This window comes from Oncorhynchus keta, chromosome 1 (assembly GCF_023373465.1).
Source record: "Oncorhynchus keta strain PuntledgeMale-10-30-2019 chromosome 1, Oket_V2, whole genome shotgun sequence".
Classification (NCBI taxonomy): domain Eukaryota; kingdom Metazoa; phylum Chordata; class Actinopteri; order Salmoniformes; family Salmonidae; genus Oncorhynchus; species Oncorhynchus keta.
Window position 1 is genome coordinate 80,498,737 of NC_068421.1, and position 71,688 is coordinate 80,570,424.

Sequence of the window (71,688 nt, forward strand, 5' to 3'; positions counted from 1 at the left end):
ACACCTGCATTGCTTGCTGTTTGGGGTTTTAGGCTGGGTTTCTGTACAGCACTTTGAGATATCAGCTGATGTACGAAGGGCTATATAAATACATTTGATTTGATTTGATTTGACACGCACTTCAGGGAGAGTGCGAGGAGCAGGCACAGGACGTACCTGACTGGAAAGGTGCACTTGAGGGAGAGTGCGAGGATCAGGCACAGGACGTACCGGACTGGGGACACGCACTTCAGGGAGAGTGCGAGGAGGGGGCACAGGACGTACTGGGCTGTAGAGGCGCACCAGAGGCCTGGTGCATTGAACCGGCACAAATTGTACCGGAACAATGGCACACTTCGCACAGCGAGTGCGGGGAGCTGGCACAGGACGTACTGGGCTGTGTATGCACACTGGAGACCTGGTGCGTAGAACCGGCACAAATTGTACCGGAACAATGACACACTTCGCACAGCGAGTGCGGGGAGCTGGCACAGGACGTACTGGGCTGTGTATGCACACTGGAGACCTGGTGCGTAGAACCGGCACAAATTGTACCGGAACAATGACACACTTCGCACGGTGAGTGCGATGATGAACCGGTGTCACGCTCCTCAGCACGCCCACACTGCAGCACTCTCCGGAATCTTTCATTGAGTTCCTCCTCCTTCCACTCTGGCTCATTTCTCGGCGCCGCCGACCACCCCGTGTCCCCCCCCCCAATTTTTCATTTGCGGGCTGTCTTTTGGGCTTTCTACCTGGACGTGAACCCCGGCGTTGTTGCTGTCCTCCCTTCTCTTCTTGCGTCTCCCACCAAGGAGGGCGATCCTGTCCTGCCAGGATTTCCTCCCAAGTCTAGAATCCCTTCCCATCCAAAATCTCCTCCCAAGTCCATGATACTTTCTCCACCTGGGCACGCTGCTTGGTCCTGTTGTGGTGGGATCTTCTGTCACGATTGGCGTTGTAATCATACTCAGACCAAAGCGCAGCGTGGAATCGGTTCGGTGAAATACGTAATAGATACGTTTCTTGCCTATTTCACTTGCTTTGGCAATGTAAACACATGTTTTCTATGCCAATAAAGCATGGGAAACAATAAAGCATGAGAGAGAGAGTGAAAGAAAGAAACAGTGACACAGAGAGAGAGAGAGAGAGAAAGAAACAGGCAGAGAGAGAGAAATAAACAGTCAGAGGGAGAGAAATAAAGAAAGAGACAGAGGAGAGAGTGAGAGAGAGAGAGAGAGAGAAAGAAAGAGAGAGAGAGATAGGGAGGGAGGGAGGGAGGCAGAGAGGATATTATTGTCTTGATCATAGTCTTCATACTCTTCTAATACTGTAAGTATGAGTCTCAAATCAAACATTTTATAGAACAAAAATAGCTTTAATGGATATTCAATTACTACAGTCATTTCAACGTTGTTTACTGTGCTCCTTTGCTCCCAGTGTTAATGTATAATAATACATAATTTAATAAAAATAAATCATAATATATAATATTAATAAATCATATTAATATAAATATTTAATATTCAGAAATAATAAGAATAGTAATAATAATAATCATGTAATTACATGAAGGCCTTCTACCATCAATAAATAAACACTGCATCTGGCAGATAAAAGGTTCATCCTTACACAGTGGTATCATTTTCACTATTTGGAAAATATTGAATTCATTATGGTGGTAGATGAAACATTGAGTTTTACTGAAGCTGCCCATAACATGAAGCAATCCTGTTATATTTAACCAAACCACAACATTAAATCAGGATTCTCAATGCCTCACCAGACAAAAGCACACATCTGGCATTTGTAAACAGCAACATTATTGACAACCATTATGTACAAAGTCAATCGACAGCTGATTCAGACATTTCAGTTCTCTGAATATAAACCCTACAGGTTTGTGTGTGCATGATACACAACCGGCTATCATTATCTGCCTGATAAAACAAAAACAATACAAAAACATTTTATTTGGCACTTTGAAAAATGCATAAAAACCTCACAGTAGCACACATTGTTTAAATCAGTCAAAGATTGAGACAAACACATTTTGTTGACAAACATTTCACATACCAAACAGAACAACCAACACCTCCTTTGCAAAAAAGCGACTGCAGCTAGAGGCTCATCATTGTCTGTAAAACAGCTTGGGCACATGATACCACTAATTTCTTATTTTTGTCCAGCAATGGAATACTTCTGCATACTGGAGCAAAGTAGGCCTAAATTAGGACGTGCAATGTAACTCTTTTGCATTTGTATTTATTATAGATCCCCATTAGTTCCTGCCAAGGCAGCAGCTACTCTTCCTGGGGTCGTGCAAAATGAAGGCAGTTTACATAATTAAAAAAACATTACTATACATTCACAGATTTCACAACACACTGTGGGTCCTCAGGCCCCTACTCCACCACCACCACCACCACATATCTACAGTACTAAATCCATGTGTGTGTGTGTTTGTGTGTATGCATGTGTCTGTGCCTATGTGAGTGTTGTGTCACAGTCCCCACTGTTCCACAATGTGTTCCATAATAAATGAAAAAATCTGTTTTAATCTGTCTCTTTTACTGCTGGCATTAGTTACTTGATGTGGAATAGAGTTCCATGTCGTTATGGTTCTATGTAGTACTGTGCAACTCCCATAGTCTGTTCTGGACTTGGGGACTGTGAAGAGACCTCTTGTGGCATGTATTGTGGGGTATGCATGGGTGTCCGAGCTGTGTGCCAGTAGTTTATATAGACAGCTTGGTATATGCAACATGTCAATACCTCTCATAGTGATGAAGTCAATTTCTCCTCCACCTTGACCCAGGAGAGATTGACATGCAGATTATTAATATTAGCTCTCTGTGTACATCCAAGGGGCAACCATGCCACTCTGTTCTGAGCAAATTGCTATTTTTTGTGGTACCTGACCACACGACTGAACAGTAGTCAAGGTGTGTCAAAACCAGGGCCTGTAGGACCTGCCTTGTTGATAGTGTTGGTAAGAAGGTAGAAACTAGAACCTGTAGGACTTGCCTTGTTGATAGTGTTGGTAAGAAGGTAGAAACTAGAACCTGTAGGACTTGCCTTGTTGATAGTGTTGGTAAGAAGGTAGAAACTAGAACCTGTAGGACCTGTCTTGTTGATAGTGTTGGTAAGAAGGTAGAAACTAGAACCTGTAGGACCTGTCTTGTTGATAGTGTTGGTAAGAAGGTAGAGCAGTGCTTTATTATGGACATACTTCTCCCCATTTTAGCTACTGTTAAATTAATATGTTTTGACCGTGACAGTTTACAATCCATGGTTACTCTAAGCAGTTTAGTCATCTCAACATGCTCAATTTCCATATGATTTATTACAAGATTTAGTTGAGGTTTACGGTTTAGTGAATGTTTTGTACCAAATACAATGCTTTTAGTTTTAGAAATATTTAGCTAACTTATTCCTTGCCACCCACTCTGAAACTAACTACAGTTCTTTGTTAAGAGTTGCAGTTAGGACTATCTTATTCTGCATACTTAGTTCTCAACTTGCCTACCTGGTTAAATAAAGGTGAAATCATTATTTTTTTTTAAATAACACGTGTTTTTCCAGCTGCAGACTGAGTGTTCTGTTAGATAAGCAACTCTTTATCCACATTATAGCAGGGGGTGTAAAGCCATAACACATATGTTTTTCCAGCAGCAGACTATGATCGATAATGTCAAAAGCTGCATTAAAGTCTAACAAGACAGTTCCCACAATAATTTTATCATCAATTTCTCTCAGCCAATCATCAGTCATTGGTGAAAGTGCTGTGCTTGTTGAGTTTCCTTCCTTACAAGCGTGCTGAAAGTCTGTTGTCAATTTGTTTACTGTGAAATAGCATTGTATCTGGTCAAACACCATTTTTTCCAGAAGTTTACTCAGGGTTGGTTAGATATTGGTCGGATATTTGAGCCAGTAAAGGGTGCTTTACTATTCTTGGGTAGCGGAATGTCTTTTGCTTCCCTCTAGGCATGAGGGCACACGCTCTCTAGTAGGCTTAAATTGAACATATGGCAAATAGGAGTGGCAATATCGTCTGCTATTATCCTCAGTCATTTTTCATCCAGATTGTCAGACCCAGGTGGCTTGTCATTGTTGATAGTCAACAATATTTTTTTCACCTCTTCCACACTGACTTTACGGAATTCAAAAGTACAATTCTTGTCTTTCATAATTTGGACCGATATACTTGGATATGTAGTGTCGTCAGCATTTGTTGCTGGCATGTCATCCCTAAGTTTGCTTATCTTGCCAATGAAAAAGTCATTAAAGTAGTTTGCAATATCAGTGGGCTTTGTGATGCATGAGTCATCTGATTAAAATGAATGATGGAGCCGCGTTGGATTTTTTCCCCAAAATTTAATTTAAGGTGCCTCAAAGCTTTTAACTATCATTCTTTATATCATTTATCTTTGTTTCATAGTATGGTATAATATTTTTGGGCGGGGGGAGTGATTGTTCAATGTGCTTTTCCCTGTGTTTTGTGGATAAAAAATGTTTTACAGGCATGATGTTATGACATTACCACATGCAGAGTTAGTCATAGCATGTTTCAATTTCAATATGTTTGTGTCAACCCACACAGAGACATATAGGGCCATGAAATGATGATGACTCACACTGCATCATTTAGACAGAACAGTTCATACTCATGATATGCACCAGAAAGCTGTTAAATGAACCAATCTCATGGCCTATAATGAAGTGTCATGGAGGTACAGTACTGACTTGGATTATACAAATACAGATTCGATTTTTTAGCTTCGAAGGCAAATCAAGTTTTATATGTCATCATGCAAGGAGATTTGTTTTGATCTAAATCTAATCTAACCTTCCTTTACCCTCCCTTCCTTCCTTCACCCCCTTCCTTTACCCTCCCTTCCTACCTTTAATCCCCTCCCTTCCTTCCTTTACCCCCCTTCCTTTACCCTCCCTCCTTCCTTCCTTTACCCTCCCTCCATTCATTTAAACCCCTCCCTCACTTCCTTCCTTTACCCCCCTTCCTTTACCCTCCTTCCCTTCCTTTACCCACCCTCCCTTCCTTCCTTTACCCTCCCTTCCTTCCTTTACCCCCTACCTTTACCCTCCCTCTCTTCCTTTACCCTCCCTTCCTTCCTTTACCCCCCTACCTTTACCCTCCTTCTCTTCCTTTACCCTCCCTCCCTTCCTTTAACCCCCTCCCTCCCTTCCTTTACCCTCCTTCCCTTCCTTTAACCCCCTCCCTTCCTTCCTTTACCCCCCCTTCCTTTACCCTCCCTCCCTTCCTTCCTTCCTTTCCCCTCCCTCCCTTCCTTTAACCCCCTCCCTCCCTTCCTTTACCCCCCTTCCTTCCTTCCTTCCTTCCTTTTCCCCCCTTCCCTTTACCCTCCCTCCCTTCCTTTTTTACCCTCCCTCCCTTCCTTTAAACCCCTCCCTCCCTTCCTTTACCCCCCTTCCTTTACCCTCCCTCCCTTCCCTTTACCCTCCCTCCCTTCCTTCCTTTACCCTCCCTCCCTTCCTTTACCCCCCTTCATTTACCCTCCCTCCCTTCCTTCCTTTACCCTCCCTCCCTTCCTTTAACCCCCTCCCTCCCTTCCTTCCTTTACCCTCCTTCCCTTCCTTTACCCTCCCTTCCTTCCTTTACCCTCCTTCCCTTCCTTTACCCTCCTTCCCTTCCCTTATCCCCCTCCCTTCCCTTATCCTCCCTCCCTTCCTTTACCCTACCCTCCCTTCCCTTATCCTCCCTCCCTTCCTATACCCTACCCTCCCTTCCTTTATCCCCCCTTCCTTCACCCTCCCTCCCTTCCTTTACCCTACCCTCCCTTCCTTTAAACCCCTCCCTTCCTTTAAACCCCTCCCTCCCTTCCTTTACCCCCCTTCCTTTACCCCTCCCTCCCTTCCTTCCTTTACCCTCCCTCCCTTCCTTTACCCTCCCTCCCTTCCCTTTACCCTCCCTCCCTTCCCTTTACCCTCCCTCCCTTCCTTCCTTTACCCTCCCTCCCTTCCTTTACCCCCCTTCCTTTACCCTCCCTCCCTTCCTTCCTTTACCCTCCCTCCCTTCCTTCCTTTACCCTCCCTCCCTTCCTTTACCCTCCCTCCCTTCCTTCCTTTAACCCCCTCCCTCCCTTCCTTCCTTTACCCTCCTTCCCTTCCTTTACCCTCCCTCCCTTCCTTTAGCCTCCTTCCCTTCCCTTATCCCCCCTCCCTTCCCTTATCCTCCCTCCCTTCCTTTACCCCCTCCCTTCCTTTATCCCCCCTTCCTTCACCCTCCCTCCCTTCCTTTACCCTACCCTCCCTTCCTTTAAACCCCTCCCTTCCTTCCTTTACCCTCCCTTCCTTTAACCCCCTCCCTCCCTTCCTTTACCCTCCTTCCCTTCCTTTACCCTCCCTCCCTTCCTTTACCCTCCTTCCCTTCCTTTACCCTCCTTCCCTTCCCGTATCCCCCCTCCCTTCCTTTACCCCCTCCCTTCACTTATCCTCCCTCCCTTCCTTTACCCTACCCTCCCTTCCTTTACCCTACCCTCCCTTCCTTTACCCTCCTTCCCTTCCCGTATCCCCCCTCCCTTCCTTTACCCCCTCCCTTCCCTTATCCTCCCTCCCTTCCTTTACCCCCCCCTCCCTTCATTTACCCTACCCTCCCTTCCTTTACCCCCTCCCTTCCTTTATCCCCCCTTCCTTCACCCTCCCTCCCTTCCTTTACCCTACCCTCCCTTCCTATACCCTACCCTCCCTTCCTTTATCCCCCCTTCCTTCACGCTCCCTCCCTTCCTTTACCCTACCCTCCCTTCCTTTACCCTACCCTCCCTTCCTTTACCCTCCTTCCCTTCCTTTACCCTCCTTCCCTTTCCCTCCTTCCCTTTCCTTATCCCCCCTCCCTTCCTTTATCCCCCCTCCCTTCCCTTATCCTCGCTCCCTTCCTTTACCCCCTCCCTTCCTTTATCCCCCCTTCCTTCACCCTCCCTCCCTTTATCCCCCTTCCTTCACCCTACCCTCCCTTCCTTTACCCTACCCTCCCTTCCTTTACCCCCTCCCTTCTTTTACCCTCCCTTCCTTTTTCCCTCCCTCCCTTCCTTTACCCTACCCTCCCTTCTATTGCCCTCCCCCCTTATTTTATCCACCCCCACTTCCTTAACCCTCCCCTCCCCACCTTTACCCTCCCCTCCCCACCCCTACCCAACTTTACCCTCCACTCCCCACTTTTACACTCCCCTACTCACCTTCACCCTCCCCTACTCACCTTTACCCTCCCCTGCCCACCTTTACCCTCCCCTAATCACCTTTACCCTCCCCCTAATCACCTTTACCCTCCCCTCCCCACTTTTAGCCTCCCCTTCCTTTACCCTCCCCTCTCTTCCTTTACCCTTCCCCTATAGCTTCACCAGAGCTGCAACAGTTGGACAGCCACAAATTATTACCGACAAGAGAGTGGGGGGGTGAGAGAGTTAAAGGCCCAGTGCAGTCCCTTTTCTTGTATTTTATATATATTTCCTTACACAGATTAGAATAATACTGTGAAATTTGGAAATTATGATAATGCCCTTTAATTGTAAGAGCTGTTTGAAAAGACCGCCTGAAATGTTTTGGCCTTCCTGGTGACATCACCAGGCGGAAAATTAGTTAACAGCACAATAAGAAAGAGAGTTCCAAACCTCTCTGCCAATGAGTTTTCAGTGTTCCCTTCACTCAGGCAACTCCTAGACAGTCCTAGCAAAATTCTTGCTTGAGAAATTGCTCTTTGCTAAGAAGCTATTTTTGCATATTTTTGGCCATTTGAATTGAAAACAGTCACAGTAAGATACTTAATTATTACCCATAAAGAATTTGATATTGAGATATAAAAGGCTGCATTGGACCTTTAAAGAGGAGACAAAAATAGAGAGAAAAAGAGAGAGAAAGAGAGTCCTGGTAGTAGATGCATTGTCAGTCTGGTTTAATGCTCCTATCTTCTCCTCCTCTTACACAGCCATCCCTCTCTCCTCCCAGTCTATACTGGTTTGAGAGTCCTAGGCCAGTCTATGAGGACCCCTCCACATTGATGGTGGTGACGGTGGCCATGAAGCACCTCTGGAAGAGGCGGTCTGGATCTGGAGGCTGGTTGTCACAGTCCAGTTTACCACTCAAGAAGTGCTTCTTAAACCCTTGGGGACCCGTAGGGGGGCTACTGGGGTGACTCCGACTCGGCCCCTCTCGTGGACTGGGTTCAGCACCTGAAAATACAATGTTTTCACATTAGTATTAGTATTTTGTATTTTGTGTCTGATGAAGAATCATGTAATACATTACTATGAGATGGAGAGCTTTTCTCTCTATGGGTCCCCGCTCTAAAATGTTACAAATATCTGCTGACTGAAATTGAGTCTTAGTTATTTTCCTTATACTCCAGAACCAGTAGCGTCTTATTCATAAAAATTATGGTTTCTGAGTAGCCATGCTGGAAAGCATACAATTGGATAGCTAACTGAAATCCTTTCATATCTCAAGTGGAAAGGACAAGGAGGAATCCTAAATAGGGGCTGTCTAAAAATATATTTTTCGCTATTCTTATTAGGGACATCTTGTACACCATCTTGTAAAATGAATCAGTCTACTTTCACAGTCACATGAACTGATTACACAGAGTGACAAAGGCATGTCCAACATCTAATTAAATTCTAATTCTATGTGCTTTCTTTTCACTATAAAAACCTTAAACTCCATGATCTCGGTAGCCAGTTAGCCAATGGATTTGGTTCACTTTACCAATCAGACAAAGGCAATCACAATGGGAGTTATTGGTTGACGTTGCTAGACTGGTCAAACTGTGTATATTGAGAGTGAGTGTTCGTGAGTGAGATAGACTTTCATATGGAAACGACTACCCTGAGTCCTTACTTTGAGAATGCTACAGAATTTAATCTCAAATAACCCTTTTTGATTTTCAGAACGACACTTTCTTTTTGGTTAATGACGCTTTAATTTTGAGAGTCGAGTTGTGTAGTTAACGAAAGGCACTCTGAATGCTGCATGAATCAACATTACAATTACGAGCAGACAGCCGCCCCTTTCAGCATCAGCTCAGTTTCATCCCCCACCTTGAAACTGATCGCAGAGGATTAACATCAGTAGTACACTCCACTGTGGATTGGCTGTGTTTTCTTCTGGTTTCCCATCAAATTTCAAGGGCTACGCAGCATTCCTTGTTTTTATCAGCATGGCGGCAGTGGGTATATTTTGTTATTGCTCTGGCCTGGCACGCACACAAAGAGACACTCACAAATATACACACACACACAGTTTGAAAAAGTATTCACCCAGTTCAGTTGATGCATGTCACGTGCACAGGATACAGCAGGTGTAAACAGTACAGTGAAACGCTTACTAGCAAGCTCTTTCCCAACAATGCATTATATCTAAGGTAAGAATAAGTTAAAATACAAACACGTGAGAAATAAAAACCAATTAGAATGTACGCTTCACAGAGGGTCATGTTTCGAATGTGCTGCACAAATTGAAGGCTCCAAGGATACAAAATGTGAAAAATGTGCACTTGAATACTTTTTCAAGGCATGTTCAAATATTTTTGAATAAGAGAAGGATTAGAAGGATCCTCCCCAGTTCTTGCCAGCGTACCATGGGCTTTAGACTCGTTAAGTAACTCAGGCAGAGTGTTGTGAGACCATGTACCTCCAGGGTGAAGGAAGGTACAGGCGTGGGTTGGAGGCAACCACGCACACACGCATGTGCAAGCGCACAGAAACGCACACGCAAACACAGACAATTATCTCAGCAGGTGTGAGAAGAAATTAACTGTGAACTTTTCTATTAACAGACGCTTTCTGGCTGCCTGCAGGCTTCCTCTATGGCTATCCAGTCAGGGAAATCGAGAGCGGGAGGGGTTTACCTCTTCATCAACAACAAATGTTGTGCTTAATCAAGCGCAGTGGAAGTCTAGAACCATTGTTCACCTGATGGTCAAATGCCGACGCTTCTACCTCTCCAGGGAGTTTTCAGCTGTTATTGTGACTGTTTTACACATTCCACCTGGCACTTAAAAAAGTGTACGAGGCTATTAACAAGCAGGTAAACTTGCACCCAGAAGCTGATTTCCTTGTTTATCTTGATGTTAATTCCATGCCATTACTTTTGATACTTTTGATATGTATATTTAAAACCAAATACTTTTAGACTTTTACTCAAGTAGTATTTTACTGGGTGACTTTCACTTTTACTTGAGCCATTTAACATTACATTTAAGTCATTTAGCAGACGCTCTTATCCAGAGCGACTTACAAATTGGTGCATTCACCTTATGACATCCAGTGGAACAGCCACTTTACAATAGTGCATCTAAATCTTTTAAGGGGGGTGAGAAGGATTACTTTATCCTATCCTAGGTATTCCTTAAAGAGGTGGGGTTTCAGGTGTCTCCGGAAGGTGGTGATTGACTCCGCTGTCCTGGCGTCGTGAGGGAGTTTGTTCCACCATTGGGGGGCCAGAGCAGCGAACAGTTTTGACTGGGCTGAGCGGGAACTGTACTTCCTCAGTGGTAGGGAGGCGAGCAGGCCAGAGGTGGATGAACGCAGTGCCCTTGTTTGGGTGTAGGGCCTGATCAGAGCCTGGAGGTACTGAGGTGCCGTTCCCCTCACAGCTCCGTAGGCAAGCACCATGGTCTTGTAGCGGATGCGAGCTTCAACTGGAAGCCAGTGGAGAGAGCGGAGGAGCGGGGTGACGTGAGAGAACTTGGGAAGGTTGAACACCATTTTCTATTTAGGTATCTTTACTTTTAGTCAAGAATGACAATTGGCTTCTTTTTCCACCACTGGTTACGAGTCATAACAGCATTCAAAATCCACATGATGGCTTAGTCATGATAATTAGTCTTCTCCAACTTCTGATTGTCACGTTTGCCTTAGTTCCTTTGTTTTGTCTTTGTTTTAGTATGGTCAGGGCGTGAGTTGGGGTGGGCAGTCTATGTTTGTTTTCCTATGTTGTATTTTGTGTTTGGCCTGGTATGGTTCTCAATCAGAGGCAGGTGTCGTTAGTTGTCTCTGATTGAGAATCATACTTAGGTAGCCTTTTTCCACCTGGAAATCGTGGGTGTTTATTTTCTGTTTTCAGGGTATTTCACTGGACAGGACTGTTTTGTTTGTTCGTTCTTCCTAGTTATTATTTTGTTTAGTGTTCAGTGTTGATTATATTAAAAATCATGAACACCTACCCCGCTGCACCTTGGTCCTCACCTTCTTCCACCGACGACAGCCGTTACAGAAACACCCACCACCAAAGGACCAAGCAGCGTGGTAACGGGCAGCAGCAGCAGCGATCGCAGGACTCCTGGACATGGGAGGAGATTCTGGACGGCAAGGGACCCTGGGCACAGGCTGGAGAATATCGCCGCCCTAAGGCTGAGCTGGAGGCAGCGAAAGCCGAGAGGCGGTGGTATGAGGAGGCAGCACGGCGGCGCGGTTGGAAGCCCAAGAGGCAGCCCCAAAAATGTATTGAGGGGGTCACACGGGGAGTGTGGGGAAGTCAGGTAGGAGACCTGCGCCAACTTCCCGTCCTTACCGGAGAGAGACAGGGACCGGGCAGGCACCGTGTTATGCGGTGGAGCGCACGGTGTCACCAGTACGCGTGCTTACCCGGTGCGCTACATCCCAGCTCCCCTTATCGGCTGGGCTAGAGTGGGCATCGAGCCAGGTGCCATGAAGCCGGCTCTGCGCATCTGGTCTCCAGTGCGTCTCCTCGGGCCGGGGCACCAGCCTTACATGGCACCAGCCTTACGCATGGTGTCCCCGGTTCGCCAGCACAGCCCAGTGCGGGCTATTCCACCTCGCCGCACTGGCCTGGCTACGGGGAGCATTCAGGCTCAGTGCTCAAGAGCTCCAGTGCGCCTTCACGGTCCGGTCTATCCGGTGCCACCTCTACGCACCAGCCCTCCGGTGGCAGCCCCCCCGCACCAGGCTGTCTCTCAGTCTTCTTCCTACAGGTGCTCCCGCCTGTCCAGCGCTGCCAGAGCCTTCCTCCTCTCCAGCGCTGCCAGAGTCTCCCGTCTGTCCCGAACTGCCAGAGTCTCCCGTCTGTCCCGAGCTGCCAGAGTCTCCAGTCTGTCCCGAGCTGCCAGAGTCTCCAGTCTGTCCCGAGCTGCCAGAGTCTCCCGTCTGTCCCGAGCTGCCAGTGTCTCCAGTCTGTCCCGAGCTGCCAGAGTTTTCCGTCTGTCCCGAGTTGCCAGAGTCTCCTGTCTGTCCCGAGCTGCCAGAGTCTCCCGTCTGTCCCGAGCTGCCAGAGTCTCCCGTCTGTCCTGAGCTGCCAGAGCCTCCAGTCTGTCCTGAGCTGCTAGCCAGTCCTGAGCTGCCAGAGCTGCCCGCCAGTCCTGAGCTGCCAGAGCCGCCCGCCAGTCAGGAGCTGCCAGAGCCGCCCTCCAGTCAGGAGCTGCCAGAGCCGCCCGCCAGTCAGGAGCTGCCAGAGCCGCCCGCCAGTCAGGAGCTGCCAGAGCCGCCCGCCAGTCAGGAGCTGCAAGAGCCGCCCGCCAGTCCTGAGCTGCAAGAGCTGCCCGCCAGTCCTGAGCTGCCAGAGCCGGCCACCAGTCCTGAGCTGCCAGAGCTGCCCGCCAGTCAGGAGCTGCCAGAGCCGCCCGCCAGTCAGGAGCTGCCACAGCCGCCCGCCAGTCAGGAGCTGCCGGAGCCGCCAGGAGCTGCCAGAGCCGCCAGTCAGCCAGAGCCATCAGTCAGCCAGGGGCTGCCAGAGCCGCCAGTCAGCCAGGAGCTGCCAGAGCCACCAGTCAGCCAGGAACTGCCAGAATCGCCCTTCACTCCGGAGTCTCCCGTCCGTCCGGTGCTGCCTTAATCTCCCGTCCATTCGGGACCCGTGGCTAGGGTACCCAGTCCGAGGTCGGCGGCGAGGGTCTCCGCTCTAAAGAGGCCACGGAGGCGAATAAAGAGGCAGAGAAAAACGATGGTGAAGTGGGGTCCACATCCCGCGCCAGAGCCGCTACTGCGGACAGACGCACACCCAGACCCTCCCCTATAGGTTCAGGTTTTGCGGCCAGAGTCTGCAAATTTGGGGGGGAGGGTTACTGTCACGTTCTGACCTTAGTACTTTTGTTTTGTCTTTGCTTTAGTATGGTCACGGCGTGATTGGGGTGGGCAGTCTGTTTTTCTATGTTGGTTTTTGAGTTTGGCCTGGTATGGTTCTCAATCAGAGGCAGGTGTCGTTAGTTGTCTCTGATTGAGAATCATACTTAGGTAGCCTTTTTCCATCTGGGTTTCGTGGGTGTTTATTTTCTGTTTTGTGTGCATTTCACTGGACAGGACTGTTTCGTCTGTTCGTTCTTCCTAGTTATTATTTTGTTTAGTGTTCAGTGTTGATTATATAAAAAATCATGAACACCTACCCCGCTGCACCTTGGTCCTCACCTTCTTCCACCGACGACAGCCATTACACTGATGCTGCTGATGGTCATTAGTAACCTACCAAACTTGGTACTCAGCACTCTATTGTCCCTCTAATCACTCTGACATTTATATTTGTATTTATTATGGATCCCCATTAGCTGCTGCCAAGGCAGTAGCTACTCTTCCTGAGGTCCAGCAAAGTTAAGGCAGTTATACAATTTTTAAAACATTCACAACACACGAAGTGTGTGCCCTCAGGCCCGTACTCCACTACCACATATCAAATCAAATCACCTTTTATTAGTCACATGCGCCAAATACAGGGAAATGCTTACTTACAAGCCCCTAACCAACAATGCAGTGTAAAAAATATGAATACGATGAAGAAATAAAAGGAAAAAGTCAAATAAAGAGCAGCAGTAAAATAACAATAGCGAGACTATATACAGGGGATACCAGTACAGAGTCAATGTGCGGGGGCACCGGTTAGTTGAGGTAATATGTACATGTAGGTAGAGTTATTAAAGTGACTAAACACAAATAATAACAGAGAGTAGCAGCGGCGTAAAATAGGGGGGGTGCATGCAAATAGTCTGGGTAGTCATTTGATGAGATGTTCAGGAGTCTTATGGCTTGGGGTTAGAAGCTGTTTAGAAGCTTCTTGGACCTAGACTTGGTGCTCCGGTACCGCTTACCATGCGGTAGCAGAGAGAACAGTCTATGACTAGGGGGCCTTCCTCTTACACCGCCTGGTATAAAGGTCCTGAATGGCAGAAAGCTTGGCCCCAGTGATGTACTAGGCCGTACGCACTACCCTCTGTGGTACCTTGCGGCCAGAGGCCGAGCAGTTGCCATACCAGGCTGTGATGCAACCAGTCAGGATGCTCTCAATGGTGCAGCTGTAGAACTTTTGAGGATCTGAGGATTCATGCCAAATCTTTTCAGTCTCCTGAGGGGGAATAGGTTTTGTAGTGCCCTCTTCACGACTGTCTTGGTGTGCTTGGACTAGAGGTCGACCGATTATGGTTTTTCAATACCGATAACGGTTATTGGAGGACCAAAAAAAGCTGATACCGATTAATTGGGCGATTTTTATATATATATTTGTAATAATGACAATTACAACTATACTGAATTATAACTTTTATTTTAACTTAATATAATACATAAATAAAATCTATTAAGTCTCAAATAAATAATGAAACATGTTCAATTTGGTTTAAGTAATGCAAAAACACAGTGCTAGAGAAGAAAGTAGAGAAAGTAGAGTAGAGAAGAAAGTAAAAGTAAATGTGCCATGTAAAAAAGCTAATGTTTAAGTTCCTTGCTCAGAACATGAGAACATATGAAAGCTGGTGGTTCAATATTCCCAGTTCTTCAATATTCCCAGTTAAGAAGTTTTAGGTTGTAGTTACTATAGGAATTATGACGCGTCAACTATTTCTCTCTATACCATTTGTATTTCATATACCTTTGACTATTGGATGTTCTTATAGGCACTTTAGTATTGCCAGCCTAATCTCGGGAGTTGATAGGCTTGAAGTCATAAACAGAGCTGTGCTTCAAGCATTGCTAAGAGCTGCTGGCAAAATGCAGTAAAGTGCTGTTTGAATGAATGCTTACGAGCAGGCTGCTGCCTACCACCGCTCAGTCAGACTGCTCTATCAAATATCAAATCCTAGACTTAATTATAATATAATAAACACAGAAATACGAGCCTTTGGTCATTAATATGGTCAAATCCGGAAACTATCATTTCGAAAACAAAACATTTATTCTTTCAGTAAAATACAGAACCGTTCCGTATTTTATCGAAAGGGTGGCAACCCTAAGTGTAAATATTGCTGTTACATTGCACAACCTTCAATGTTATGTCATAATTATGTACAATTTTGGCAAATTAATTACGATCTTCACACGGTTCGCCAAACTGAGCCAAACTGTTGCATATACACGGACTCTGCTTACACTGAACGCAAGCGAAGTGACACCATTTCCCTCGTTAATATTGCCTGCTAACATGAATTTCTTTTAACTAAATATGCAGGTTTAAAAAAATATACATCTGTGTATTGATTTTAAGAAAGGCATTGATGTTTATGGGTTGGTTCATTTGTGAAACCATTGTGCTATTTTCACGAATGATCTTTTGTTAAATCATCACCCGTTTGGCGAAGTTGAAGTAGGCTGTGATTCGATGATAAATTAACAGGCACTGCATTGATTGTATGCAATGCAGGACAAGCTAGTTAACCTAGTATTATCATCAACCATGTGTAGTTAACTAGTGATTATGTGAAGATTGATTGTTTTTTTCTAAGATAAAATTACTATTACTAGTCTGTTCAACCCCTATTTCGTATCGTCTGAGATTCCCAAAGATTGGAAAGCGGCCGCGGCCATTCCCCTCTTCAAAGGGGGAGACACTCTAGACCCAAACTGTTACACACCTATATCCATCCTACCCTGCCTTTCTAAAGTCTTTGAAAGCCAAGTGAACAAACAGATCACCGACCATTTCGAATCCCACCGTACCTTCTCCACTATGCAATCTGGTTCCCGAGCTGGTCATGGGTGCACCTCTGCCACGCTCAAGGTCCTAAATGATATCATAATCATCATTGATAAAAGACAATACTGTGCAGCCGTGTTCATCGACCTGGCCAAGGCTTTCAACACTGTCAATCACCGCATTCTTATCGGCAGACTCAACAGACCTTGGTTTCTCTAATGACTGCCTCGCCTGGTTCACTAACTACTTCTCAGATAGAGTTCAGTGTGTCAAATCAAAGGGCCTCTTTTCCGGACCTCTGGCAGTCTCTATGGGGGTGCCACAGAGTTCAATTCTCGTGCCGACTCTTTTCTCTGTATATATCAATGATGTCGCTCTTGCTGCGGGTGATTCACGCCATTTCCGGTCACAACTTGCAGACTTGTTTACGTGTTGCTGTGCGTTTTGTTGCCAACCTTACTTTGCTACCTGACAACTTTACGGTATTTACTTTTTAATTACCGTTTATATTTTTGTTTTTTCCCTCAACTTTTTCACTCTGGACGCTTTATCTGGACATGGTTCGTCAGGACCTCCAACAGCCGAAGCTAAGTAGTAACATTCACATGATGCCTTCTAATTGCAGTCGCTGTACTCATAATATACAGGGAAACGATCGCCTTACGGCGAGGATAGCTGTGCTACAAGCCCAGCTTCAGACGCAATCGTTAGGCAAGGGTAATTTCAGTGTAGGAAAGGATGAAACAGTGTCTGTGCCACCAGTAAGTACAAATAGTAACGTTAGTATAAATCCCCTCGCACGGTCCCCGGAACTGGACAACTTTCTCACGGTTTCTGGAAGGAAATGCTGTAGGAATGCTAAACCGGTGTCGCTCATTCAGCCGACAGAAACTTTCAACCGGTTTTCCCCATTAAGCAGCGAGTCGGAGTCAGAGGCCGAGCCTTCTCTTGTCTCTACTCCTCCCGTTACGGGGTCTGAGACGCCGTAGCTTCCAACTATTAGCTCTGAAAAATTGAAAACTCTAGTCATTGGCGACTCCATTACCCGCAGTATTAGATTTAAAACGAATCATCCAGCGATCATACACTGTTTACCAGGGGGCAGGGCTACCGACAATAAGGCTAATCTGAAGATGGTGCTGGCTAAAGCTAAAACTGGCGAGTATAGAGATATTGTTATCCACGTCGGCGCAACATAGCGATCACCAAGCGCAACATAGCTTCAGCGTGTAAATCAGCTAGAAAGATGTGTCGGCATTAAGCAATTGTCTCTGGCCCCCTCCCAGTTAGGGGGAGTGATGAGCTCTTCAGCAGAGTCTCACAACTCAATCACTGGTTGAAAACTGTTTTCTGCCCCTCCCAAAAGATAGAATTTGTAGATAATTGGCCCTCTTTCTGGGACTCACCCACAAACAGGACCAAGCCTGACCTGCTGAGGAGTGACGGACTCCATCCTAGCTGGAGGGGTGCTCTCATCTTATCTACCAACATAGACAGGGCTCTAACTCCTCTAGCTCCACAATGAAATAGGGTGCAGGCCAGGCAGCAGGCTGTTAGCCAGCCTGGCAGCATAGTGGAGTCTGCCACTAGCACAGTGAGTGTTGTCAGCTCAGCTATCCCCATTGAGACCGTGTCTGTGCCTCGACCTAGGTTGGGCAAAACTAAACGTGGCGGTGTTCGCCTTAGCAATCTCACTAGGATAAAGACCTCCTCCATTCCTGTCATTATTGAAAGAGATCATCTCAATGTCTCAATGATGGCGATGTGTGAGTGGTAGTATTTCCGGTCATTCCGTCATTTCCGGTCACAACTTGCAGGCTTGTTTTCGAATTGCTGTGCGTTTTGTTGCCAACCTATTTTGCTACCTGACAACTTTACGGGTTTCACTTTTTAATTACCTTTCATATATTTATTTATTTTTTCCTCAACTTTTTCACTCCGGACGCTTTATCTGGACACGATTCGTCAGGACCTCCAACAGCCGAAGCTAAGTAGTAACATTAACATGATGCCTTCTAATTGCAGCCGCTGTGCTCGCCTTACGACGAGGATAGCTGTACTGCAAGCCCAGCTTCAGACGCAATCGTTAGGCAAGGGTAATTTCAGTGTAGGAAAGGATGAAACAGCGTCTGTGCCACCAGTAAGTACAGATAGTAGTATAAATCCCCTGGCACAGTCCCCGCAGCCGGACGACTTTCTCACGGTTTCTGGAAGGAAATGCTGTAGGAACGCTCAACCGGTGTCGCTCATTCAGCAGACAGAAACTTTCAACCGGTTCTCCCCATTAAGCAGCGGGTCGGTGTCAGAGGCCGAGTCTTCTCTGGTCTCTACTCCTCCCGTTACGGGGTCTGAGACGCCGAAGCTTCCCACCATTAGCTCTGACAAATTGAAAACTCTAGTCATTGGCGACTCCATTACCCGCAGTATTAGACTTAAAGCGAATCATCCAGCGATCATACACTGTTTACCCGGGGGCAGGGCTACCGACGTTAAGGCTAATCTGAAGATGGTGCTGGCTAAAGCTAAAACTGGCGAGTGTAGAGAGTATAGAGATATTGTTATCCACGTCGGCACCAACGATGTTAGGATGAAACAGTCAGAGATCACCAAGCGCAACATAGCTTCTGCGTGCATATCAGCTAGAAAGATGTGTCGGCATCGAGTAATTGTCTCTGGCCCCCTCCCAGTTAGGGGAGTGATGAGCTCTACAGCAGAGTCTCACAACTCAATCGCTGGTTGAAAACTGTTTTCTGCCCCTCCCAAAAGATAGAATTTGTAGATAATTGGCCCTCTTTCTGGGACTCACCCACAAACAGGACCAAGCCTGACCTGCTGAGGAGTGACGGACTCCATCCTAGCTGGAGGGGTGCTCTCATCTTATCTGCCAACATAGACAGGGCTCTAACTCCTCTAGCTCCACAATGAAATAGGGTGCAGGCCAGGCAGCAGGCTATTAGCCAGCCTGCCAGCATAGTGGAGTCTGCCACTAGCATAGTCAGTGTAGTCAGCTCAGCTATCACCATTGAGACCGTGTCTGTGCCTCGACCTAGGTTGGGCAAAACTAAACATGGCGGTGTTCGCCTTAGCAATCTCACTAGGATAAAGACCACCTCCATTCCTGTCATTACTGAAAGAGATCATGATACCTCACATCTCAAAATAGGGCTACTTAATGTTAGATCCCTTACTTCAAAGGCAATTATAGTCAATGAACTAATCACTGATCATAATCTTGATGTGATTGGCCTGACTGAAACATGGCTTAAGCCTGATGAATTTACTGTGTTAAATGAGGCCTCACCTCCTGGCTACACTAGTGACCATATCCCCGTGCATCCCGCAAAGGCGGAGGTGTTGCTAACATTTACGATAGCAAATTTCAATTTACAAAAAAAAAAATGACGTTTTCGTCTTTTGAGCTTCTAGTCATGAAATCTATGCAGCCTACTCAATCACTTTTTATAGCTACTGTTTACAGGCCTCCTGGGCCATATACAGCGTTTCTCACTGAGTTCCCTGCATTCCTATCAGACCTTGTAGTCATTGCAGATAATATTCTAATCTTTGGTGACTTTAATATTCACATGGAAAAGTCCACAGACCCACTCCAAAAGGCTTTTGGAGCCATCATCGACTCAGTGGGTTTTGTCCAACATGTCTCTGGACCCACTCACTGTCACAGTCATACGCTGGACCTAGTTTTGTCCCATGGAATAAATGTTGTGGATCTTAATGTTTTCCTCATAATCCTGGACTATCGGACCACCATTTTATTACGTTTGCAATTGCAACAAATAATCTGCTCAGACCCCAACCAAGGAACATCAAAAGTCGTGCTATAAATTCACAGACAACACAAAGATTCCTTGATGCCCTTCCAGACTCCCTCTGCCTACCCAAGGACGCCAGAGGACAAAAATCCGTTAACCACCTAACTGAGGATCTCAATTTAACCTTGCGCAATACCCTAGATGCAGTTGCACCCCTAAAAACTAAAAACATGTCTCATAAGAAACTAGCTCCCTGGTACACAGAAAATACCCGAGCTCTGAAGCAAGCTTCAGAAAATTGGAACGGAAATGGCGCCACACCAAACTGGAAGTCTTCCGACTAGCTTGGAAGGACGGTACCGTGCAGTACCGAAGAGCCCTTACTGCTGCTCGATCGTCCTATTTTTCTAACTTAATTGAGGAAAATAAGAACAATCCGAAATTCCTTTTTGATACTGTGGCAAAGCTAACTCAAAAAGCAGCATTCCCCAAGAGAGGATGACTTTCACTTTAGCAGTGATAAATTCATGAACTTCTTTGAGGAAAAGATTATGATTATTAGAAAGCAAATTACGGACTCCTCTTTAAACCTGCATATTCCTCCAAACCTCAGTTGTCCTGAGTCTGCACAACTCTGCCAGGACCTAGGATCAAGAGAGACGCTCAAGTGTTTTAGTACTATATCTCTTGACACAATGATGAAAATAATCATTCCAACTAAACTACTGAAAGAGCTGCTTCCTGTGCTTGGCCCTCCTATGTTGAACATAATAAACAGCTCTCTATCCACTGGATGTGTACCAAACTCACTAAAAGTGGCAGTAATAAAGCCTCTCTTGAAAAAGCCAAACCTTGACCCAGAAAATATAAAAACTATCGGCCTATATCGAATCTTCCATTCCTCTCAAAGATTTTAGAGAAGGCTGTTGCGCAGCAACTCACTGCCTTCCTGAAGACAAACAATGTATACGAAATGCTTCAGTCTGGTTTTAGACCCCATCATAGCACTGAGACGGCACTTGTGAAGGTGGTAAATGACATTTTAATGGCATCGGACCGAGCTCTGCATCTGTCCTCGTGCTCCTAGACCTTAGTGCTGCTTTTGATACCATCGATCACCACATTCTTTTGGAGAGATTGGAAACCCAAATTGGTCTACACGGACATGTTCTGGCCTGGTTTAGGTCTTATCTGTCGGAAAGATATCAGTTTGTCTCTGTGAATGGTTTGTCCTCTGACAAATCAACTGTACATTTCGGTGTTCCTCAAGGTCCTGTTTTAGGACCACTATTGTTTTCACTATATATTTTACCTCTTGGGGATGTTATTCGAAAACATAATGTAAACTTTCACTGCTATGCGGATGACACACAGCTGTACATTTCAATGAAACATGGTGAAGCCCCAAAATTGCCCTCGCTAGAAGCATGTGTTTCAGACATAAGGAAGTGGATGGCTGCAAACTTTCTACTATTAAACTCGGACAAAACAGAGATGCTTGTTCTAGGTCCCAAGAAACAAAGAGATCTTCTGTTGAATCTGACAATTAATCTTAATGGTTGTACAGTCGTCTCAAATAAAACTGTGAAGGACCTCGGCGTTACTCTGGACCCTGATCTCTCTTTTGAAGAACATATCAAGACCATTTCGAGGACAGCTTTTTTCCATCTACGTAACATTGCAAAAATCAGAAACTTTCTGTCCAAAAATTATGCAGAAAAATTAATCCATGCTTTTGTCACTTCTAGGTTAGACTACTGCAATGCTCTATTTTCCGGCTACCCGGATAAAGCACTAAATAAACTTCAGTTAGTGCTAAATACGGCTGCTAGAATCCTGACTAGAACCCAAAAATTTGATCATATTACTCCAGTGCTAGCCTCTCTACACTGGCTTCCTGTCAAAGCAAGGGCTGATTTCAAGGTTTTACTGCTAACCTACAAAGCATTACATGGGCTTGCTCCTACCTACCTCTCTGATTTGGTCCTGCCGTACATACCTACACGTACGCTACGGTCACAAGACGCAGGCCTCCTAATTGTCCCTAGAATTTCTAAGCAAACAGCTGGAGGCAGGGCTTTCTCCTATAGAGCTCCATTTTTATGGAACGGTCTGCCTACCCATGTCAGAGACGCAAACTCGGTCTCAACCTTTAAGTCTTTACTGAAGACTCATCTCTTCAGTGGGTCATATGATTGAGTGTAGTCTGGCCCAGGAGTGGGAAGGTGAACGGAAAGGCTCTGGAGCAACGAACCGCCCTTGCTGTCTCTGCCTGGCCGGTTCCCCTCTTTCCACTGGGATTCTCTGCCTCTAACCCTGTTACGGGGCTGAGTCACTGGCTTGCTGGGGCTCTCTCGTGCCGTCCCTGGGGGGTGCGTCACCTGGGTGGGTTGATTCACTGTTGTGGTCGGCCTGTCTGGGTTGCCCCCCCCCCCCTTGGGTTGTACCGTGGCGGAGATCTTTGTGGGCTATACTCGGCCTTGTCTCAGGATGGTAAGTTGGTGGTTGAAGATATCCCTCTAGTGGTGTGGGGGCTGTGCTTTGGCAAAGTGGGTGGGGTTATATCCTTCCTGTTTGGCCCTGTCCGGGGGTGTCCTCGGATGGGGCCACAGTGTCTCCTGACCCCTCCTGTCTCAGCCTCCAGTATTTATGCTGCAGTAGTTTGTGTCGGGGGGCTAGGGTCAGTTTGTTATATCTGGAGTACTTCTCCTGTCCTATTCGGTGTCCTGTGTGAATCTAAGTGTGCGTTCTCTAATTCTCTCCTTCTCTCTTTCTTTCTCTCTCTCGGAGGACCTGAGCCCTAGGACCATGCCCCAGGACTACCTGACATGATGACTCCTTGCTGTCCCCAGTCCACCTGGCCATGCTGCTGCTCCAGTTTCAACTGGCCTGGGCCCTAGGACCATGTCCCAGGACTACCTGACATGAGGACTCCTTGCTGTCCCCAGTCCACCTGGCCATGCTCCTGCTCCAGTTTCAACTGTTCTGCCTTACTATTATTCAACCATGCTGGTCATTTATGAACATTTGAACATCTTGGCCACGTTCTGTTATAATGTCCACCCGGCACAGCCAGAAGAGGACTGGCCACCCCACATATGCTCTCTCTAATTCTCTCTTTCTTTCTCTCTCTCGGAGGACCTGAGCCCTAGGACCGTGCCCCAGGACTACCTGACATGATGGCTCCTTGCTGTCCCCAGTCCACCTGACTGTGCTGCTGCTCCAGTTTCAACTGTTCTGCCTTATTATTATTCGACCATGCTGGTCATTTATGAACATTTGAACATCTTGGTCATGTTCTGTTATAATCTCTACCCGGCACAGCCAGAAGAGGACTGGCCACCCCACATAGCCCGGTTCCTCTCTAGGTTTCTTCCTAGGTTTTGGCCTTTCTAGGGAGTTTTTCCTAGCCACCGTGCTTTTACACCTGCATTGTTTGCTGTTTGGGGTTTTAGGCTGGGTTTCTGTACAGCACTTTGAGATATCAGCTGATGTACGAAGGGCTATATAAATAAATTTGATTTGATTTGATCATGATACCTCACATCTCAACATAGGGTTACTTCATGTTAGATCCCTTACTTCAAAGGCAATTATAGTCAATGAACTAATCACTGATCATAATCTTGATGTGATTGGCCTGACTGAAACATGGCTTAAGCCTGATGAATTTACTGTGTTAAATGAGGCCTCAACTCCTGGCTACACTAGTGAACATATACCCCGTGGATCCCGCAAAGGCGGAGGTGTTGCTAACATTTACGATAGCAAATTTCAATTTACAAAAAAAAAATGACGTTTTCGCCTTTTAAGCTTTGAGTCATGAAATCTATGCAGCCAACTCAAGCACTTTGTATAGCTACTGTTTACAGGCCCCCTGGGCCATATACAGCGTTCCTCATTGAGTTCCCTGCAGTAGTTTATGTGTCGGGGGCTAGGGTCAGTTTGTTATATCTGGAGTACTTCTCCTGTCCTATTCGGTGTCCTGTGTGAATTTAAGTGTGCTCTCTGTAATTCTCTCTTTCTCTCTTTCTATCAGAGGACCTGAGCCATAGGACCATGCCTCAGAACTACCTGACATGATGACTCCTTGCTGTCCCCAGTCCACCTGGCCGTGCTGCTGCTCCAGTTTCAACTGTTCTGCCTTATTATTATTTGACCATGCTGGTTATTTATGAACATTTGAACATCTTGGCCATGTTCTGTTATAATCTCCACCCGACACAGCCAGAAGAGGACTGGCCACCCCACATAGCCTGGTTCCTCTCTAGGTTTCTTCCTAGGTTTTGGGCTTTCTAGGGAGTTTTTCCTAGCCACCGTGCTTCTACACCTGCATTGCTTGCTGTTTGGGGTTTTAGGCTGGGTTTCTGTACAGCACTTTGAGATATCAGCTGATGTACGAAGGGCTATATAAATACATTTGATTTGATTCTCTGATCCATCTCTACTCAGATGGCACCATTCTGTATACTTCTGGCCCTTCTTTGGACACGGTGTTAACAAACCTCCAAACGAGCTTCAATGCCATACAACTCTCCTTCCGTGGCCTCCGACTGCTCTTAAATACTAGTCAAATTAAATGCATGCTCTTCAACCTATCGCTGCCCACACCCTCCCGCCCGACTAGCATCACTACTCTGGACGGTTCTGACTTAGAATATGTGGACAACTACAAATACCTAGGTGTCTGGTTAGACTGTAAACTCTCCTTCCAGACTCACATTAAGCATCTCCAATCCAAAGTTAAATCTAGAATTGGCTTCCTATTTCACAACAAAGCCTCCTTCACTCATGCTGCCAAACTTACCCTTGTAAAACTGACTATCCTGCCGATCCTTGACTTCAGCGATGCCATTTACAAATTAGCCTCCAACACTCTACTCAGCAAATTGGATGCAGTCTATCACAGTGCCATCCGTTTTGTCACTAAAGCCCCATATACTACCCAACACTGCTACCTGTATGCTCTCATTGGCTGGTCCTCTCTACATATTCGTAGCCAAACCCACTGGCTCCAGGTAATCTATAAGTCTTTGCTAGGTATAGCTCCGCCTTATCTCAGCTCACTGGTCACCATAGCAATACCCACCCATAGCATGCGCTCCAGCAGGTATACTTCACTGGTCATCCCCAAAGCTATCACCTCTTTTGGCCGCTTTTCCTTCCAGTTCTCTGCTGCCAATGACTGGAACGAATTGCAAAAATCCCTGAAGTTGTAGAATAATACCTCCCTCAATAACTTTAAGCGTCAGCTGTCTGAGCAGCTTACAGATCGCTGCAGCTGTACACAGCCCATCTGTAAATAGCCCATCCAACCAACTACCTACCTCATTCCCATATTTGTTTTTGTTTTTCTGCTCTTTTGCACATCAATATTTCTACTGCACATATATCACTCCAGTGTAAATTGTAATTACTTCGCCACCATTGGCCTATTTATTGCCTTACCTCCTTACTTCATTTGCACACACTGTATACAGATTTTTTTTTTTCTATTGTGTTATTGACTGTATGTTTGTTTATCCTATGTGTAACTCTTTGTCATTGTTTTTGTCGCACTGCTTTGCTTTGCTTTATCTTGGCCAGGTCACTGTTGTAAATGAGAACTTGTTCTCAACTGGCCTACCTGGTTAAATAAAGGTGAATTTAAAAAATAAAATAATAACAAGTTTAATGCTAGCTAGCAACTTACCTTGGCTTCTTGCAGCCGGACCTGCAAGACGCTGCACTCGCACAACAGGTGGTCAGCCTGCCATGCAGTTTCCTCGTGGATTGCAATGTAATCGGCCATAATCGGCGTCCAAAAAGGCAGATTACCGATTGTTATGAATACTTGAAATCGGCCCTAATTAACCATGCCGATTAATCGGTCGACCTCTAGCTTGAACAATGTTAGTTTGTTGGCAATGTGGACACCAAGGAACTTGAAGCTCCCAACCTGCTCCACTACAGCCCCGTCGACGAGAATGGGGGCGTGCTCGGTCTTCCTTTTCCTGTAATCTACAACACAAAGTACCTGTCTATTGTGTGATTTATTGTGATGGTGTAGGCTATATATTAAATGGATTTATTAGACTTTTTTAAATGTAGGGGTTCCAAAGGTCTGAATCAGTGGCTTGTAGGCTATGCATGGAAGCTAGGATATGCTAAATGTGTTTAAGCTAATTAACCTGTTGCGACGAGCAATCCCGTATCCGGGATGCTATTTATAGCCTCAAGCTCAAGCTTAGCCTTTTGTTAACAACACTGTCATCTCAGATTTTCAAAATATGCTTTTGAACCATAGCTAAACAAGCATTTGTGTAAGTGTATTGAAAGCCTAGCATAGCATTAAGCCTAGCATTCAGCATGCAACATTTTCACAAAAACAAGAAAAGTATTCAAATAAAATAATTTACCTTTGAAGAACTTCAGATGTTTTCAATGAGGAGACTCTCAGTTAGATAGCAAATGTTCAGTTTTTCCAAAAAGATTATTTGTGTAGGACAAATCGCTCCGTTTTGTTCATCACGTTTGGCTACGAAAAAAACCTGTATCCAGGAGTGTAATTATCGCCGCAAGCTCATTAGCATAACGCAACGTTAACTATTCATGAAAATCGCAAATGAAATGAAATAAATATATTTGCTCTCAAGCTTAGCCTTTTGTTAACAACACTGTCATCTCAGATTTTCAAAATATGCTTTTGAACCATAGCTAAACAAGCATTTGTGTAAGAGTATTGCTAGCCTAGCATAGCATTTAACCTTAGCATTCAGCATGCAACATTTTCACAAAAACAAGAAAAGCATTCAAATAAAACCATTTATCTTTGAAGAACTTCAGATGTTTTCAATGAGGAGACTCTCAGATTGCAAATGTTCGGTTTTTCCAAAAATATTATTTGTGTAGGACAAATCGCTCCATTTTGTTCATCACGTTTGGGTAAGAAAAAAAACGAAAATTAAGTCATTACAACGTGAACTTTTTTTCCAAATTAACTCCATAATATCGACAGAAACATGGCAAACGTTGTTTAGAATCAATCCTCAAGGTGTTTTTCACATATCTATCGATGATAAATCATTCGTGGCAGTTTGGTTTCTCCTCTGAAGAAAATGGAACGCGCATGGTCCTGGAGATTACGCAATAATTTCGACGGAGGACACCGGGCGGACACCTGGTAAATGTAGTCTCTTATGGTCAATCTTCCAATGATATGCCTACAAATACGTCACAATGCTGCAGACACCTTGGGGAAACGACAGAAAGTGCAGGCTCATTCCTGGCGCATTCACAGCCATATAAGGAGACATTGGAACACAGGGCATTCAAAATCTGGACCATTTCCTGTATGAAATTTAATCTTGGTTTCGCCTGTAGCATTAGTTCTGGGGCACTCACAGATAATATCTTTGCAGTTTTGGAAACGTCAGTTTTTTCTTTCCAAAGCTGTCAATTACATGCATAGTCGAGCATATTTTCGTGACAAAATATCTTGTTTAAAACGGGAACGTTTTTTATCCAAAAATTAAAAGAGCGCCCCCTATCTCGAAGAAGTTAACGGTAAATTACAGTGAGTCTGGCAGTAATTGGCAATCACCGGGTGACAAAATTTCATGACCGCCACATTCCTACTCCTGCGTCCCCCATTCGGCAAATCAGATCATGACTATGTACTCCTGTTTCCTGTTTTACAAGAAGAAGGTCAAACACAAAGTACCAGTGACTTGCTTTGTTGAGAATTGGTCATAAGAATCAGAGATTATGCTACAGGACTGCTTTGCTAGCGGTGACTGAACTATGTTCCGAAACTCCCCCGATAACATCAACGAGCTAACCACCTCTGTCACCGGCTTCATTAGGAAATGCATCGCAACGTTGTCCCCACAGTGAAAGTTCACTGCTTCCCCAATCCAAAGCCCTGAAATAACACAGAGATTGTCGCTAAACTAAAGGACATGGTTACCGCACACAGGGGTATCGCTGACAAGTACAAAAAAATCCTGAATGATTTGACTTTCTACATAAGTTATTTTTTGTTGTAGACTCACCGCTGCAAACCAAGAGTATTGCTCGTAGGAGTTTAAATTACTTGGCTGTAAAATCACGACTGAAACACATTTTTAACCTTTATTTATCTAAGTCAGTTAATAACAAATTCTTGTTACAAATTCTTGCTACGACCTCCACAGAGTCATCAAACGAGCAAAAGGACAATATAGGAAAGGTGGAATCATATTACATAGATGCCGACACCTGCCGCATGTGACAGGGACTACAGTCCATTACGGATTACAGGGGAAGACCCAACCATGATCTGCCCTACAATGCCTCTCTACCAGACAAAACTTGTTAAAGACTCCAGCCACCCAAGCCATAGACTGTTCTCTCTGCTTCCGCAAGGCAAGTGGTACCGGTGCATCAAGTCTGATACCAACAGTCTCCTGAACAGTTTCAATCCCCAAGCCATAAATTTGCTAAATAGCTAACAAAATGGCTACACGGACTATCTGAGTTTACCCTTGTATTTTTTCTCTATGCACACTCACAGGACTCTACACACTCACACACACTGACACTTCAACACACACACACTCACTTAATTTGCTCACACACACATTTTATACTGACTCTCTCACTCGCACTCTCTCTCTCTCTCTCACAATGAACTTTTATTCTAAGAAGGCTACTTATATTAAGTACAATCTTGGTATCTAGGATGATAATGGATTTTAAGGCATGGAGGTTATTCTGCCAGATAAGTGGAAAGTCATTGAGCCACTGTGGGAGCCCTTTGCATTCATAATCAGCCCCTGTTTCCAATGTTATTTGTTCCTACTGTACTAATGAATGGGCATCTTACTGCATCCTATACACCAGATGCCCCAAGACTTTCTGGCATGTCAAATTAAAATGATTTCCATAGAGATGAGCTTAACTTCTGTTCATATCTTATGTTTCCATCATATACTGTAGCATTAAAGCACCTTGAGGGTGGGATAAACGCAATTCAAATAAAATGCATTTTTATAGCCATCAAATGAACATATGATACTATATTGAATTCTATAGGCTCTTTTGGCATGGGTCCTATTCATTGGGGCACAACGTAGCAAAGCGTTTTTTAACAGAAAACGAAAACAGGTAGTCCCTGCCTGTTTCAGTTTTCTTCCGTTTGGTGCTTAGTGAATACGACCCTTGCCTTGTAATAATGGGTCAAACAATTGGTGACATACCTGGTGCTATGAGGGGCAGTCCGTTGTCAAGGCCTCTGGGTTTGGTCGCGATGAACAGATAGCACAGGACACAGATAGTGATGATGAACGCTAGCAGGACCACAGCTGCTATGGATAGGCCAACCAGCGCTCCCAGACTGTCAGACAGAGTGGGTGAGAAGAGGGGAGGAATAGAGAGAGGTGAGTGAGAGAGCGATAGAGAGAGAGCAAGAGCGAGAGCGAGAGAGAATTTCATGGAACGAATGAAAGAGAAAAGGGAATATAAAGTACAGCAGACAAATGAAAGAGAGAACAGGAGAGGAAGAAAACAAGAGATATTTAAGTTCTTCTATGCACTTTCAAAGATATAAACATTTCTTTTGACGTTTGAAAATGTTATCATATGTTTTAGAAGTTGTGCAGCAGTAACTGAGAGACTGTTGAGTGTGATCAAAGGCAAAATATAATTTCCACTTTGACAACGTTCCACTTCAGAAAATGCACATATCATCAAATTCAAATGAAATTCTTCCCCTGTATGCAGTGATGACACATGCATTCCACTGAAATGAGAAGAAAAGTCCTTTGATGAAAAAAAAAAAACTTTTATGATATCTACAATCACTGCCTCTAAGTATTTTCATTTGAAATTATATCAGACTATTTGCATTTACTTTTAATTTCTGCTTTGACTGACTGGTGTTTCCAATCCGAAACTAGAACATTCTTATTTTGTTTTACCCAAAATGCAGAGCACCTAAGAAAACAACTTCAATCAAACTAATTGACTGTTAAATCAATCAAATCAATTAAGTCTCACCTAAAATTTAAAGCACAAGAGAGTGGAGGGAATAGTTATCCTGTATCAGTGCCTAGTCAGGCGGAATATTATCAATCAATTACAAGTGCATTTAATATGCATTCTGAAAGAGCCTATAGTGGTTTATGAAGACAGATCACTGTTACCACAAGATGCCAGTGCCACAACTTAACAATAATGACGAATGAGTCTGAAAGCGACACAGAGCAGCTTTTTGAAAAGGCATTAGGATCAGCAACCGATTATTTTGAGATCTATATTATGTTTGGCACGTACACACACACACACACACACACACACACACACACACACACACACACACACACACACACACACACACACACACACACACACACACACACACACACACACACACACACACACACACACACACACACACACACACACACACACACACACACACACACAACCTAAGCCTGATGTATAATTTTCAACTTCCTGTTATTAACCAAGGCATCAAAGGAACACTTCCGAACCTGCATCACTCTCTGCCATGGGATTAAAATCATAAACTTTTCTGTTCAGTTCTGTAAGGACTTCTTTCACTTCTTTCACAGCAGCAACCCTTATTCATGTGATCTCTCTATGATCAGTCATTCACTGTGGGATCCTCAGAAAGCCCTTTCAAGATGGCTTTCTTTCTCCACAGGGCAACAAGAAGCCCTTTCAAGATGACTTTCTCCATAGGTCGACGGAAAGCCGTCGACACTACAGGTTAGCCAGGCGTTTTTCCATGTGAATGAAAGAGATCGTAAGACAGCTACTGCTCAAACACAATATCGCTACAGGATACTACTGTATTTGTAGGAGAAAACAGAACCCCTCTCATAATGTTGGGTGGTTTGAAGGACTGACTCCATGGAAATGTTTAAAAGCCTGTATAACTGAATAATGCATTAAAGGGGCAATCCGCAGTTGCTACATTCATTTTTAGACTGTTAAATGAATGATATATGTATAGCCATTGATTTTTGTTTTACTCCAATGTTTGCAAACAAAGTCAATGATACACACTTTTCTAGCTTCAAAACATGCTTAAAACTATAATTTTCATCTCATGGATGGTCAGTCCTTGCATCCATGGCTCTGTCTAGTTTCTCAAGCTGCATCCCTCAACTGTTTATTATTTGAACTGCAGATTGGTGCTTTAAGGTTGCTTTTATACATGATGACTACCTGTCTGACAGACTCAACAGCTGGCTACATGATCTTCACATCGTGAAGATGACGTTATAGTACAGTAGTACAATGTGCCTTCTGACAGCTTCTGAATGACTCATATAATAGCTTTTGTATCACTGGATAAACGTCCAATTAAGTGTTCATGGGAAGTGTTTATGGCATGCTACTGTCTGCATTTTTCAGACCTATCTGTGACATCAAGTTGAAATTCAATTTAAAAAAGACCCAAATACAAAATTCCCTTCAAGTTTAGCACTTTGGTAAGCTATTCTCTGACATTTCAATGCATTTTTGTAGAAACTCAGATCTGGATCCTCACAATATCAAGAGCATCTAATTTTCCACAGCTTCTACTTGCTTATTGAAGTCTTCACCTCTCCTACACTGCAATGCTGCAAAGGTCACTCATTCTTAAATCCACTGGCTGCATCATCATTAGATTTGTTTTATATGAGTATGTTAATGTGGGGACTTGACAGCATTTATTTTCACTTATAGGTTTACATAATGCAACAAGCACCTTCCTGTGATGTATTGATCATGATGGAGCCATTGATGCATGGCTTCTAGCATTGTAGTTGCTTTTTACCAATACACAAAACATATTTTCACCAATACACCACTACACCTATCACATTTGGGAGTTGCCAGAGAGAAATTCACTGTATAAAAGAAAGAGTGCAGTGCAAAGTGTTATAGGCATTCCTTATAAGTTAGCAAAGTTACATTATTATTCTTACCTCAACCACCACATGTATCCATACTCGTATGGGAAAAAACTGTTTGGGTCATCACAACAGTATTTCATGTCATTGAAGCCACAGCAGAAAAGAGCTCCTGCATCGTTGTCCGGTTTAGGGCACGTGAACTCGTTTACGAGCACTTTCTCTGCGTTGTAGTAGCTCGTGCATTCCGCGCTCATGCTGACCCCAAACGCGCAGACACGCCAACTATACAATCTGTTAGATCAGTTGAAGTTTCAATCCGTCCATATTATTGTCAATCCAAACAGCAGAGTGATCTGTGTCTTGCTGCTTGACTTGCAAGGTATTTAAATCCCCATTACTGAGCCCACCTCTCTCTCTCGCTCTCTCCTCGCCCCACTGTAACGCAATCTCCAAAGAAAACACTTTACCTCTCTCTGTGTGTGCGCGCGCTCGTGTGCATCTGTTCAGAATTGCCTTCATTTGGCCTTCCCTAACAGAGTATAGATGTCCTTGGTGCTAATTTGTATCCACGTCCGGTGCACCAGGATGCATGAGTTTATTGTCAGTTTTGCCCACTGGTTGGCATGTTAATGGTTACATTCTATTGGAAATTGAGTTGAATAGTTGAATTGCTGTTCGCAATGTAAAGCATATATTATCATGGATGTCTTTGGTGTGTGATTAGTGGGATGTTGAATGGTGCTCCTGTGTTTCTCTGACAGTAAGACAGGCCTACAGTATCAAGCACAAAACCCCCTCTTAGGGAGGCTGCGAATTTTCGCAGCTTTTTGTTAAAAATCGCGCAACATTTCAAAGTCCTGCTACTCATGCCAGGAATATAGTATATGCATATGATAAGTATGTGTGTATAGAAAACACTCTGAAGTCTCTAAAACTGGTTAAATCGTGTCTGTGGCTATAACATAACGTGTTTAGGAGTAAAAATCCCTAGAAAAACTGTTCACCAAAAACACAAAAAAAATATCAATCCGCCAGTCTAAGGCGACAGAAAATAAATGAGGATGCCCTGTAAACGCCTCCAGCTTCCACACGATGTCGCCAGTACTGGCATTTCCAGTCTGCTTTATCCTTGGTTAGATGACGTTTTGGCCCTTCCTGTTTTAGGCTCACCACAGGATGTTGTGAAATTGAAAACAATGGACGATGATTTCAAGACTTGCTGCTATCGAATACAGATCACCCCGTGATCAATTTGATACATTATTAACGTTTATTAATACCTAAAGTTGGTTTAGAAAAGTAGTTTGAAGTGATTTGTAAAAGTTTATAGGCAACTTTTGCAATTTTAAAAAGTGCCGTTGCATCTTGTAAAATGGAATATTCCTGGATCAGACCGGTCTAAGGAAAACGACATTTTGGCTATACAATGACGGATTTAATCGGGAAAAATACCCAATTGTAATGTTTATGGGATATATAGGAGTGCCAAGAAAGAAGCTCGTCAAAGGTAATGAATGTTTTATATTTTATTTCTGCGTTTTGGGTAGCGCCGGCTACCGCAAAATCTGTTGTTTTGTTGACGGTCTGGTATTCTGGGGGGTGCATGCTATCAGATAATAGCTTCTCATGCTTTCGCCGAAAAGCATTTTACAAATCTGACTTGGTGGCTAGATTCACAACGAGTGTAGCTTTAATTCAGTACCTTTCATGTGTGTTTTAATGAAAGTTTGAGTTTTATTGAAAACTATAGGTGGCTCTCTGAAATTTCCGCTGATTTGGTCCCGCCAGCGGAACCTAATCCCTAACAAGTTTTAAGCCATAGCCCCACCCATCTCTTTAGGCATTCATATGTGAGGCTATGTGCTAAACAGAGTGAGTACAGTAGTGTACTAAATCAAAGATTTCAAGACTAAAGGCGGGTTTATGCTACTTCTATCGACATTTCTGTGTACAGTTGTCACAGTGACATCATGACCATTCTATTGTCGTTCGACATCAAACTTGTCATTGTAGTTATGAAAAAGTATAAAAACAAAAATGACATGCTGCATGACATCAGCAGCCTGGTGGTCCAAAATAGCATAACTGGTGTATCTGTTTAAAATTGGATTTAGTATATATCAATCTAGCAAACCAGGCAACTGAAAGCAACTTTCTAAAGAATGTATTGGCTAGCTAGTTGGCTAGCTAACGTTACGTTAGCAGGCTAACCAGATCAAATAATGACCATATCATAGCTGACGTCTTTAACTTAACTCACAACAAGATCATTATTTACAAGTTAATGGCAAACTAATTACAGAAAATAGCTTACGGTTGTGAGTGTGATGAAATAAAAGCTTGACATTCTACCGGTGAATTTTAGAACATGGACACTGTCTCGTTGGCCTAACGTTATATTCTAATTTGACTTTGGTGCAGGTCATGTTCTTCACATTACTGTCTCTGGTAAACACACACTATATCAAATGAAATAAAAGTTCATTTGTCACATGCACAGGATACAGAAGGTGTAAACTGTACAGTGAAATGGTTACATGCATAGTGGAGTCTTTTGTTTAGACATGTAGCTAGCGAGCTAAACAATTAACCATAATCCCATCTCATAACATTACTACCCTGCATGAATCTACAAGTAGCTAAAGCTAACCAACTAGGTTCAATGTTAGCTAGCTAACATTAGGCTATAACTAGCAATGCAAATTACTCTGAGATATGGATAATATTACTACACAGATCATACACGTAGCATTAGCAAGCAAACCAGCCAGCCAGGTAACATTAGCTAGCTAGGTAACAGTACGCATTCAAGTTAGAAACATACATGGAAATACGCTTCTCCCTCTCTGTCACAGATGCAATGGTTGCCCTTCGTTTGAAGATATAATCCAGAGACAGGTGTTTTATACAACAGCTTTCTGTGCGTTCTCTTTTCAACTCCCTCCGCATATTTGCAATCAAACGCATGGACTTTCTCCATCTCCTTGGCTATCACACTCTGCTTCCACTGGCAGTCCACTGATTTCAAAACTTGGTTCTCCAGAAAGTGGAGAGCATTAGCAACACCTTTGCAGTTCTTCATGGTATCTTTAAAAAAACATGTTAGAAAGGCTTACCTAGAAAGGCTTACCTTTCAATAAATGTCAAACTAAGAACAGATATAGCACTTGGTTCACTCCAGACCTGACTGCCATCGACCGGCACTAAAACATGAATTTTATGAGAATTTCAATAAGCATTTCTCTATGACTGGCCATGCTTTCCTCCTGGCTACCCCATCCCCGGGCCATCAGCTCCACACCCCCCGCAGCTACTTGTCCAAGCCTCCCCAGCTTCTCATTCACACAAATTCAGATAGCAGATGTTCTGAAAGAGCTGCAAAACCTGGACCTGTACAAATCAGCTGGGCTAGACAATCTGGACCCTCTCTTTCTAAAATGATCCACAGCCATTGTTGCACCCCCTATTACTAGTCTCTTCAACCTGTCTTTCGTATCGTCCGAGATCCCTAAAGATTGGAAAGCTGCCGCGGTCATGCCCCTCTTCAAAGGGGGTGACACTCTAGACCTAAACTGTTATAGACCTATATCCATCCTGCCCTGCCTTTCTAAAGTCTTCGAAAGCCAAGTTAGTAAACAGATCACCGACCATTTCGAATCCCACCGTACCTTCTCCGCTGTGCAATCCGGTTTTCGAAGCTGGTCACGGGCGATATCATAACCGCCATCGATAAAAGACAGTACTGTGCAGCCGTCTTCATTGACCTGGCCAAGGCTTTCGACTCTGTCAATCACCGCATTCTTATTGGCAGACTCAACAGCCTTGGTTTCTCAAATTACTGCCTCGCCTGGTTCACAAACTACTTCTCAGACAAAGTTCCGTGTGTCAAATCAGAAGGGCCTGTTGTCCGGACCTCTGGCAGTCTCTATGAGGGTGACACGGGGTTAAATTCTCGGGCCGACTCTTTTCTCTGTATATATCAACGATGTCGCTCTTGCTCCAGGTGATTCCCTGATCCACCTCTACGCAGACGGCACCATTCTGTATACATCTGGCCCTTCTTTGGACACTGTGTTAGCTAACCTCCAAACCAGCTTCAATGCCATACAACACTACTTCCGTGGCCTCCAAAATTCTCTGAAAAACCAAATGCATGCTCTTCAATCGATTCGCTGCCTGCACCCGCCCGACTAGCGTCACTGCTCTGGACGGTTCTGACTTAGAATATGTGGACAACTACAAATACCTAGGTGTCTGGCTAGACTGTAAACCCTCCTTCCAGTCTCACATTAAACATCTCCAATCCAAAATCACATCTAGAATCAGCTTCCTATTTCGCAACAAAGCCTCCTTCACTCACGTCGCCAAACATACCATCGTAAAACTGACTATCCTACCGAACCTCGACTTTGGCAATGTCATTTACAAAATAGCTTCCAATACTCTACTCAGCAAACTGGATGCAGTCTATCACAGTGCCATCCGTTTTGTCACCTTATACCACCCACCACTGCGACCCGTATGCTCTAGTCGGCTGGCCCTCGCTACATATTTGTCGCCAGACCCACTGGCTCCAGCTCATCTATAAGTCTATGCTAGGTATAGCTCCACCTTATCTCAGCTCACTGGTCACGATAACAACACCCACCCTGCGCTCCAGCAGGTATATCTCACTGGTCATCCCCAAAGCCAACACCTCCTTTGGCCGCCTTTCCTTCCAGTTCTCTGCTGCCAATGACTGGAACGAATTGCAAAAATTGCTGAAGCTGGAGACTTATATTTCCCTCGCTAACTTCAAACATCAGCTATCTGAGCAGCTAACCGATCGCTGCAGCTGTACATAACCCATCTGTAAATAGCCCACCCAATCTACCTACCTCATCCCCATATTGGTTTTATTTACTTTTCTGCTTTTTTGCACACCAGTATTTCTACTTGCACATCACCATTTGCTCATCTATCATTCCAGTGTTAATTTTATACATTTTAATTACTTCGCTACTATGACCTATTTACCTCCTCACGCCATTTGCACACATTGTATATAGACTTGCTTTTTTTTCTATTGTGTTATTGACTGTGCTTTTTTATTCCATGTGTAACACTGTGTTGTTATTTGTGTTGCATTGCTTTGCTTAATCTTGGCCAGGTCACAGTTGTAAATGAGAACTTGTTCTCAACTAGCCTACCTGGTTAAATAAATGTGAAATAAAAAAATAAAAAGTAGAAAATATATACTGAACAGCTCATGTTATAGACAGAAACGCACTACATTGAACATTACATTTAAGTCATTTAGCAGACGCTCTTATCCAGAGCGACTTACAAATTGGTGCATTCACCTTATGACATCCAGTGGAACAGTCACTTTACAATAGTGCATCTAAATCTTAAAAGGGGGGGGGGGTGAGAAGGATTACTTATCCTATCCTAGGTATTCCTTAAAGAGGTGGGGTTTCAGGTGTCTCCGGAAGGTGGTGATTGACTCCGCTGTCCTGGTGTCGTGAGGGAGTTTGTTCCACCATTGGGGGGCCAGAGCAGCGAACAGTTTTGACTGGGCTGAGCGGGAACTGTACTTCCTCAGTGGTAGGGAGGCGAGCAGGCCAGAGGTGGATGAACGCAGTGCCCTTGTTTGGGTGTAGGGCCTGATCAGAGCCTGGAGGTACTGAGGTGCCGTTCCCCTCACAGCTCCGTAGGCAAGCACCATGGTCTTGTAGCGGATGCGAGCTTCAACTGGAAGCCAGTGGAGAGAGCGGAGGAGCGGGGTGACGTGAGAGAACTTGGGAAGGTTGAACACCAGACGGGCTGCGGCGTTCTGGATGAGTTGTAGGGGTTTAATGGCACAGGCAGGGAGCCCAGCCAACAGCGAGTTGCAGTAGTCCAGACGGGAGATGACAAGTGACTGCACTAAATGGCAGACCAATCCAAACTCATCTCTCGACATGTCTAGCCCATCCATTACATCAGACAATCATGGCTAGAGGGAAGGTTCCTGTCTTTTTACAATAGTATGGTTCCAGTAGGCTACATCTGTCAAGAGTGATCTGTCAAATACATAATTTGCTCTCCTAAACTAGTTTGTCCAAAAGTTCCAACAGTCGTTGAAAGGATAGAGTGTTTTGAATGTTGTTCACATTTCTAACACCTAACATTGAGTTTCACAACAGTTACTCTCTCAAATAAAACAATGCAACAGCTATAGCTTGGAAAAGATCTCTACAATAATAATTTTTGTACCAGTAACTTGTTGGCGTAGTCTTGCTTGGAGTGGATTTACAGTAGTTTAAATGGAAACATAAAATCTGATTTTTTTATTTGTCAACAACTTTTGACCAATCCCGTAGTTTGTCTCAAACTAAGATAAGACATGTACCATTGGCCTACATGGTGTAATTTGGCCCTACTGTTCATGAGAAGAAGATTTTGTAAGTATTTTTAGCCTATTTTAGCATATGTATGTGCTAATATGCATCTACTGGTATAGTGTAGCCATCTTTGAATGCATAAACATTATTTTCTCAAACTCTTTATAAACTATTGTGATGAATCCAAAGACCACATTTGGAGTGAATCTGACTTTTAGACCATGAGAAAAATATTTTTAATGATTATTTTAAGCTTTAGCGTTACATAGCCAAAAAGGTGAATTATGAATAATTTCCTTATTTGTTTTAAAATATCAATGCTAAACATGGTTCATCATGGTTGGCTTTGATGATCCTAAAACGTTTGAAGTTGATAGGCCATTGTTGAGTCAATTTATGAAGGATTTAAATTGACAGGTAAAAGTTTAGATGTGTTCCATGGACCTGCATATGGAATTTGGTGTTATTTGAAATCTATCCTCACGGTCTTTATGGGTCCTTGAGGCAAATTTGTTCATCATGGGCACAGACGTCAGTTCAATGTCAATTTGAAAATATATTTTTATTTAACCTTTATTTTTTATTGAACCTTTATTTACATGTGGTTTTCGTTGTCAACTAACTTGAATTCAACATGAAAAAAAGAAAAAGGATTTAGGTTAAAAGTTGGGCGAAAAAAAGACAAAATGATGACTTTTCCACATTGGTTCAGCGCCCCCACATAGATTGTTTTAGTTGAAATGACGTGGAAACAATGCTGATTCAACCAAGGCTCTTCAGAGAGTGATACGTGCAGCTGAACACAGCATTGGGTGCACACTGCCTGCCCTGCAGGACACCTACAACACTAGGTGTTGCAGGTAGGCCAAAAAAGATCATCAGGGACCCCGCCATCCAAGCAATGCCCTGTTCTCTCTGTTTCAATCACTCAGGCGCGGGCAGTTCAGGAGCATCATGGCGAATACTGAAAGACTGGCCGATAGTTTCTACCCTCAGACAACCAGGTGGCTGAAGAAAAAAATATTAAAAGAATACAGAGAACCACAATAGGTTTCAGCTTCGCTGTGAACCCCTAATTAGGGACCACATTTACTGTATCATATTGACGTGAGGTGGGGTGGTTTTCTGTGGGCCCTTACTGGTACCCCCTTTGCAGGGGCTGGCCACTAACGACTGTGTAGACATCAGAGAGCCCACCCTCTAGCTTTCATCTATCTAACTCTTGCTCTACAGATCTCTCTCTCCCGATCTCCCAATCTCTCTCTCTCGACCTTTCTCACATGCTAGTTCTCCGTCTCTCTCTCTCTCTCTCTCTCTCTCTCTCTCTACATATAGGCTATACTGTATGTCTCTCCTCTCTCTCCTTCTAACATTTTCTCTTTTTCTCTTCCCATTTAGCTTTCTTATTATATCTCTCTTTTTATCTCTCATGTTCCTATCGCTCTCATTCATTTGTATTAATCTAACTAGGATAGTCCACTCAGTAACATCTGCCACAGCTTTCCACGGAGTCAAAATGTTTTGCATTTTGTATTTAATTTCATTGCTAAATTGTGATGGACAACATGGTCACACAAACAGAAAGCATGTGTCCTTGCAAGGCAAATGAATTCTTCCAATAATGTGCATTATGTGTGTTTTTAAATCTGTCTGACCTTTTGTTCTGTTTGATAAATGAGCAATCCCTACAAATACATTTTAATTGGCCTAACAGTAATTGGCATGAACCTCTGCAGCAGCAACGGGCCCAGTGTCAACCTCCCTAATCATAGACTGTGTGATCATAGGGAGTAAATGAACAAATAACAAAAATTGTACCTCCACACTGGTATATATGCTTCTGAAGTGTGATACAATAGGACAACATTTCAAACCCAAATTGGGTCTTTGTCAGGAATAGTACGCCTGTGAATATATAGTCCATTAAGACAGAATGTTAGAGACCACGGAATGCCAGAGTCATGTGTTTTTCTCTACAACTGGGTGCCAACTATTTAAATACTTTGAACTGCTCAAAAGGTTTCAGCGCACTCATACCTTTCCCAAGGCAAGATGATAGATTATGTTAAAAATATGTAACCACAAATAAAACCAATAAACACTGGAAATTGTATATGTCATTTTTGTAACAGTGCATTATATCATGTTGAGTGTTTTCAATGGTTGTGTAAGTCAGTGGAGGCTGCTGAGGGGAGGACGGCTCATAATAATAGTTGGAACTGAGCAAATGGAACGGCATCAACCACAAGGAAACAATATGTTTGATGTATTTGATACTATTACACTTATTCTGCTCCGGCCATTACCACGAGCCCATCCTCCCCAATTAAGGTGCCACCAACCTCCTGTGATGTAAGTAAGCTACACCAAAGCCATGTCTTGGTTGTACTATTCACTGTTATTCACTGCTATTCACTGCTATTCACACAAACATGTCTCTCATTTAGTAAGAGGGGGAAACAAACAAATGTATAAGTCAACTTTGGCTAAGTTTCCTTTCACGGTTACCCTACCAGCCAAAGGCAGTTAGAGAGTGAGAGTTTGAGTTATCAGAATAGCTTGCCACTTCCTGGTGCTGTAGCCAACTGAAGAAGACTGAGAGGCACTAGATGTATCTGACATCCACTTGACTCGTGAGACCCGGCCCTGCAGGTGATGATGTAATTGGCTCTGAGGCAGAGCTGAAAAATTATCACATTTACTCAGAGTGGAACAGGAGCAGCCATTTGTGCATCCCAAATAGCACACTATTCCCTATTTAGTGCACTACCTTTACCAGAGCCCTTACTTTGCAAATGATTACATGAATAGGTGATTACCAAGTCATTTTTGTTGTTGTTGTTATCCACATTTTTTCTTCACATTATACAATACACCTAAAACAGGATCACATTACAAATAATAACTGACATGACATCACTAACACACTTTTGTACAAACAAACATACAATAAAACTATTTACATATTGTCAAGAGTCAATTATTTAAATACACTAAATTAAATTTACAGGAAGGGAGTATAATTTACAATAAAAAATATTCTATATTATTCACAGAAAAGAAAATGTCGTCCCCCCTCTCCCTTATCGTGTAGGACCATTGATTGTTCTATATGAACAATATCTTGAAAATATAACAACCATGTTTGAGGTGAGAGGATTGCAGGTGTAATCAGCACTAAGGGAAAAAAATGTTGCTGCTGTTAACCTTGCATAAAATATTATTTTCTGAACTAGTTGCATTAAAAATGAAGAGTCATCATTCACCAAAAATAAAGGTGGATCTTTGTTCACAGGGAAATACATCATTTTTGTAAGGAAATGTGAAACATGTGACCAGAACATTCCCAAAACATGTGCATTAGTGTTCTAACAGCATCTATCACTTACGGTGCATTGTGAAAGTATTCAGAACCCTTGACTTTTTCCACATTTTGTTACATTAGAGTATTATTTTTATTTAACCTTTATTCCATTAAGAACAAATTCTTATTTACAATGACGGCCTACCCCGACCCTAACCTGGATAACGCTGGGCCAATTGTGTGCCACCCTAATGGGACTCCCAATCATGGCCAGTTGTGATACAGCCTGGAATTGAACATGGTCTGTAGTGACACCTCTAGCACTGAGATGCAGTGCCTTAGACCACTGCGCCACTCAGGAGCCCTATTCTAGAATCATATAATATGAATAATGAATATGGAGGAAGACAATTAATTTCTCACCACAATTGATTGTAACTGATGTTGATTAATCCTGTTATACATCAGGGATAACTGTTAATCCAAGGACAGTACACAGTACAATACCTCTAACTACAAGATCTCCTCCAACTAATCCTTCTCCACACTAGAGTATTGAGCTTCAGAGTATTTTCACTGCAGTTATAGCACACGTCCCTATATTAAGTATTTTATCCCTTTGGCAAATTTTCGCAATACTGCAAATGCTTTTTGTTCAAACTGTCTTCCCTTTCCACATATATTTTATACCAGAGGAGAGAGAACTGTTTCCTCAGGGTGGCTATGCTGACAGATTATGCTTAATAAGCACAGAGTGTTTTTAAGGAGATTTGAAGGATATTTTAATTGATTGTCATCTCTTCCTTCAAAAAGTGTGTCTGTGTCTCCTGGAGATTGTAGCATTGTTGGCAGTGATCTGGAAGCTGTCTCCATTTCTACCTTGTGTTGGGTAGCCACTGGCACTTTAATACAATTATACCTCTTCCTGTGACTGCGTAAATAAATGACATTTCTCTTCTGATTGCCAATACTTCTTCATCTGCCATTTCTTATAAATATTCTGCACAAAACTAATTTCCCAGGGAAATGCAGGCTTGAGAGGATACCTTTGGATTGCCTTGAGTTTGATTAAACTTAAAGGGCTTGAGAGAGAGGGTACCACTCTGTGGGAGCACACCCCTTTGGATTGCCTTGAGTTTGATTAAACTTAAAGGGCTTGAGAGAGAGGGTACCACTATGTGGGAGCACACCCCTTTGGATTGCCTTGAGTTTGATTAAACTTAAAGGGCTTGAGAGAGAGGGTACCACTATGTGGGAGCACACCCCTTTGGATTGCCTTGAGTTTGATTAAACTTAAAGGGCTTGAGAGAGAGGGTACCACTATGTGGGAGCACACCCCTTTGGATTGCCTTGAGTTTGATTAAACTTAAAGGGCTTGAGAGAGAGGGTACCACTATGTGGGAGCACACCCCTTTGGATTGCCTTGAGTTTGATTAAACTTAAAGGGCTTGAGAGAGAGGGTACCACTATGTGGGAGCACACCCCTTTGGATTGCCTTGAGTTTGATTAAACTTAAAGGGCTTGAGAGAGAGGGTACCACTATGTGGGAGCACACCCCTTTGGTCTATCTTGACTTTGATTAATGAACTGAAATAGACCTACGAGATGGCAACACATGATCTGAGGATGAACGCTCTCTGAGAATGTCATGTCTGATTATTTTCGGTCCTTAGTTCGAGGACCTACTCTTATCTCCATGGTAATAGTGTGTCAGCTCACTCTCAGAAATCAAAGCAACTCCATGACCCTAGGTAATGGACATGAGTCTCTCCCTCTGACTTCTGTTTGAACTTCCTCTAGAGGCCTACCCATGGCCCAATCCTTATTTTAACAAAAAAAATCATCTATTTTTAAAAGTTCAGTGTCTTTGCTATTTAAAATCTATAGCAGGACTTCAGTAGAGTTACTGATCCATGACAATGCAAATTGCAAACTAGAGTATTTTGAAGTATTGGAGAATATTCCAATGTAGAACCCTATGGTAGGTGCACAGTTTAATTCCACACCCATTGACTTTGTTCCTTCACAATTGGTTGGCCAGCATCATAGAGAATCTTCAGATCCAGCGCTTTCTATAATCAATCTCCAAAGTTCACCCTTGCATGCATGCGGGTGACAAAAACCAAAAGCAAAAGCGCCTTGAGTTTAATTCTGGGACAGCTGGTGAGCATCAATCCGGATCAGATCAGAGATAACCCTTTCTCTCAGAGAATGAAAGCGCAGCACCAATATCTCTGAGTGAAGGTGGCAGATTATCTTTCTATTGTTATTCTCTCCTGTTATTCTCTCATTCACCTCCTCTCCATCCCTCCTATCCTCCCTTCCTCTCATTCCTTCCTCTCCCCTCACCTCCCATGACCTCGCCTCAATATTTACCTCTATGTCATTATTTCCTATCCTCCCCCACCTTTTAAGCTAGATCCACCAAACCTCCCCTCTCCACTCAACTCCCCTCCCCTTTCTTCCTCTCTTCTCCTCTCCTCTACTCCCTTCCTCCCCCTCTCCTTTCCTCTCTTGTCCTCTCTATCCCCACTTCCCCTTTCCTCCTCTCTCTCCTCTCTCCTCTCCACTCCTCTACTTTTTCCTTCCCTCCTCTCACCCCTCCCTTCACCTGGTGGGTTCACTATGAAACTGGTGCCAGGCTCCTCACACCAAAGGAATTCCCCTATATGCAGCTAATGAGGCACAGCATAGTCAAGTCTAAGGCCAGAGAAGCAAGCTACATTCATTAAAAAAGTTGAAGTATTTTGAATGTAGTGAATGGGTGCTTCTTCAGCTTGTCACTTATTCAGTGCCGTGAGAAAGTATTGCCCCTTTTCTGGTTCCCCTTTCTGATTTCTCTATTTAATGTTTTCAGATCTTCAACTGAAACCTAATATTAGGTAAAGGGAACCTGAGTTTTCAAATAACCCCCCAAAATGTATATTTACTTAATTTATTTCATTAACAAAGTTATGCGACACCCAATTCCCCTGTGTGAAAAGTCATTGCCCCCATACGCTCAATAACTGGTTGTGCCAACGTTAGCTGCAATGACAACAACCAAATGCTTCCTGTAGTTGTGGATCAGTCTCTCACAATTTTGGTCCACTCTTGCATGCAGAACTGCTTTAACTCAGTGCCATTTTTTGGTGTTCAAGAATGAACTGCTCGATTCAAGTCCTTCCACAACATCTCAACTGGGATTAGGTCTGGACTTTGACTAGGCCATTCCAAAACTTAAAATTAGTTGCTTTTTGACCATTTTCATGTAGACTTGATTGTGTGTTTTGGATCATTGTCTTGCTGCATGACTCAGAAGCGCTTCAGCTTCAGCTTCAGCTTCAGCTTCAGCTTCAGCTCACAGACAGATGGCCTGACATTGTTCTGTAGAATTTTCTGATACAGAGCAGAATTCTTGGTTACTTCTATTAAGGCAAGTCATCCAGGTCCTGAGGCAGCAAAGCATCCCCACACCATCACACAACCACTACCATGCTTGACCTTTGGTATGAGGTTCTTACTGTGGAATGCAGTGTTTGGTTTTCGCCAGACATAATGGGACGCATCTGGTCCAAAAAGCTTAGTCAAGTTTGACAAAAATCACCTGGAAGAACCTGAGTTCTTCAGTGCCATTTACACATGACACACACGTCCTGCTTGGAAACATACTGTACATTTGCCTAGCAATAATAGAACACTCAAGGGACCAAAAGCACCTCTAAGTAATTTTAGATAAATTAACCGATTGCATGACAAGATTATGTAGTTTGGCCCTGAGTGCCAATCCTCCTCTGGATATAATAGAGAAAGATAATGAGTCCACTTTGAGCACTGTACCTTCCAGGCTCCACTGTCCTCTCCAGGCTCCACTGTCCTCTCCAGGCTCCACTGTCCTCTTCAGGATCCACTGTCCTCTTCAGGCTCCACTGTCCTCTTCAGGCTCCGCTGTCCTCTCCAGGCTCCGCTGTCCTCTCCAGGCTCCACTGTCCTCTCCAGGCTCCACTGTCCTCTTCAGGATCCACTGTCCTCTTCAGGATCCACTGTCCTCTTCAGGCTCCGCTGTCCTCTCCAGGCTCCGCTGTCCTCTCCAGGCTCCACTGTAATCTCCAGGCTCCACTGTCCTCTCCAGGCTCCACTGTCCTCTCCGGGCTCCACTGTCCTCTCCGGGCTCCACTGTCCTCTCCAGGCTCGACTGTCGATTCCAAGCTCCACCATCTTGTCCAGGCTCCACTGTCCTCTCCAGGCTCCACTGTCCACTCCAGGCTCCGCTGTCCTCTCCAGGCTCCGCTGTAATCTTCAGGCTCCACTGTAATTTCCAAGCTCCACTGTCCATTCCAGGCTCCACCATCTTCTCCAGGCTCCACTGACCTCTCCAGGCTCCACTGTCCTCTCCAGGCTCCACTGTCCTCTCCAGGCTCCACTGTCCTCTCCAGGCTCCACCATCTTCTCCAGGCTCCACTGTACTCTCCAGCCTCCACTGTACTCTCCAGCCTCCACTGTACTCTCCAGGCTCCCCTGTCCTCTCCAGGCTCCACTGTCCTCCTCCACTGTCCTCTCCAGGCTCCACTGTCCTCCTCTACTGTCCTCTCCAGGCTCCACTGTCCACTCCAGGCTCCACTGTCCACTCCAGGCTCCACTGTCCTTTCCAGGCTCAACTGTCCTCTAAAGGCTCCACTGTCCTCTCCAGGCTCCAATGTCCTCTCCAGGCTCCAATGTCCTCTCCAGGCTCCACCAACTTCTCCAGGCTCCATTGTACTCTCCAGGCTCCACCATCTTCTCCAGGCTCCACTGTCCTCTCCAGGCTCCACTGTCCTCTCCAGGCTCCACTGTAATCCCCAGGCTCCACTGTAACCTCCAGGCTCCACTGTTCTCTCCAGGCTCCACCATCTTGTCCAGGCTCCCTGTCCTCTCCAGGCTCCACTGTCCTCTCTAAGCTCCACTGTCCTCTCCAGGCTCCACTGTCCTCTCCAGGCTCCACTGTCCTCTCCAGGCTCCACCATCTTCTCCAGGCTCCACTGTCCTCTCCAGGCTCAACTGTCATCCTCCACTGTCCTCTCCAGGCTCCACCATCTTCTCCAGGCTCCACTGTACTCTCCAGCCTCCACTGTACTCTCCAGCCTCCACTGTACTCTCCAGGCTCCCCTGTCCTCTCCAGGCTCCACTGTCCTCCTCCACTGTCCTCTCCAGGCTCCACTGTCCTCCTCCACTGTCCTCTCCAGGCTCCACTGTCCACTCCAGGCTCCACTGTCCACTCCAGGCTCCACTGTCCTTTCCAGGCTCAACTGTCCTCTAAAGGCTCCACTGTCCTCTCCAGGCTCCAATGTCCTCTCCAGGCTCCAATGTCCTCTCCAGGCTCCACCAACTTCTCCAGGCTCCATTGTACTCTCCAGGCTCCACCATCTTCTCCAGGCTCCACTGTCCTCTCCAGGCTCCACTGTCCTCTCCAGGCTCCACTGTAATCCCCAGGCTCCACTGTAACCTCCAGGCTCCACTGTTCTCTCCAGGCTCCACCATCTTGTCCAGGCTCCCCTGTCCTCTCCAGGCTCCACTGTCCTCTCTAAGCTCCACTGTCCTCTCCAGGCTCCACTGTCCTCTCCAGGCTCCACCATCTTCTCCAGGCTCCACTGTCCTCTCCAGGCTCAACTGTCATCCTCCACTGTCCTCTCCAGGCTCCACTGTCCTCTCCAGGCTCCACTGTCCTCTCCAGGCTCCACTGTCCTCCTCCACTGTCCTCTCCAGGCTCCACTGTCCTCCTCCACTGTCCTCTCCAGGCTCCACTGTCCTCTCCAGGCTCCCCTGTCCTCTCCAGGCTCCACTGCCCTCTCCAGGCTCCACCATCTTCTCCAGGCTCCACTGTCCTCCTCCACTGTCCTCTCCAGGCTCCACTGTCCTCCTCCACTGTCCTCTCCAGTCTCCATTGTCCTCTCCAGGCTCCACTGTCCTCCTCCACTGTCCTCCCCAGGCTCCACTGTCTTCTCCAGGCTCCACTGTCCTCCTCCACTGTCCTCTCCAGGCTCCTCTGTTCTCTCCAGGCTCCATCGTCCTCTCCAGGCTCCATCGTCCTCTCCAGGCTCCACTGTCCTCCTCCACTGTCCTCCCCAGGCTCCACTGTCTTCTCCAGGCTCCACTGTCCTCCTCCACTGTCCTCTCCAGGCTCCCTCGTCTTCTCCAGGCTCCAATGTATTCTCCCGGCTCCACTGTCCTCCTCCACTGTCCTCTCCAGGCTCCATTGTCCTCTCCAGGCTCCGATGTCCTCCTCCACTGTCCTCTCTAGGCTCCACTGTCCTCTCCAGGCTCCACTGTCCTCTCCAGGCTCCACCATCTTCTCAGGCTCCACTGTCCTCTCCAGGCTCCACTGTCATCCTCCACTGTCCTCTCCAGGCTCCACTGTCCTCTCCAGGCTCCACTGTCCTCTCCAGGCTCCACTGTCCTCCTCCACTGTCCTCTCTAGGCTCCATCGTCTTCTCCAGGCTCCAATGTATTCTCCCGGCTCCACTGTCCTCCTCCACTGTCCTCTCCAGGCTCCACTGTCCTCTCCAAGCTCCATTGTCCTCTCCAGGCTCCGATGTCCTCCTCCACTGTCCTCTCCAGGCTCCACTGTCCTCTCCAGGCTCCACCATCTTCTCCAGGCTCCACTGTCCTCTCCAGGCTCCACTGTCCTCTCCAGGCTCCACTGTCCTCCTCCACTGTCCTCTCCAGGCTCCACTGTCCTCCTCCACTGTCCTCTCCAGGCTCCACTGTCCTCTCCAGGCTCCACTGTCCTCTCCAGGCTCCACTGTCCTCTCCAGGCTCCACCATCTTCTCCAGGCTAAACTGTCCTCTCCAGGCTCCACTGTCCTCCTCAACTGTCCTCTCCAGGCTCCACTGTCCTTTCCAGGCTTCACTGTCCTCTCCAGGCTCCACTGTTCTCCTCCACTGTCCTCTCCAGGCTCCTCTGTTCTCTCCAGGCTCCATCGTCTTCTCCAGGCTCCAATGTATTCTCCCTGCTCCACTGTCCTCTCCAGGCTCCATTGTCCTCTCCAGGCTCCACTGTCCTCCTCCACTGTCCTCTCCAGGATCCACTGTCCTTTCCAGGCTCAACTGTCCTCTAAAGGCTCCACTGTCCTCTCCAGGCTCCAATGTCCTCTCCAGGCTCCAATGTCCTCTCCAGGCTCCACCATCTTCTCCAGGCTCCATTGTACTCTCCAGGCTCCACTGTCCTCTCCAGGCTCCATTGTCCTCTCCAGGCTCCACCATCTTCTCCAGGCTCCACTGTCCTCTCCAGGCTCCACTGTCCTCTCCAGGCTCCACTGTCCTCTCCAGGCTCCACTGTAATCTCCAGGCTCCACTGTAGCCTCCATGCTCCACTGTTCTCTCCAGGCTCCACTGTCCTCCTCCACTGTCCTCTCCAGGCTCAACTGTCCTCTAAAGGCTCCACTGTCCTCTCCAGGCTCCAATGTCCTCTCCAGGCTCCAATGTCCTCTCCAGGCTCCACCATCTTCTCCAGGCTCCATTGTACTCTCCAGGCTCCACTGTCCTCTCCAGGCTCCATTGTCCTCTCCAGGCTCCACCGTCTTCTCCAGGCTCCACTGTCCTCTCCAGGCTCCACTGTCCTCTCCAGGCTCCACTGTCCTCTCCAGGCTCCACTGTCCTCCTCCACTGTCCTCTCCAGGCTCCACTGTCCTCCTCCACTGTCCTCTCCAGGCTCCACTGTCCTCTCCAGGCTCCACTGTCCTCTCCAGGCTCCACTGTCCTCTCCAGGCTCCACCATCTTCTCCAGGCTAAACTGTCCTCTCCAGGCTCCACTGTCCTCCTCAACTGTCCTCTCCAGGCTCCACTGTCCTTTCCAGGCTCCACTGTCCTCTCCAGGCTCCACTGTTCTCCTCCACTGTCCTCTCCAGGCTCCTCTGTTCTCTCCAGGCTCCATCGTCTTCTCCAGGCTCCAATGTATTCTCCCTGCTCCACTGTCCTCTCCAGGCTCCATTGTCCTCTCCAGGCTCCACTGTCCTCCTCCACTGTCCTCTCCAGGATCCACTGTCCTTTCCAGGCTCAACTGTCCTCTAAAGGCTCCACTGTCCTCTCAGGCTCCAATGTCCTCTCCAGGCTCCAATGTCCTCTCAGGCTCCACCATCTTCTCAGGCTCCATTGTACTCTCCAGGCTCCACTGTCCTCTCAGGCTCCATTGTCCTCTCAGGCTCCACCATCTTCTCCAGGCTCCACTGTCCTCTCCAGGCTCCACTGTCCTCTCAGGCTCCACTGTCCTCTCCAGGCTCCACTGTAATCTCCAGGCTCCACTGTAGCCTCCATGCTCCACTGTTCTCTCCAGGCTCCACTGTCCTCCTCCACTGTCCTCTCCAGGCTCCACTGTCCTCCTCCACTTTCCTCTCCAGGATCCACTGTCCTCCTCCACTGTCCTCTCCAGGCTCCACCATCTTCTCCAGGCTCCACTGTCCTCTCCAGGCTCCACTGTCCTCTCCAGGCTCCACTGTCCTCTCCAGGCTCCACTGTCCTCTCCATGCTCCACTGTAACCTCCAGGCTCCACTGTTCTCTCCAGGCTCCCCTGTCCTCTCCAGGCTCCACTGTCCTCTCCAGGCTCCACCATTTTCTCCAGGCTCCACTGTCCTCTCCAGGCTCCACTGTCCTCCTCCACTGTCCTCTCCAGGCTCCACTGTCCTCCTCCACTGTCCTCTCCAGGCTCCACTGTCCTCTCCAGGCTCCACTGTCCTTTCCAGGCTCAACTGTCCTCTCCAGGCTCCAATGTCCTCTCCAGGCTCAATGTCCTCTCCAGGCTCCACCAACTTCTCCAGGCTCCATTGTACTCTCCAGGCTCCACCATCTTCTCCAGGCTCCACTGTCCTCTCCAGGCTCCACTGTAATCTCCAGGCTCCACTGTAACCTCCAGGCTCCACTGTTCTCTCCAGGCTTCACCATCTTGTCCAGGCTCCCCTGTCCTCTCCAGGCTCCACTGTCCTCTCTAGGCTCCACTGTCCTCTCCAGGCTCCACTGTCCTCTCCAGGCTCCACTTTCCTCTCCAGGCTCCACCATCTTCTCCAGGCTCCACTGTCCTCTCCAGGCTCCACTGTCCTCTCCAGGCTCCACTGTCCTCCTCCACTGTCCTCTCCAGGCTCCACTGTCCTCCTCCACTGTCCTCTCCAGGCTCCACTGTCCTCTCCAGGCTCCACTGTCCTCTCCAGGCTCCACTGTCCTCTCCAGGCTCCACCATCTTCTCCAGGCTCCACTGTCCTCTCCATGCTCCACTGTCCTCCTCCACTGTCCTCTCCAGGCTCCACTGTCCTCCTCCACTGTCCTCTCCAGGCTCCATTGTCCTCTCCAGGCTCCACTGTCCTCCTCCACTGTCCTCTCCAGGATCCACTGTCCTTTCCAGGCCCAACTGTCCTCTAAAGGCTCCACTGTCCTCTCCAGGCTCCAATGTCCTCTTCAGGCTCCAATGTCCTCTCCAGGCTCCACCAACTTCTCCAGGCTCCATTGTACTGTCCAGGCTCCACCATCTTCTCCAGGCTCCACTGTCCTCTCCAGGCTCCACTGTCCTCTCCAGGCTACACTGTAACCTCCAGGTTCCACTGTAAACTCCAGGTTCCACTGTTCTCTCCAGGCTCCACCATCTTGTCCAGGCTCCCCTGTCCTCTCCAGGTTCCAATGTCCTCTCTAGGCTCCACTGTCCTCTCCAGGCTCCACTGTCCTCTCCAGGCTCCACCATCTTCTCCAGGCTCCACCGTCCTCTCCAGGCTCCACTGTCCTCTCTAGGCTCCACTGTCCTCTCCAGGCTCCACTGTCCTCTCCAGGCTCCACTGTCCTCTCCAGGCTCCACTGTCCTCTCCAGGCTCCACCATCTTGTCCAGGCTCCCCTGTCCTCTCCAGGCTCCACTGTCCTCTCTAGGCTCCACTGTCCTCTCCAGGCTCCACTGTCCTCTCCAGGCTCCACCATCTTCTCCAGACTCCACTGTCCTCTCCAGGCTCCACTGTCCTCCTCCACTATCCTCTCCAGGCTCCACTGTCCTCCTCCACTGTCCTCTCCAGGCTCCATTGTCCTCTCCAGGCTCCACTGTCCTCCTCCACTGTCCTCTCAAGGCTCCACTGTCCTCTCCAGGCTCCACTGTCCTCTCCAGGCTCCACTGTCCTCTCCAGGCTCCACTGTCCACTCCAGGCTCCACTGTCCTCTCCAGGCTCCACTGTCCTCTCCAGGCTCCAATGTCCTCTCCAGGCTCCAATGTCCTCTCCAGGCTCCACCAACTTCTCCAGGCTCCACTGTCCTCTCCAGGCTCCACTGTCCTCTCCAGGCTCCACTGTAACCTCCAGGCTCCACTGTAACCTCCAGGCTCCACTGTTCTCTCCAGGCTCCACCATCTTGTCCAGGCTCCCCTGTCCTCTCCAGGCTCCACTGTCCTCTCTAGGCTCCACTGTCCTCTCCAGGCTCCACTGTCCTCTCCAGGCTCCACCATCTTCTCCAGGCTCCACTGTCCTCTCCAGGCTCCACTGTCTTCTCCAGGCACCACTGTCCTCTCCAGGGTCCTCTGTTCTATCCAGTGTCCAATGTATTCTCCCGACTCCACTGTCCTCCTCCACTTTACGCTCCAGGCTCCACTGTCCTCTACAGGCTCCACTGTCCTCCTCCACTGTCCTCTCCAGGCTCCTCTGTTCTCTCCAGGCTCCATCGTCTTCTCCAGGCTCCAATGTATTCTCCCAGCTCCACTGTCCTCCTCCACTGTCCTCTCCAGGCTCCACTGTCCTCTCCAGGCTCCACTATACTCTCCAGGCTCCACTGTCCTCTCCAGGCTCCACTGTCCTCTCCAGGCTCCACTGTCCTCTCCAGGCTCCGCTGTAATCTCCAGGCTCCACTGTAATTTCCAAGCTCCACTGTCCATTCCAGGCTCCACCATCTTCTCCAGGCTCCACTGTCCTCTCCAGGCTCCACTGTCCTCTCCAGGCTGCACTGTCCTCTCCAGGCTCCACCATCTTCTCCAGGCTCCACCATCTTCTCCAGGCTCCACTGTCCTCTCCAGCCTCCACTTTACTCTCCAGGCTCCACTGTCCTCTCCAGGCTCCACTGTCCTCTGCAGGCTCCACTGTCCTCCTCCACTGTCCTCTCCAGGCTCCACTGTCTTCTCCAGGCTCCACTGTCCTCTCCAGGCTCCACTGTCTTCTCCAGGCTCCACTGTCCTCTCCAGGGTCCAATGTAATTCTCCCGACTCCGCTGTCCTCCTCCACTTTACTCTCCAGGCTCCAATGTCCTCTACAGGCTCCACTGTCCTCTCCAGGCTCCACTGTACTCCTCCACTGTCCTCTCCAGGCTCCACTGTCCTCTCCAGGCTCCACTGTCCTCTCCAGGCTCCTCTGTCCTCTCCAAGTTCCACTATCCTCTCCAGGCTACACTGTCCTCCCCAGGCTCCACTGTCCTCTCCTGGTTCCTCTGTAATCTCCAGGCTCCACTGTCCTCTCCAGGCTCCACTGTCCTCTCCAGGCTCCACTGTCCTCTCCAGGCTCCACTGTCCTATCCAGTCTCCACTGTCCTCTCCAGGCTCCACTGTCTTCTTCAGGCTCCACTGTCCTCTCCAGGCTCCACTGTCTTCTCCAGGCTCCACTGTCCTCTCCAGGGTCCAATGTAATTCTCCCGACTCCGCTGTCCTCCTCCACTTTACTCTCCAGGCTCCACTGTCCTCTACAGGCTCCACTGTCCTCTCCAGGCTCCACTGTACTCCTCCACTGTCCTCTCCAGGCTCCACTGTCCTCTCCAGGCTCCTCTGTCCTCTCCAAGTTCCACTATCCTCTCCAGGCTACACTGTCCTCCCCAGGCTCCACTGTCCTCTGCGGGTTCCTCTGTAATCTCCAGGCTCCACTGTCCTCTCCAGGCTCCACTGTCCTCTCCAGGCTCCACTGTCTTCTCCAGGCTCCACTGTCTTCTCCAGGCACCACTGTCCTCTCCAGGGTCCTCTGTTCTATCCAGTGTCCAATGTATTCTCCCGACTCCACTGTCCTCCTCCACTTTACGCTCCAGGCTCCACTGTCCTCTACAGGCTCCACTGTCCTCCTCCACTGTCCTCTCCAGGCTCCTCTGTTCTCTCCAGGCTCCATCGTCTTCTCCAGGCTCCAATGTATTCTCCCAGCTCCACTGTCCTCCTCCACTGTCCTCTCCAGGCTCCACTGTCCTCTCCAGGCTCCTCTGTCCTCTCCAGGCTCCACTATACTCTCCAGGCTCCACTGTCCTCTCCAGGCTCCACTGTCCTCTCCAGGCTCCGCTGTAATCTCCAGGCTCCACTGTAATTTCCAAGCTCCACTGTCCATTCCAGGCTCCACCATCTTCTCCAGGCTCCACTGTCCTCTCCAGGCTCCACTGTCCTCTCCAGGCTGCACTGTCCTCTCCAGGCTCCACCATCTTCTCGAGGCTCCACCATCTTCTCGAGGCTCCACTGTCCTCTCCAGCCTCCACTTTACTCTCCAGGCTCCACTGTCCTCTCCAGGCTCCACTGTCCTCTGCAGGCTCCACTGTCCTCCTCCACTGTCCTCTCCAGGCTCCACTGTCTTCTCCAGGCTCCACTGTCCTCTCCAGGCTCCACTGTCTTCTCCAGGCTCCACTGTCCTCTCCAGGGTCCAATGTAATTCTCCCGACTCCGCTGTCCTCCTCCACTTTACTCTCCAGGCTCCACTGTCCTCTACAGGCTCCACTGTCCTCTCCAGGCTCCACTGTACTCCTCCACTGTCCTCTCCAGGCTCCACTGTCCTCTCCAGGCTCCACTGTCCTCTCCAGGCTCCTCTGTCCTCTCCAAGTTCCACTATCCTCTCCAGGCTACACTGTCCTCCCCAGGCTCCACTGTCCTCTCCAGGTTCCTCTGTAATCTCCAGGCTCCACTGTCCTCTCCAGGCTCCACTGTCCTCTCCAGGCTCCACTGTCCTCTCCAGGCTCCACTGTCCTATCCAGTCTCCACTGTCCTCTCCAGGCTCCACTGTCTTCTCCAGGCTCCACTGTCCTCTCCAGGCTCCACTGTCTTCTCCAGGCTCCACTGTCCTCTCCAGGGTCCAATGTAATTCTCCCGACTCCGCTGTCCTCCTCCACTTTACTCTCCAGGCTCCACTGTCCTCTACAGGCTCCACTGTCCTCTCCAGGCTCCACTGTACTCCTCCACTGTCCTCTCCAGGCTCCACTGTCCTCTCCAGGCTCCTCTGTCCTCTCCAAGTTCCACTATCCTCTCCAGGCTACACTGTCCTCCCCAGGCTCCACTGTCCTCTGCGGGTTCCTCTGTAATCTCCAGGCTCCACTGTCCTCTCCAGGCTCCACTGTCCTCTCCAGGCTCCACTGTCTTCTCCAGGCTCCACTGTCTTCTCCAGGCTCCTCTGTTCTCTCCAGGCTCCATCGTCTTCTCCAGGCTCCAATTTTATTCTCCCGGCTCCACTGTCCTCCTCCACTGTCCTTTCCAGGCTGCACTGTCCTCTCCAGGCTCCACTGTCCTCTCCAGGCTCCACTGTAATCTCCAGGCTTCACTGTCCTCTCCAGGGTCGACTGTCCATTCCAGGCTCCACCGTCTTCTCCAGGCTCCACTGTCCTCTCCAGTCTCCACTGTTCCTCTCCAGGCTCCACTGTCCTCTCCAGGCTCCACTGTCCTCCCCAGGCTCCACTCTCTTCTCCAGGCTCCACTGTCCTCCTCCACTGTCCTCTCCAGGCTCCTCTGTTCTCTCCAGGCTCCATCGTCTTCTCCAGGCTCCAATGTATTCTCCCGGCTCCACTGTCCTCCTCCACTGTCCTTTCCAGGCTCCACTGTCCTCTCCAGGCTCCACTGTCCTCTCCAGGCTCCACTGTAATCTCCAGGCTCCACTGTCCTCTCCAGGCTCTACTGTCCATTCCAGGCTCTACTGTCCATTCCAGTCTCCACCGTCTTCTCCAGGCTCCACTGTCGTCTCCAGTCTCCACTGTTCCTCTCCAGGCTCCACTGTCCTCTCCAGGCTCCACTGCCTTCTCCAGGCTCCACTGTCCTCCTCCACTGTCCTCTCCAGGCTCCTCTGTTCTCTCCAGGCTCCACTGTCCTCTACAGGCTCCACTGTCCTTTCCAGGCTCCACTGTACTCCTCCACTGTCCTCTCCAGGCTCCACTGTCCTCTCCAGGCTCCACTGTCCTCTCCAGGATCCACTGTCCTCTCCAGGCTCCTCTGTCCTCTCCAGGCTCCTCTGTCCTCTCCAGGCTCCACTGTCCTCTCCAGGCTCCACTGTCCTCTCCAGGCTCCACTGTCCTCTCCAGGCTCCTCTGTCCTCTCCAGGCTCCACTGTCCTCTCCAGGCTCCACTGTCCTCTCCAGGCTCCACTGTCCTCTCCAGGCTCCACTGTCCTCCTCCACTGTCCTCTCCAGGCTCCACTGTCTTCTCCAGGCTCCACTGTCCTATCCAGGCTCCACTGTCTTCTCCAGGCTCCACTGTCCTCTCCAGGGTCCAATGTAATTCTCCCGACTCCGCTGTCCTCCTCCACTTTACTCTCCAGGCTCCACTGTCCTCTACAGGCTCCACTGTCCTCTCCAGGCTCCACTGTACTCCTCCACTGTCCTCTCCAGGCTCCACTGTCCTCTCCAGGCTCCACTGTCCTCTCCAGGCTCCTCTGTCCTCTCCAAGTTCCACTATCCTCTCCAGGCTACACTGTCCTCCCCAGGCTCCACTGTCCTCTCCAGGTTCCTCTGTAATCTCCAGGCTCCACTGTCCTCTCCAGGCTCCACTGTCCTCCTCCACTGTCCTCTCCAGGCTCCACTGTCCTCCTCCACTGTCCTCTCCAGGCTCCACTGTCTTCTCCAGGCTGCACTTTCTTCTCCAGGCTCCTCAGTTCTCTCCAGGCTCCATCGTCTTCTCCAGGCTCCAATTTTATTCTCCCGGCTCCACTGTCCTCCTCCACTGTCCTTTCCAGGCTCCACTGTCCTCTCCAGGCTCCACTGTCCTCTCCAGGCTCCACTGTCCTCCTCCACTGTCCTTTCCAGGCTCCACTGTTCCTCTCCAGGGTCGACTGTCCATTCCAGGCTCCACCGTCTTCTCCAGGATCCACTGTCCTCTCCAGTCTCCACTGTTCCTCTCCAGGCTCCACTGTCCTCCCCAGGCTCCACTGTCTTCTCCAGGCTCCACTGTCCTCCTCCACTGTCCTCTCCAGGCTCCTCTGTTCTCTCCAGGCTCCATCGTCTTCTCCAGGCTCCAATGTATTCTCCCGGCTCCACTGTCCTCCTCCACTGTCCTTTCCAGGCTCCCCTGTCCTCTCCAGGCTCCACTGTCCTCTCCAGGCTCCACTGTAATCTCCAGGCTCCACTGTCCTCTCCAGGCTCTACTGTCCATTCCAGTCTCCACCGTCTTCTCCAGGCTCCACTGTCGTCTCCTGTCTCCACTGTTCCTCTCCGGGCTCCACTGTCCTCTCCAGGCTCCACTGTCCTCCTCCACTGTCCTCCCCAGGCTCCACTGTCTTCTCCAGGCTCCACTGTCCTCCTCCACTGTCCTCTCCAGGCTCCTCTGTTCTCTCCAGGCTCCACTGTCCTCTACAGGCTCCACTGTCTTCTCCAGGCTCCACTGTACTCCGTCACTGTCCTCTCCAGGCTCCACTGTCCTCTCCAGGCTCCACTGTCCTCTCCAGGCTCCTCTGTCCTCTCCAGGCTCCACTGTCCTCTCCAGGCTCCACTGTCCTCCCCAGGCTCCACTGTCCTCTCCATGTTCCTCTGTACTCTCCAGGCTCCACTGTCCTCTCCAGGCTCCACTTTCCTCCTCCACTGTCCTCTCCAGGCTCCACTGTCTTCTCCAGGCTCCTCTGTCCTCTCCAGGCTCCATCGTCTTCTCCAGGCTCCAATGTATTCTCCCGGCTCAACTGTCCTCCTCCACTGTCCTCTCCAGGCTCCACTGTCTTCTCCAGGCTCCACTGTCCTCTCCAGGCTCCACTGTCCTCTCCAGTCTCCACTGTCCTCCTCCACTGTCCTCCCCAGGCTCCACTGTCTTCTCCAGGCTCCACTGTCCTCCTCCACTGTCCTCTCCAGGCTCCTCTGTTCTCTCCAGGCTCCATCGTCTTCTCCAGGCTCCAATGTATTCTCCCGGCTCCACTGTCCTCCTCCACTGTCCTTTCCAGGCTCCACTGTCCTCTCCAGGCTCCACTGTCCTCTCCAGGCTCCACTGTCCTCTCCAGGCTCCACTGTAATCTCCAGGCTCCTCTGTTCTCTCCAGGCTCCATCGTCCTCTCCAGGCTCCACTGTCCTCCTCCACTGTCCTCCCCAGGCTCCACTGTCTTCTCCAGGCTCCACTGTCCTCCTCCACTGTCCTCTCCAGGCTCCTCTGTTCTCTCCAGGCTCCTTTGTTCTCTCCAGGCTCCAGCGTCCTCTCCAGGCTCCACTGTCCTCTCCAAGCTCCATTGTCCTCTCCAGGCTCCAAAGTCCTCCTCCACTGTCCTCTCTAGGCTCCACTGTCCTCTCCAGGCTCCACTGTCCTCTCCAGGCTCCACCATCTTCTCCAGGCTCCACTGTCCTCTCCAGGCTCCACTGTCATCCTCCACTGTCCTATCCAGGCTCCACTGTCCTCTCCAGGCTCCACTGTCCTCTCCAGGCTCCACTGTCCTCTCCAGGCTCCACTGTCCTCCTCCACTGTCCTCTCAGGCTCCACTGTCCTCCTCCACTGTCCTCTCCAGGCTCCTCTGTTCCTCTCCAGGCTCCACTGTCCTCTCCAGGCTCCACTGTCCTCCCCAGGCTCCACTGTCTTCTCCAGGCTCCACTGTCCTCCTCCACTGTCCTCTCCAGGCTCCTCTGTTCTCTCCAGGCTCCATCGTCTTCTCCAGGCTCCAATGTATTCTCCCGGCTCCACTGTCCTCCTCCACTGTCCTTTCCAGGCTCCACTGTCCTCTCCAGGCTTCACTGTCCTCTCCAGGCTCTACTGTCCATTCCAGTCTCCACCGTCTTCTCCAGGCTCCAATGTATTCTCCCGGCTCCACTGTCCTCCTCCACTGTCCTTTCCAGGCTCCACTGTCCTCTCCAGGCTTCACTGTCCTCTCCAGGCTCTACTGTCCATTCCAGTCTCCACCGTCTTCTCCAGGCTCCACTGTCATCTCCAGTCTCCACTGTTCCTCTCCAGGCTCCACTGTCCTCTCCAGGCTCCACTGTCCTCCTCCACTGTCCTCCCCAGGCTCCACTGTCTTGTCCAGGCTCCACTGTCCTCCTCCACTGTCCTCTCCAGGCTCCTCTGTTCTCTCCAGGCTCCACTGTCCTCTCCAGGCTCCACTTTCCTCCTCCACTGTCCTCTCCAGGCTCCACTGTCTTCTCCAGGCTCCTCTGTCCTCTCCAGGCTCCATCGTCTTCTCAGGCTCCAATGTATTCTCCCGGCTCCACTGTACTCCTCCACTGTCCTTTCAGGCTCCACTGTCCTCTCAGGCTCCACTGTCCTCTCCAGGCTCCACTGTCCTCTCCAGGCTCCACTGTCCTCTCCAGGCTCCACTGTCCTCTCCAGTCTCCACTGTCCTCCTCCACTGTCCTCCCCAGGCTCCACTGTCTTCTCCAGGCTCCACTGTCCTCCTCCACTGTCCTCTCCAGGCTCCACTGTCCTCCCCAGGCTCCACTGTCCTCTCCATGTTCCTCTGTACTCTCCAGGCTCCACTTTCCTCCTCCACTGTCCTCTCCAGGCTCCACTGTCTTCTCCAGGCTCCTCTGTCCTCTCCAGGCTCCATCGTCTTCTCCAGGCTCCAATGTATTCTCCCGGCTCAACTGTCCTCCTCCACTGTCCTTTCCAGGCTCCACTGTCCTCTCCAGGCTCCACTGTCCTCTCCAGGCTCCACTGTAATCTCCAGGCTCCACTGTCCTCTCCAGGCTCCACTGTCCTCCTCCACTGTCCTCCCCAGGCTCCACTTTCTTCTCCAGGCTCCACTGTCCTCCTCCACTGTCCTCTCCAGGCTCCTCTGTTCTCTCCAGGCTCCATCGTCTTCTCCAGGCTCCAATGTATTCTCCCGGCTCCACTGTCCTCCTCCACTGTCCTTTCCAGGCTCCACTGTCCTCTCCAGGCTCCACTGTCCTCTCCAGGCTCCACTGTAATCTCCAGGCTTCACTGTCCTCTCCAGGCTCTACTGTCCATTCCAGTCTCCACCGTCTTCTCCAGGCTCCACTGTCGTCTCCCGTCTCCACTGTTCCTCTCAGTCTCCACTGTCCTCCCCAGGCTCCACTGTCTTGTCCAGGCTCCACTGTCCTCCTCCACTGTCCTCTCCAGGCTCCTCTGTTCTCTCCAGGCTCCACTGTCCTCTACAGGCTCCACTGTCCTCTCCAGGCTCCACTGTACTCCTCCACTGTCCTCTCCAGGCTCCACTGTCCTCCCCAGGCTCCACTGTCCTCTCCATGTTCCTCTGTACTCTCCAGGCTCCACTGTCCTCTCCAGTCTCCACTGTACTCTCCAGTCTCCACTGTCCTCCTCCACTGTCCTCCCCAGGCTCCACTGTCTTCTCCAGGCTCAACTGTCCTCCTCCACTGTCCTTTCCACGCTCCACTGTCCTCCTCCACTGTCCTCCCCAGGCTCCACTGTCTTCTCCAGGCTCCACTGTCCTCCTCCACTGTCCTCTCCAGGCTCCTCTGTTCTCTCAGGCTCCATCGTCTTCTCCAGGCTCCAATGTATTCTCCCGGCTCCACTGTCCTCCTCCACTGTCCTTTCCAGGCTCCACTGTCCTCTCAGGCTCCACTGTCCTCTCCAGGCTCCACTGTAATCTCAGGCTCCTCTGTTCTCTCCAGGCTCCATCGTCCTCTCCAGGCTCCACTGTCCTCCTCCACTGTCCTCCCCAGGCTCCACTGTCTTCTCCAGGCTCCACTGTCCTCCTCCACTGTCCTCTCAGGCTCCTCTGTTCTCTCCAGGCTCCTTTGTTCTCTCCAGGCTCCATCGTCCTCTCCAGGCTCCACTGTCCTCTCCAAGCTCCATTGTCCTCTCCAGGCTCCACCATCTTCTCCAGGCTCCACTGTCCTCTCCAGGCTCCACTGTCATCCTCCACTGTCCTATCCAGGCTCCACTGTCCTCTCCAGGCTCCACTGTCCTCTCAGGCTCCACTGTCCTCTCCAGGCTCCACCATCTTCTCCAGGCTCCACTGTCCTCTCAGGCTCCACTGTCATCCTCCACTGTCCTATCCAGGCTCCACTGTCCTCTCCAGGCTCCACTGTCCTCTCAGGCTCCACTGTCCTCTCCAGGCTCCACTGTCCTCCTCCACTGTCCTCTCAAGGCTCCACTGTCTTCTCCAGGCTCCTCTGTCCTCTCCAGGCTCCATCGTCTTCTCCAGGCTCCAATGTATTCTCCCGGCTCAACTGTCCTCCTCCACTGTCCTTTCCAGGCTCCACTGTCCTCTCCAGGCTCCACTGTCCTCTCCAGGCTCCACTGTAATCTCCAGGCTCCACTGTCCTCTCCAGGCTCCACTGTCCTCTCCAGGCTCCACTGTCCTCTCCAGGCTCCACTGTCCTCCTCCACTGTCCTCCCCAGGCTCCACTGTCTTCTCCAGGCTCCACTGTCCTCTCCAGGCTCCTCTGTTCTCTCCAGGCTCCACTGTCCTCTACAGGCTCCACTGTCTTCTCCAGGCTCCACTGTACTCCGTCACTGTCCTCTCCAGGCTCCACTGTCCTCTCCAGGCTCCACTGTCCTCTCCAGGCTCCTCTGTCCTCTCCAGGCTCCACTGTCCTCTCCAGGCTCCACTGTCCTCCCCAGGCTCCACTGTCCTCTCCATGTTCCTCTGTACTCTCCAGGCTCCACTGTCCTCTCCAGGCTCCACTTTCCTCCTCCACTGTCCTCTCCAGGCTCCACTGTCTTCTCCAGGCTCCTCTGTCCTCTCCAGGCTCCATCGTCTTCTCCAGGCTCCAATGTATTCTCCCGGCTCAACTGTCCTCCTCCACTGTCCTCTCCAGGCTCCACTGTCTTCTCCAGGCTCCACTGTCCTCTCCAGGCTCCACTGTCCTCTCCAGTCTCCACTGTCCTCCTCCACTGTCCTCCCCAGGCTCCACTGTCTTCTCCAGGCTCCACTGTCCTCCTCCACTGTCCTCTCCAGGCTCCTCTGTTCTCTCCAGGCTCCATCGTCTTCTCCAGGCTCCAATGTATTCTCCCGGCTCCACTGTCCTCCTCCACTGTCCTTTCCAGGCTCCACTGTCCTCTCCAGGCTCCACTGTCCTCTCCAGGCTCCACTGTCCTCTCCAGGCTCCACTGTCCTCTCCAGGCTCCACTGTAATCTCAGGCTCCTCTGTTCTCTCAGGCTCCATCGTCCTCTCAGGCTCCACTGTCCTCCTCCACTGTCCTCCCCAGGCTCCACTGTCTTCTCAGGCTCCACTGTCCTCCTCCACTGTCCTCTCAGGCTCCTCTGTTCTCTCCAGGCTCCTTTGTTCTCTCCAGGCTCCAGCGTCCTCTCCAGGCTCCACTGTCCTCTCCAAGCTCCATTGTCCTCTCCAGGCTCCAAAGTCCTCCTCCACTGTCCTCTCTAGGCTCCACTGTCCTCTCCAGGCTCCACTGTCCTCTCCAGGCTCCACCATCTTCTCCAGGCTCCACTGTCCTCTCCAGGCTCCACTGTCATCCTCCACTGTCCTATCCAGGCTCCACTGTCCTCTCCAGGCTCCACTGTCCTCTCCAGGCTCCACTGTCCTCTCCAGGCTCCACTGTCCTCCTCCACTGTCCTCTCCAGGCTCCACTGTCCTCCTCCACTGTCCTCTCCAGGCTCCTCTGTTCCTCTCCAGGCTCCACTGTCCTCTCCAGGCTCCACTGTCCTCCCCAGGCTCCACTGTCTTCTCCAGGCTCCACTGTCCTCCTCCACTGTCCTCTCCAGGCTCCTCTGTTCTCTCCAGGCTCCATCGTCTTCTCCAGGCTCCAATGTATTCTCCCGGCTCCACTGTCCTCCTCCACTGTCCTTTCCAGGCTCCACTGTCCTCTCCAGGCTTCACTGTCCTCTCCAGGCTCTACTGTCCATTCCAGTCTCCACCGTCTTCTCAGGCTCCAATGTATTCTCCCGGCTCCACTGTCCTCCTCCACTGTCCTTTCCAGGCTCCACTGTCCTCTCCAGGCTTCACTGTCCTCTCCAGGCTCTACTGTCCATTCCAGTCTCCACCGTCTTCTCCAGGCTCCACTGTCGTCTCCAGTCTCCACTGTTCCTCTCCAGGCTCCACTGTCCTCTCCAGGCTCCACTGTCCTCCTCCACTGTCCTCCCCAGGCTCCACTGTCTTGTCCAGGCTCCACTGTCCTCCTCCACTGTCCTCTCCAGGCTCCTCTGTTCTCTCCAGGCTCCACTGTCCTCTCCAGGCTCCACTTTCCTCCTCCACTGTCCTCTCCAGGCTCCACTGTCTTCTCCAGGCTCCTCTGTCCTCTCCAGGCTCCATCGTCTTCTCCAGGCTCCAATGTATTCTCCCGGCTCCACTGTACTCCTCCACTGTCCTTTCCAGGCTCCACTGTCCTCTCCAGGCTCCACTGTCCTCTCCAGGCTCCACTGTCCTCTCCAGGCTCCACTGTCCTCTCCAGGCTCCACTGTCCTCTCCAGTCTCCACTGTCCTCCTCCACTGTCCTCCCCAGGCTCCACTGTCTTCTCCAGGCTCCACTGTCCTCCTCCACTGTCCTCTCCAGGCTCCACTGTCCTCCCCAGGCTCCACTGTCCTCTCCATGTTCCTCTGTACTCTCCAGGCTCCACTTTCCTCCTCCACTGTCCTCTCCAGGCTCCACTGTCTTCTCCAGGCTCCTCTGTCCTCTCCAGCCTCCATCGTCTTCTCCAGGCTCCAATGTATTCTCCCGGCTCAACTGTCCTCCTCCACTGTCCTTTCCAGGCTCCACTGTCCTCTCCAGGCTCCACTGTCCTCTCCAGGCTCCACTGTAATCTCCAGGCTCCACTGTCCTCTCCAGTCTCCACTGTCCTCCTCCACTGTCCTCCCCAGGCTCCACTTTCTTCTCCAGGCTCCACTGTCCTCCTCCACTGTCCTCTCCAGGCTCCTCTGTTCTCTCCAGGCTCCATCGTCTTCTCCAGGCTCCAATGTATTCTCCCGGCTCCACTGTCCTCCTCCACTGTCCTTTACAGGCTCCACTGTCCTCTCCAGGCTCCACTGTCCTCTCCAGGCTCCACTGTAATCTCCAGGCTTCACTGTCCTCTCCAGGCTCTACTGTCCATTCCAGTCTCCACCGTCTTCTCCAGGCTCCACTGTCGTCTCCAGTCTCCACTGTTCCTCTCCAGTCTCCACTGTCCTCCCCAGGCTCCACTGTCTTGTCCAGGCTCCACTGTCCTCCTCCACTGTCCTCTCCAGGCTCCTCTGTTCTCTCCAGGCTCCACTGTCCTCTACAGGCTCCACTGTCCTCTCCAGGCTCCACTGTACTCCTCCACTGTCCTCTCCAGGCTCCACTGTCCTCCCCAGGCTCCACTGTCCTCTCCATGTTCCTCTGTACTCTCCAGGCTCCACTGTCCTCTCCAGTCTCCACTGTAATCTCCAGTCTCCACTGTCCTCCTCCACTGTCCTCCCCAGGCTCCACTGTCTTCTCCAGGCTCAACTGTCCTCCTCCACTGTCCTTTCCACGCTCCACTGTCCTCCTCCACTGTCCTCCCCAGGCTCCACTGTCTTCTCCAGGCTCCACTGTCCTCCTCCACTGTCCTCTCCAGGCTCCTCTGTTCTCTCCAGGCTCCATCGTCTTCTCCAGGCTCCAATGTATTCTCCCGGCTCCACTGTCCTCCTCCACTGTCCTTTCCAGGCTCCACTGTCCTCTCCAGGCTCCACTGTCCTCTCCAGGCTCCACTGTAATCTCCAGGCTCCTCTGTTCTCTCCAGGCTCCATCGTCCTCTCCAGGCTCCACTGTCCTCCTCCACTGTCCTCCCCAGGCTCCACTGTCTTCTCCAGGCTCCACTGTCCTCCTCCACTGTCCTCTCCAGGCTCCTCTGTTCTCTCCAGGCTCCTTTGTTCTCTCCAGGCTCCATCGTCCTCTCCAGGCTCCACTGTCCTCTCCAAGCTCCATTGTCCTCTCCAGGCTCCACCATCTTCTCCAGGCTCCACTGTCCTCTCCAGGCTCCACTGTCATCCTCCACTGTCCTCCTCCACTGTCCTATCCAGGCTCCACTGTCCTCTCCAGGCTCCACTGTCCTCTCCAGGCTCCACTGTCCTCTCCAGGCTCCACCATCTTCTCCAGGCTCCACTGTCCTCTCCAGGCTCCACTGTCATCCTCCACTGTCCTATCCAGGCTCCACTGTCCTCTCCAGGCTCCACTGTCCTCTCCAGGCTCCACTGTCCTCTCCAGGCTCCACTGTCCTCCTCCACTGTCCTCTCAAGGCTCCACTGTTTTCTCCAGGCTCCTCTGTCCTCTCCAGGCTCCATCGTCTTCTCCAGGCTCCAATGTATTCTCCCGGCTCAACTGTCCTCCTCCACTGTCCTTTCCAGGCTCCACTGTCCTCTCCAGGCTCCACTGTCCTCTCCAGGCTCCACTGTAATCTCCAGGCTCCACTGTCCTCTCCAGGCTCCACTGTCCTCTCCAGGCTCCACTGTCCTCTCCAGGCTCCACTGTAATCTCCAGGCTCCACTGTCCTCTCCAGGCTCCACTGTCCTCTCCAGGCTCCACTGTCCTCTCCAGTCTCCACTGTCCTCCTCCACTGTCCTCCCCAGGCTCCACTGTCTTCTCCAGGCTCCACTGTCCTCCTCCACTGTCCTCTCCAGGCTCCACTGTCCTCCCCAGGCTCCACTGTCCTCTCCATGTTCCTCTGTACTCTCCAGGCTCCACTGTCCTCTCCAGGCTCCACTTTCCTCCTCCACTGTCCTCTCCAGGCTCCACTGTCCTCTCCAGGCTCCACTGTCCTCCCCAGGCTCCACTGTCTTCTCCAGGCTCCACTGTCCTCCTCCACTGTCCTCTCCAGGCTCCTCTGTTCTCTCCAGGCTCCATCGTCTTCTCCAGGCTCCAATGTATTCTCCCGGCTCCACTGTCCTCCTCCACTGTCCTTTCCAGGCTCCACTGTCCTCTCCAGGCTCCATTGTCCTCTCCAGGCTCCACTGTAATCTCCAGGCTTCACTGTCCTCCCCAGGCTCTACTGTCCATTCCAGTCTCCACCGTCTTCTCCAGGCTCCACTGTCGTCTCCAGTCTCCACTGTTCCTCTCCAGGCTCCACTGTCCTCTCCAGGCTCCACTGTCCTCCTCCACTGTCCTCCCCAGGCTCCACTGTCTTGTCCAGGCTCCACTGTCCTCCTCCACTGTCCTCTCCAGGCTCCTCTGTTCTCTCCAGGCTCCACTGTCCTCTCCAGGCTCCACTGTACTCCTCCACTGTCCTCTCCAGGCTCCACTGTCCTCCCCAGGCTCCACTGTCCTCCCCAGGCTCCACTGTCCTCTCCATGTTCCTCTGTACTCTCCAGGCTCCACTGTCCTCTCCAGGCTCCACTTTCCTCCTCCACTGTCCTCTCCAGGCTCCACTGTCTTCTCCAGGCTCCTCTGTCCTCTCCAGGCTCCATCGTCTTCTCCAGGCTCCAATGTATTCTCCCGGCTCAACTGTCCTCCTCCACTGTCCTTTCCAGGCTCCACTGTCCTCTCCAGGCTCCACTGTCCTCTCCAGGCTCCACTGTAATCTCCAGGCTCCACTGTCCTCTCCAGGCTCCACTGTCCTCTCCAGTCTCCACTGTCCTCCTCCACTGTCCTCCCCAGGCTCCACTGTCTTCTCCAGGCTCCACTGTCCTCCTCCACTGTCCTCTCCAGGCTCCACTGTCCTCCCCAGGCTCCACTGTCCTCTCCATGTTCCTCTGTACTCTCCAGGCTCCACTGTCCTCTCCAGGCTCCACTTTCCTCCTCCACTGTCCTCTCCAGGCTCCACTGTCTTCTCCAGGCTCCTCTGTCCTCTCCAGGCTCCATCGTCTTCTCCAGGCTCCAATGTATTCTCCCGGCTCAACTGTCCTCCTCCACTGTCCTTTCCAGGCTCCACTGTCCTCTCCAGGCTCCACCATCTTCTCCAGGCTCCACTGTCCTCTCCAGGCTCCACTGTAATCTCCAGGCTCCTCTGTTCTCTCCAGGCTCCATCGTCCTCTCCAGGCTCCACTGTCCTCCTCCACTGTCCTCTCCAGGCTCCTCTGTTCGCTCCAGGCTCCTCTGTTCTCTCCAGGCTCCATCGTCTTCTCCAGGCTCCAATGTATTCTCCCGGCTCCACTGTCCTCCTCCACTGTCCTTTCCAGGCTCCACTGTCATCTCCAAGCTCCATTGTCCTCTCCAGGCTCCATTGTCCTCCTCCACTGTCCTCTCTAGGCTCCACTGTCCTCTCCAGGCTCCACTGTCCTCTCCAGGCTCCACCGTCTTCTCCAGGCTCCACTGTCCTCTCCAGGCTCCACTGTCATCCTCCACTGTCCTATCCAGGCTCCACTGTCCTCTCCAGGCTCCACTGTCCTCTCCAGGCTCCACTGTCCTCTCCAGGCTCCACTGTCCTCCTCCACTGTCCTCTCCAGGCTCCACTGTCCTCCTCCACTGTCCTCTCCAGGCTCCACTGTCCTCTCCAGGCTCCACTGTCCTCTCCAGGCTCCACTGTCCTCTCCAGACTCCACTGTCCTCTCCAGGCTCCACCATCTTCTCCAGGCTCCACTGTCCTCTCCAGGCTCCACTGTCCTCCTCAACTGTCCTCTCCAGGCTCCACTGTCCTTTCCAGGCTCCACTGTCCTCTCCAGGCTCCACTGTTCTCCTCCACTGTCCTCTCCAGGCTCCACTGTCCTCCTCAGGCTCCACTGTCTTCTCCAGGCTCCACTGTCCTCCTCCACTGTCCTCTCCAGGCTCCTCTGTTCTCTCCAGGCTCCATCGTCTTCTCCAGGCTCCAATGTATTCTCCCAGCTCCACTGTCCTCCTCCACTGTCCTCTCCAGGCTCCACTGTTCTCTCCAGGCTCCATTGTCCTCTCCAGGCTCCACTGTCCTCCTCCACTGTCCTCTCCAGGCTCCACTGTCCTCCCCAGGCTCCACTGTCTTCTCCAGGTTCCACTGTCCTCCTCCACTGTCCTCTCCAGGCTCCTCTGTTCTCTCCAGGCTCCATCGTCTTCTCCAGGCTCCAATGTATTCTCCCGGCTCCACTGTCCTCCTCCACTGTCCTTTCCAGGCTCCACTGTCCTCTCCAGGCTCCACTGTCCTCTCCAGGCTCCACTGTCCTCTCCAGGCTCCACTGTCCTCTCCAGGCTCCACTGTCCTCTCCAGGCTCTACTGTCCATTCCAGTCTCCACCGTCTTCTCCAGGCTCCACTGTCGTCTCCAGTCTCCACTGTTCCTCTCCAGGCTCCACTGTCCTCTCCAGGCTCCACTGTCCTCCTCCACTGTCCTCCCCAGGCTCCACTGTCTTCTCCAGGCTCCACTGTCCTCCTCCACTGTCCTCTCCAGGCTCCTCTGTTCTCTCCAGGCTCCACTGGCCTCTCCAGGCTCCACTGTCCTCTCCAGGCTCCTCTGTCCTCTCCAGGCTCCTCTGTTCTCTCCAGGCTCCTCTGTTCTCTCCAGGCTCCACTGTCCTCTCCAGGCTCCTCTGTTCTCTCCAGGCTCCTCTGTTCTCTCCAGGCTCCTCTGTTCTTTCCAGGCTCCTCTGTTCTCTCCAGGCTCCACTGTCCTCTCCAGGCTCCTCTGTTCTCTCCAGGCTCCTCTGTTCTCTCCAGGCTCCTCTGTTCTCTCCAGGCTCCTCTGTTCTCTCCAGGCTCCTCTGTTCTCTCCAGGCTCCTCTGTTCTCTCCAGTCTCCATCGTCTTCTACAGGCTCCACCGTACAATCCAGGATTCTGAAGATGTTCTCAATCATATCATCTCTATGGATATACACATTTTAAATAACCTACACTATATTATGTCCTCAGTGAAAATAGTACCTTTTGTAACGGGGGATTTCCTGAAAGTGATAAGCAACAGATTGTCTCTAGCTCCGTATAAAGTTTATATGCCTCTTATTGTCGAATCTCTCTCTCTCTGCTTAATTCATTGAACGGTCTGTTGACCATTAGTGTGATAGTTAGATAAATCAGAACACTATATTATCAGATCGGAAATTCCTTTGTATCTTTACAGGCTCACAACAACACAGAATGACCAAGTATCCCTTGTTGACAATATGTTGCAGCCAAGCCAACAGAATCCTGAACCACGGGATTGTCTGCTCCATGTATCACATAGTGTGATGCAATAAATGATTACAAACAAGGTGAAGGTCAGGGTAAGGTCACTAAGCTAAAACCTCCCAACCTTTTACATCCCGATGACACCAAGCATCCACTCCACTAAATCTCACCACCACTCTGAATCACATAATCCATAATCAAATAACACAAATTAATCAGACTTCTCAAATGGGACAAACACATGTTCGTTGGAAGGTCGTGATGTATTAGATCCATTGTGAATGAAATATGGCTTGAGCAGATAGAACCGTTTTTAATGAATGAAAGCATGTCTATGTTCTGGAAGGCTGTCTAATCCCCTATAATCTCAGCCTGATGAAAACAGATAGATGGGAAATATTGGCAAAAGAGAGCGATTAGCAACCATGAAGTCCGGGGGATCCCATGTGATCACACACACACACACACACACACACACACACACACACACACACACACACACACACACACACACACACGGTATTGCACTCACACATACACACAACGTCATACAAACACATTCACACAACCGCACACATGCAGAGACTCTCTCACCTACACACACATATACGTATACACACATATACACACACACACACCCTGCCCAAACATGGAACATGCAGACGCTCTTTTGTTCATTCCTGTTCTTTTTGCATAAAAACCAAAAGATTACCAGGCAGATGCCCTGGTTGAACAGTCAGCGATGTGAGTGACCAAGGTTGTTCTCTCCCATGGTGTTGGATTGGCACAGTAAACCCATACATGCATTGCAGTTGCATGCTCATTGGATTATTTGCCCTAAAGCACATGACTTCCAGTGCAATCCACCATGTTATCATCATTATGTTTCTCTCTTTTCACTGAAACAACTTCTGTCCCAGATTCTAATCTGTCCCTCTACTCTCTATCCCAAATCAAATGTTGCCACTTTCATCAATCTCCGCTCTGACGTCAAAAAAGAGACCAGAGCGTTATCTAAAAAAGAGATTTTAAGAGATTACTGGAGTTATTGAGATGAAGTTTGATCATCTAGGTCCTTCTCTCCTTATCTCTCGTTCTCTCCCCTCACACTCTCAAAAACATTTTATCCAAAGTCCCATAAATCTGGTTTGAACAGTCTTGTTGAAAACATGTTGTACAATTTACAACACTAATCTCTATTTGGAGTGTCTCCAAATCTTCATGATGCTATAAATGGAGTGAAGAAAAAAATGGAAGAAGGGACAAAAAGAAAGCAAAATAAAGTGATGACAATTAGTGTCATCTCTCTCCCCCAGCCGGGGACAGGAGAAATGTTGTCTCACCACGACAGTAGTGACAGACGTGGGAGGACAAACCGTCCTGAATAAATAGCACAAGTTTTGGGTCAGAGAAAGATTAAAATCTCTGGTAAAAAGTGAAAACATGCACACAGAAACAACAGTTACAAAGCTTAACTTGTATTAATACACTACTCCGCGTGTATGTCTTTGAGCTGATGGACGGATAGATACGGTAGGTATGTAGGTATGTAGGTAGGTAGGCCGGTCCGTCGATAGATAAACCCTGACCCGGAAAATGTACAAAAGTATCTGCGTATATCGAATCTCTCATTCCTCAAAAAAAAAAATTATATCTGTTGTGCAGCAATTTACGGCCTTCCTGAAGACAAATAATGCATATGAAATGCTGCAGTTTGGTTTTAGACCCCATCATAGTAATGAAACCCGCACTTGTGAAGGTGGCAAATGACCTTTTAATGGTGTTTTACCAAGGCATCTGTTATTGTGCTCCAAGACTTTAGTGCCACTTTTGACACCATCGATCACCACATTCTTTTGGAGAGATTGGAAACCCTAATGGGTCTACATTAAAAAGTTATTTCCTGGTTTAGATCTTATCTGTTGGAAATATATTAGTTAATCTCTGTGGATGGTTTGTCCTCTGACAAATCAATGGTAAGTTTTGGTGTTCCTCAAGATTACATTTTAGGACCACTATGGTTTTCACAATATATTCTACCTCTGGTGACGTCGGAAACACAATGTCAATTTTCACCGCTATGTGGATGACACAGAGCTGTACATTTTGATTAAGCATGGTGAAACACCAAAACTACCTACCCTGGAAGCCTGTTTTTCAGACATAAGGAAGTGGATAGTGGCAAATGTTCTACTTTTAAACTCGGACAAAACCGAGATGTTAGTTCTAGGTCCCAAGAAACAAATAGATCTGCTGTTTGATCTGACAATTAATATTGATGGTTGTACAGTCGTCTCTGATAAAACTGTGAAGGACCTCTGTGTTACTCTGGACCCTGAGCTCTCTTTTGACAAATATATTAAGACTATTTCAAGGGCAGCTGTCACCTAGTGACTTGTTTTTTTAATTATATGAGCAAAAAAAGATTCCATTTTATTTGGAAAGGCAAGCCAGACAAAATTAAAACGGGCCTATTTATATAATGAATATGAATTTGGAGGGCAGAAATTATTACATTCTAAAGCATGAGACCTCTCCCTAAAGGTTTCAGTTATACGAAAGTTATACTTAAATCAGAACTGGTTATTTAGCAGATTAGTAAGAATGTCTCACCCCATGTTTAAGATGGGCCCTTTTCCCTTTATTCATATTAAAACCTCTCACTTTCAGTTATTTGAAAATTAAATGATCTCCAAAATATTGCTATTTTTAAAAGAAGCAATAGAAAGCTGGTTGCGATGTAAAAAAAACTGTATAATCTTTATAAATTATATCATAAATAGGATTGGTGGAGTTGTCGCACATGCAGCAAACAAAAATATATGGTCTGCTCTACTCAAAACTAATGCCAACTAATTGCAGCATTACCGCAAAAATGGAAGAGGCAAGCGGGAGGGGTAGAAAGTAAGGAACTTGTCTGTCGGCCCTGCATTAAAGAAAAACATTGCCTAAAGAGAATTGTGATAAATAAAAAAGTGTACCAGTTTTATTTAAGGACCAAAAATGGAAAGCTGTGCCATATAGATTGCAAAATAACTGGGAAGAGATTTTCGATGTACCGATTTCATGGTGCATGGTTCATGAACTGATACACAAAAAGACACTGGATTCAAAACGTACAGTTTTTCAAATAAAATGATCATGCAAAATTCTGGCAACCAAGAATATTAAATATGGGGAATCCAACCATCCCAGCTCTGCAGATGTTGCTGCAAAGAGAAAGAATCATTAGATCATTTGTTTTGGTGCTGTCCATACGTAACTTGTATTTGGGCGCAAGTTCAAGAATGGCTGACGAATTGCAACACTTACCTGAAGCTAACTCTGTAAATAGTACTGGTGGGTGATTAAAAAGTAATAGTCAAATTATCAATAATATAATAACACTCTTAGCAAAAAATGTTATCTTTAATTTACAATATGTAGAATCTATGAGAATAGAAAGGTTCAGAACTTTTGTGAAACATCACAGGACAGTTGAAAAATATATGGCAAATGTAATAATAGTGAAGACATAAAAACTATGAAATAACACA

General features: G+C 48.5%; 1 protein-coding gene across 1 annotated transcript; it reads right to left on the minus strand.

Moving 5' to 3' along the window:
* Positions 1-7,306: 7,306 nt before the first annotated feature.
* On the minus strand, positions 7,307-31,971 carry LOC118395954 (protein shisa-like-2A). The gene is made up of 3 exons (XM_035790065.2): positions 31,589-31,971; positions 28,847-28,983; positions 7,307-8,183 (listed from the first exon to the last, which is right to left on the minus strand). The coding sequence occupies exons 1-3, from the start codon at positions 31,768-31,770 to the stop codon at positions 7,990-7,992; spliced, it is 513 nt and encodes a 170-aa protein (XP_035645958.1). The 5' UTR covers positions 31,771-31,971; the 3' UTR covers positions 7,307-7,989.
* Between the last annotated feature and the right edge of the window lie 39,717 nt (positions 31,972-71,688).

Excerpts from the sequence above, each read along its gene's own strand:
- LOC118395954 (XM_035790065.2), bottom strand. The coding sequence starts at position 31,770 with ATGAGCGCGGAATGCACGAGCTACTACAACGCAGAGAAAGTGCTCGTA. Across the intron at positions 28,984-31,588 it reads GGATACATGTGGTGGTTGAG|TCTGGGAGCGCTGGTTGGCC; the intron begins GTAAGAATAATA and ends TCTGTCTGACAG. Across the intron at positions 8,184-28,846 it reads ACTGCCCCTCATAGCACCAG|GTGCTGAACCCAGTCCACGA; the intron begins GTATGTCACCAA and ends TTGTATTTTCAG.